We start from the raw sequence: 62,240 nt of genomic DNA on the forward strand, positions 1-62,240 counted from the left end.
GTCCCCCTCATTGGTGATTCCATCCTGAGAGGAACAGAGAGGCCCATCTGTCGCCCTGATCCCATGGCACATGAGGTTTGTTGCCTACCTGGAACTCAGATTTGGGACATCACAGAGATGATCCCAGACCTCATCCAACCCTCTGATCAATACCCCATGGTTCTTATCCACATGGGAATGAATGATGCAGCCAGGGGAAGCCTGGACTGCATGATGAGAGACTACAAGGCTCTAGGGGCCAAGCTCAAGGAGACGGGGGCGCAGGTGGTTTTCTCTTCTATTCTTCCAGTGAGCAGACACGGATAGCACCATGAGGCATGCATCAATGAGGTCAACCGCCATCTTCGGAGCTGGTGTTACCGGGTGGGCCTTGGGTTCTTGGACCATGACCCACACTTCCACACAGAAGACATGCCTCTACACAAATGCTCAAAGCATGGGGAATAAGGAGGAGGAACTCACACTCCTGCTAGCTAGTAAAAACCCAGATCTAGTGGAGCTCACTGAGACCTGATGGGATTCTACCCACGACTGGGCAGTGGACATTGAGGCCTACAAGCTGTACAGGCGAGACAGAGCAGGGGAAAAAAGAGGGGGGGGAGGAATGTAGCGCTCTACATCAAAAAGCAATACATGTCCTCAATGATCAGGATGGGGTCAGAGGTGGGGCAAACTGGGGCGCTCTGCGTTAGAATGCAAGGGAGTTGTGGGGAAAGGGACTTGATAGTGCGCGTGTCGCTGGAAGGTGTTGTAAGGCTTCGGCCTTCTCTTGCTAGGCGCCTTGCCCCCAAGCAACGAGAGGGTGAGGTTCAAGTTCAGATGCCACCTGGGTGGTATGGGTGCTACCCTTACTCGCCTGCCACGACTTCAGTGTTCTTGTTGGGGAGGCAGTTCCCTTCAGGTGGCCCCCCAAGGATGAAGATGCCTCAATCCCTGTTCTTGCTTCATGAGCTCCAAACCTCCCCTTTACCACACCCTTACCACACCCACAGCCAGGGTGGATACTACCCTCTGCAGGTGTCCCCATGGACAACTTTCCCTCTTCACATGGCTCGCCCACCTTCGAGTAGGTCAGGGCTTCCCGGTCAGTTCGCCCTTTACCATAGCCGGTTCCTTGACTTCAGGCCGGTCTGTGCATATAAGCCAGCCCTGTCTCAGGCTAGCTAGGGCTTCCAGTGAACTCAACAGAAATCAACACCTGGATCTCCACTGGAGGGCCCCCCTGGGATCTCGTCTCCCAGTGCCCTTTTTATAGTCCAAAGAATCAAAGGAACTTGAAGGAACGGATGAAGGACCCACCTGTCCATGCACCCTGGGTGACTATGGGGGTAGGCCGCCGTCCCATGCCCCACCCTGGTCCAGCTCTTCAGTTTGGCCAGCACTGGCCCCCAGCTGACCTGGAGTCGCTCCCAGTCCCCAGCTTGGAAGGGTGCATGGTTCCCAAGTTGGGTTGCTCGTGCCTCCCCCCCCCCCGTGCCTCCCGTGTGGGGTAACTGCTCCCTGCCGATGCCTCCCACCACTGTACCTGAGTTCCCTGAAGGGGCTGTGGTGTCATCCCCAGGAGATGCCTGTCTCCCCTGGTTGGAGCTTCCCGTCTCCTGTGCCAGGGCCCTCGGCTCCCCCTCTCTTGCCTTCAGCTGGGCAATCTTCCTTCTCACTGCTATGGCACAAAGCTATAGGGAGATGTGGACAATGACACAAAGCTGTGGGGAGATGTGGACACGCCGGAGGGCAGGGAACAGCTGCAAGCAGACCTGGACAGGTTGGATAAGTGGGCAGAAAACAACAGAATGCAGTTCAACAAAGAGAAATGCAAAGTGCTGCACCTAGGGAGGAAAAATGTCCAGCACACCTACAGCCTAGGGAATGACCTGCTGGGTGGCACGGAAGTGGAAAGGGATCTTGGAGTCCTAGTGGACTCCAAGATGAACATGAGTCGGCAGTGTGACGAAGCCATCAGAAAAGCCAATGGCACTTTATCGTGCATCAGCAGATGCATGACGAATAGGTCCAAGGAGGTGATACTTCCCTTCTATCGGGTGCTGGTCAGACCTCAGTTGGAGTACTGCGTGCAATTCTGGGCGCCACACTTCAAGAAGGATGCGGATAACCTGGAGAGGGTCCAGAGAAGGGCCACTCGTATGGTTAAGGGCCTACAGACCAAGCCCTACGAGGAGAGACTAGAGAAACTGGACCTTTTCAGCCTCCGCAAGAGAAGGTTGAGAGGCGACCTTGTGGCTGCCTGTAAGTTCATCACGGGGGCACAGAAGGGAATTGGTGAGTATTTATTCACCAAGGCGCCCCCGGGGGTTACAAGAAATAATGGCCACAGGCTAGCAGAGAGCAGATTTAGATTGGACATTAGGAAGAACTTCTTCACAGTTCGAGTGGCCAAGGTCTGGAACGGGCTCCCAAGGGAGGTGGTGCTCTCCCCTACCCTGGGGGTCTTCAAGAGGAGGTTAGATGAGTATCTAGCTGGGGTCATCTAGACCCAGCACTCTTTCCTGCTTATGCAGGGGGTCGGACTCGATGATCTATTGAGGTCCCTTCCGGGACCACCCCCCAGCAGGGGAGCGTAGGGGGCGGAACTGCCGGCAGGCACTTCCGGGTAGACCGGGGCGCCTGATTGGCCGTTGGAGCGGGGCGGGTAATTCAAACCGCGGGCTTTAAAGCCACGGGGTGACGTAGTTCCCAGCACTCGGGAACCAGCAATGGGAAGGAGAGGAGTCAGGCACACGTGTGTCCCGCACGCACGTGTGCCCCCTTTACCAACTGACTGACCGGAGGCGGCGGCGGCGGCGGCAGCAGCAGCAGCAGCAGAGGAATCGGCAGCGGGGGCAGCAGCAGCTGATCCCCCGAAGGTAAGTGGGGCGGAGGGACCCGGCGCAGCTGAGCCGGATCCGGAGGGGAAGCCCCCCGGGTCCCATATAGCTGAGCTGGTAGAGAGCCGCGCTCCCAAGCCGCGCGGCGCAAACAGAGCGCACAAACAGGGAGTGCTAGGGAAGGGACTGTCCCCCCAGGCCAGGAAGCACCCCTGGGGCTAACCCTTGGGGAGCAGGCTCCGGCGGCAGTGGATCCCCCCAGCGGGGGAGCGTAGGGGGCGGAACTGTCGGCAGGCACTTCCAGGTAGACCGGGGCACCTGATTGGCCGTTGGAGCGGGGCGGGTAATTCAAACCGCGGGCTTTAAAGCCGTGGGGTGATGTAGTTCCCAGCACTCGGGAACCAGCAGCGGGAAGGAGAGGAGTCAGGCACACGTGTGTCCCGCACGCACATGTGCCCCCTTTACCAACTTACTGACCGGAGGCGGTGGCAGCGGCAGCAGCAGCAGCAGAGGAATCGGCAGCGGGGGCAGCAGCAGCTGATCCCACGAAGGTAAGTGGGGCAGAGGGACCCGGCACAGCTGAGCTGGATCCGGAGGGGAAGCCCCCCTGGTCCCATATAGCTGAGCCGGTAGGGAGCCGCGCTCCCGAGCCACACAGCGCGAACAGAGCGCGCAAACAGGCACGCTCTGTAAGAGCACTCCGGCGTTTGCGCAGGCGTTCGCGCCGGCGGGAGGGCAGGAAGGGCCAGGAGAGAGACTCCTGTAGGGGTAGGGCGTAGGCACCACAGAGATCTACAAACAGCAGCTCGGAATGGTGTCTACGAGGAGTGCTGCTAGGACCTCTGCCCGGGGGGACAAGGCTACCCGGGGCTGGTCCGAGGCCTCCACCCAGACCGAGCCCATGGGGGAGCTGATGTCCCCCTAACTCCTGGCCTGTGGGGGATCCCCAGCAGGGCCAGGGGGGGCAGAGTTTGGGGGCCCCCACACCTGTCCGGCAGGTGCCTATCTTAGAGCTCTGGAGGCGCAGGTGAGGGAGCTCCGGGAGGAGGTTAGCAGGCTGAGGGGGATCAGGGAGGCGGAGGATGAAATTGACAGTTATTTCCTTTCCCTGCAGGCCCAGGCACCCAAGGAAGAAGCAGCCCGGGGAGTGCCCTCCACAGCAGAGTGGCAGACGGTCACAGCCAGGACCGAAGCAGCTCGCAGCGAACCGGGACCAGCTTCTCCAGTCCGACTGGTGAACAGGTACGAGGCCCTGGCAACCCTGCAGGAGATCGAAGGGGAGGAGGAAACCCTTGGGCAAGAAGAAACGCCACATTCTTCACACTCCGAACAGGTCAAGAGATCCACGAGGACCCAGAGGAGGAGGCGACGAGTGCTCGTCATAGGCGACTCCATCCTGAGAGGTACGGAAGGACCCATCTGTTGCCAGGACCCCTCAGCACGAGAGGTATACTGCCTCCCTGGAGCAAAGATTCGGGATGTGACGGAGGTAATCCAGGCCAGGATCAAGCTCACTGATTACTACCCCATGGTCCTAGTCCATATAGGTACTAATGATGCGGCCAGGAGAACCCCCGATCACCTGATGGCGGACTACAGTGCTCTGGGCGGCGTGCTGAAGGAGTTCGGTGCACAGGTGGTATTCTCTTCCATTCTACCAGTGAGCGGACGAGGAAGATGGCAGGAGAACTGCATCAGAGAAACCAACTGGCAGCTTTGGCAGTGGTGTCTCGAGGCAGGCTTCGGCTTCCTGGACCATGACCCGCACATCACGACGAGGGACATGCTCAGCTGGGATGGGCTTCACCTGTCCCCCAAAGGTAAGCGTGTGTTTTCTTCTAGGTTGGCGGATCTCCTCCAGCGGGCTTTAAACTAGGCTCGTCGGGGGGAGGGGAGTACGAGGGCAGGGGAAGCTGTGGACCACCAAACCATGTGGCACCCACAAGGACAGCCCAGCCTGAAGAAAGAAAGCAGTGGAAACCTGAAAGCCATGGGGAGACCAGCACTGCAGCACAGGTAAGAAACAAGAAGGTAAGAAACAATGGGCCCCTTGGGACTCAGAGCGGGGGGGCAGCAAAGGCACCAGTCACAGGGCTCAAGTGCCTATATACTAATGCTAGGAGCATGGGGAAGAAGCAGGATGAACTAGCGCTCCTGCTTGCACTAAACACCTATGACTTAGTGGGGCTAACAGAAACCTGGTGGGATTCATCCCACGACTGGGCGGTACATATTGAGGGCTATAGATTGTACAGAAAGGACAGGTTGGGGAAGAAAGGGGGAGGGGTTGCGCTCTATGTCAGTGAGCAATATACATCAACCCTCATCAAGACAGAATCCAAGGTTGAGGAAGTAGAAGGATTGTGGGTTAGGCTACATGGGGGGCAAGGAGAAAGGGATTTGGTGGTAGGGGTCTGCTACAGACCCCCACACCAAGGGGAAGTAATCGATGCGGGGCTCTTGAGGCAACTCTCGGAGACCATAAAAGCTAAAGAGGCGGTAGTCATGGGGGACCTAAACTACCCGGACATCTGCTGGGAGTCACAGACAGCAAAGTCCCACCGCTCACGAAGGTTTCTAACCTGTGTACAGGACCTCCACCTGACACAGGAGGTACATGGTCCCACTAGGGGGAATGCCATACTGGATCTGGTATTGGCAACAGGGGATGAAATGGTAGGGGACCTCCAGATCGGTAGCCATTTGGGGGACAGTGATCACCTAATAATAGAATTCAACATAAGACGTCAAGTGGGTAAGGTAACTAGTAGGGTGAAAGTGCTAGACTTTAGGAAAGCTGATTTCAATGAACTCAGGAGATTAGTCAAGGACGCACTGCAGAGTAGGAGTTTTGAAGGGATGGGAGCCCAAGAAGGGTGGCTGTGCCTTAAGGAAACGATCCTTCGGGCACAAAGCAAGACGATCCCCGAGCGAAGCAAAAGAGGGAAAGGGGCCAGGAGGCTTCCATGGCTGACCAGAGAAATCCAGGGCAGCCTAAGGGCCAAAAGGGGAGCACATAAAAAGTGGAAACAGGGTGAGATCACTAAAGATGAATACACCTCCTCTGCTCGTGCTTGTAGGGAGGCAGTTAGGCGGGCCAAAGCTACCATGGAGCTGAGGATGGCAACCCAAGTAAAGGACAACAAGAAATTGTTTTTCAGATATGTAGGGAGTAAAAGGAAGGCCCAGGGAGGAATAGGACCCCTGCTAAATGGGCAGAAACAATTGGTGACGGACAGAGGGGACAAGGCTGAACTCCTCAACGAGTTCTTTGCCTCAGTGTTCCTAAGTGAGGGACACGGCAAGTCTCTCACTGGGGTTGTAGAGAGGCAGCAGCAAGGCACCAGACTTCCATGCGTAGATCCTGAGATGGTGCAGAGTCACTTGGAAGAACTGGATGCCTTTAAGTCGGCAGGCCCGGATGAGCTCCATCCAAGGGTGCTGAAGGCACTGGCTGACATCATTGCAGAGCCACTGGCAGGAATATTCGAACGCTCGTGGCGCACGGGCCAAGTCCCGGAGGACTGGAAAAGGGCTAACGTGGTCCCCGTTTTCAAAAAGGGGAGGAAGGAGGACCCAGGCAACTATAGGCCAGTCAGTCTCACCTCCATCCTTGGTAAAGTCTTTGAAAAAATTATCAAGGCTCACATTTGTGAGAGCCCAGCAGGACAAATTATGCTGAGGGGAAACCAGCACGGGTTTGTGGCGGGCAGATCGTGCCTGACCAATCTAGTCTTTTTCTATGACCAGGTTACGAAACGCCTGGACACAGGAGGAGGGGTGGATGTCGTATACTTGGACTTCAGGAAGGCCTTCGATACAGTATCCCACCCCATACTGGTGAACAAGTTAAGAGGCTGTGACTTGGATGACTACACAGTCCGGTGGGTGGCGAATTGGCTGGAGGGTCGCACCCAGAGAGTCGTGGTGGATGGCTCGGTCTCGACCTGGAAGGGTGTGGGCAGTGGGGTCCCGCAGGGCTCGGTCCTTGGACCGATACTCTTTAATGTCTTCATCAGTGACTTGGACGAGGGAGTCAAATGTACTCTGTCCAAGTTTGCAGATGACGCAAAGCTATGGGGAGATGTGGACACGCCGGAGGGCAGGGAACAGCTGCAGGCAGACCTGGATAGGTTGGACAAGGGGGCAGAAAACAACAGGATGCAGTTCAACAAGGAGAAATGCAAAGTGCTGCACCTAGGGAGGAAAAATGTCCAGCGCACCTACAGCCTAGGGAATGACCTGCTGGGTGGCACAGAGGTGGAAAGGGATCTTGGAGTCCTAGTGGACTCCAAGATGAACATGAGTCCGCAGTGTGACGAAGCCATCAGAAAAGCCAATGGCACTTTATCGTGCATCAGCAGATGCATGACGAATAGGTCCAAGGAGGTGATACTTCCCCTCTATCGGGCGCTGGTCAGACCGCAGTTGGAGTACTGCGTGCAATTCTGGGCGCCACACTTCAAGAAGGATGCGGATAACCTGGAGAGGGTCCAGAGAAGGGCCACTTGTATGGTTAAGGGCCTGCAGACCAAGCCCTACGAGGAGAGACTAGAGAAACTGGACCTTTTCAGCCTCCGCAAGAGAAGGTTGAGAGGCAACCTTGTGGCTGCCTATAAGCTCATCACGGGGGCACAGAAGGGAATTGGTGAGTATTTATTCACCAAGGCGCCCCCGGGGGTTACAAGAAACAATGGCCACAAGCTAGCAGAGAGCAGATTTAGATTGGACATTAGGAAGAACTTCTTCACAGTTCGAGTGGCCAAGGTCTGGAACGGGCTCCCAAGGGAGGTGGTGCTCTCCCCTACCCTGGGGGTCTTCAAGAGGAGGTTAGATGAGTATCTAGCTGGGGTCATCTAGACCCAGCACTCTTTCCTGCTTATGCAGGGGGTCGGACTCGATGATCTATTGAGGTGCCTTCTGACCCTAACATCTATGAATCTATGAATCTATGACCCTAACCCTAACATCTATGAATCTATGCTGGCATCTCTGGGTCGACATCGTCTCCTCCCTCCGCCAGCGTCTCTGGGTCAGCATCCTCTCCCTCTGCCAGTGTCTCTGGGTCAGCGTCCTCTTCTTCCTCCATCAGTGTCTCCAGGTCGGCCTTCCTCCTGCCATTCGCCGACCCCTGTGAATTCCCCATGAATTGAGCAGCCCGTGGTTTCCAGAGACTCCGCCCACGTCCCTCACCGATCCACAGCTGTAAGCAGCTCCAGAATCACGGGGCCGCTGCCTGTGGTTCCTCCCAGCTGCCACTCTTCAGGATCCCTATGGCGAGTACTGGGGTGAATGGGGTGGGGGTCCAGGACCCTTAGAGGGGCTTTCACTGTGCCTCTCACAGGGCTTCTACTACAGACCACCTCACCAGGGGGACGAGTTGGACCTGGAATTCTCAGGTCTGCTCACGGAGGCTGTAAAGTCAAGGGATGTGGTTGTCATGGGTGACCTAAACTACCCAGACATCTTCTGGGAGGAACAGTCAGCCAGGTCCGACTGTTCACATAGTCCTAGCCAGGATACAGGACCTCTACCTAACCCAGGAGGTGCATAGTCCCACCAGGGGAAATGCCTTGTTGGACTTGGTCCTTGCCACAGGCAATGACCTGGTGAGGGGTCTGTGGGTACTTGATGACCTGGGTGACAGTGATCATCGCCTGCTGGAATTTACTATCCAGCACAAGGTGGTGAAAGCAAGCAGGAAGGCAAAAGTCCTTGACTTCAAGAGGGCCAACTTCAATGAGCTAAGAAGATTAGAAGAGGCATTGGGGTCTTGGTACTTCAGGGACGACCTAGTTAGGGAACTTTGGGAGGGGCTGGATGTGTTTAAATCAGCAGGTCCAGATGCTCTTCACTTGAAGGTGCTGAGGGAATTGGCGGGGGTCATAACAGGGCCCCTGGCACAGCTTTATGAGTGCTCATGAGGCTCTGGCCTGGTACCAGAGGATTGGAAAAGGGCCAATATGGTTCCCATTTACAAGAAGGGGAGAAAGGAGGACACCAGCAATTATAGGCCAGTCAGTCTTACCTCGGTCCTTGGGAAGACCTTTGAGAAAATTACCAAGGAGCACATCTGCAAGGGCCCAGGAGGGGAGGTAATGCTCAGGGGCAACCAACATGGGTTCATTGAGGGCAGATCCTTCCTAACTAACCTGGTTTCCTTTTATGACCAGGTCACCAAGTCCTTGCATGAGGGCGTTGAGGTGGATGTCATCTACCTGGACTTCAAGAAGGCCTCTGACACTGTTTCTCACCCCATTCTCATTAAAAAAAAAATAGGCAACTGTGGCATTGATGCCTACAGTCAGATGGGTGGCAAATTGGCTAGATGGTTGTACCCAGAGAGTGGGTGACACCACAAATTGGGAAAAACTAGCCCCAGACAGGGCTACATAGTGATGCCTTGTGAGAGAAGGTACATCTTACTTTGAGGAAAACCACCTGGTCCTGGAGGCAGAAAAATGATAGAAACGGAAGGAAAGGAAACAAGACCAAGAAATCCATGGTCCGACCTTCCCTTTACCCACCACCTGTGGTGTTTGCCAGAGAGTCTGCAGCTCTAGGATTGACTTTCTTAGCCATCAATGGACTCATTTACAACTCTTTACTTGACCCGTGGGTCAATCCTTAATTGTGAGGGATCACTGCCACTGACAACATGAGGAACTCAGCCCCACGTCTCCTGGGGGCAAGCTACCCTTCCATAGTTGCGCAACAACACCCACATCCAGTGCATCTGACCAAGTGCATGGACATGACAGGAGACCTGGTCTTATAGCACTATGTCAAATCTTCTCTAAACCCTCTTTTTACTTGTGAAATAATATATATTCAAGCTGCTGCTACTCAGGAACTTTCCCATGAATAGGATCTTTATGTGATACGGTATGCTGTTTGTACAACACTAAAACCTGCCATGAGAAAGTTCCTCTCTCTCTGACACTGACCTATAATGTTTTCTGCTCAAGTGTCTTTCCATTGCTCCTTACAGTATTTTGCATAGTGCTCCATAAGATCCTTGGCCCAAACTGAGATATCAGCTGTTATCATCTCAGCATTTTGTAATCCTCTCTGGATACATTATAAATACTCTTTAAAATATACCGGTGAAAACTTAATTACCAAATAGCATTTGCTTCAATGTAAAAATGGCCAATTGTTGGCACTCATCTTGGATCCTGATTCTTTAGCTACTAGCTTCTAGATTCAGTACAAATAAATGACATTTTTTCATATCCAGTCCTTTTCTTCTTGCGTTTGAAGTAAGATTCTTGCCCATGGCCCTATAGTCTCACACTGTAATTATAGTGCTATTTTCCACTGTTCCCTCCAACCTTAGCAACCGCCTCCACACATCCACTGGGTGACTTGTGACTCCACTCCAGTTTTCCATGCTCTTCACTGGCTCTTTCAAGCATCTTGTATCTTCACAGATCCATTCTTTCCCATGTATCATATCACATTTCAGGCTGACTCCCATATTCTTCTCTTCTGGCCTCAAATGCTCATTTGCTTGCTTCTCCCTCACTTCTCCCTCGCACGCCCCACTGCTTTCTTTTTCACACAGCTCCTTGTACATGGAATGCAGTCCGGGCACCAAGCCGGACTTCTACAATGGTACCTTTAAGAAGTCAGCAAGCCAAGGAAGGGTTTAGGTCAGGCTGACCTTAAGGGAAGCCAATACCATTGAAATATGAGAGAACAATGGCCTAGTGATTCACAACCATTCTGCTGTGCTTCTCTGACTGTTTTAACCTCCTCCAATCCTAGATTATCTCTTTTCATTTGTTACGTCCATCAGCATTTTATGTTTTGTTAGCAGAAAGGCTTTTGTAAATCTTGGAGACAAGCCGTGGTAGGGGCTTATGTTGCATTTAAGAAGCTGTATGTAATGGCGGTTCCTACTATGCCTATGGTCTAAGTTATATGCTGCATATACTGTGGACAGAATGCATGCTTGGTGTGGTGGTATCCTTGCAGGGGCCAATACATCTGGTGCTCAGCCTCACTGCAGAACACTGACCTATGGATTATGATTGCATCTCCTTCTGGTGGTGCCTATGTACAACTAAAGTTGACAACCATTCTAGCTCAAGGCTGTTCTAGGTGCTCCAAGTCCGGAGTTGATCCCCAGTAGGCATGTCTACATGTTCATTAATGTGCAGTATTTAGTGTGCATTTAGTTTAGTACTTGCTTAATGAAGTACTAACTAAATGTGAGGTAACTACTTACTGCGCAATACCACCAGCACAGCTGTTTTGTGATACTTATTGTGCAGTAGCCTAATAACTGCGCAGTAGCACATGAGCACGGTTTTTGACTGGCATGCTACTGTGCAGTGTTATTAGGCTACTGCACAGTAAGTGTCTTGTGTAGACATGCCTAGTGATGACTGAGAGGTCTGTCTGTCCATCCATCAGTCTGTGCAGGCTAAGGTTTGTCACCTGATTTTTGCCTGAGCAACAGGAGCTTTCATCTATCTCCACATTTCTAGCTTTCTGAATGCAACTCACTGAAGGGGAAGCTAGGTACTGTCATGCACCTGACTCCACAAATATTAAAAGCCATCTTTTTTCCCCTCTACTCTTGACTGTGCATGTAAAACTGTGCATGAAGGATACTCATACATTGCACAATTATACTGCATATGTGAGGGTGGAACTGTGCATTGTGCGCCTGTTTAGGAGTGAAATCTGTGCTTGGGATATAATCATACACCTTTGGACTGTTCACATGATAAAAACATGTGCTAGATACAAGGTTCTGGTATCCACAGGGTATTTAAGCTTCAGATACATGACACAGCAACAACACAAGTACTGTATTGAGAAAGAATCTGAGCTGGCTGAACATGTGGGGAGCTTCCTCTGGCAAGCGAGGACTTCCCAGGAGCCGGGTTTAGGAGCCTGAAATTCAGTCCAGTTCCAGATTGCAGGCTAATGCCCAGATTTTCATCTCATTAAAAGGAAATGAAAATATATCCCAAGTTACTAAAGCAATGCCCATTTGCTTGAAAGGATGGCTTCAAGATTCTTCAGACCACATGACTGAAATTACTTCCAAAAATACTTCTTTTTATTAAGGTCACTCTGGGTAATACAAGCCACATTTTTGTACTTCTGCCTGGACAGGAATGGAATCTCTCCAGCAGTCAATTGGAAGCTATTGAAGTGAAAACACAAAACCATCACTGTGAAGTCATTTGGGTTTGCGACCTGCACAACAGAACCCATGAAACCACAGTGATGAAGGGTCAAGCAACCTACCAGCATATACCCTCAGCTCTTCCTTTACCCACAGGCACAAACACCTAATCAGTACTGCACCTGCCATATACTAACTACATCGCAACCTTAGCCCCACTCCTGATCATCCTTCTGTACACATTGCTTTCACTCAAGTACTCTGTCTTCTGCCCCATTCTATAAGCAGTTGCAGGAGCTGGTCATGTTGAAAGATGACAGCTGGCAACAGCCTGTGGGCAAAAGGGGAGATAGAAGGGCAGGGCTGAGATGCACACTGCCATTGTCTTAATGACATGCATGACTGGATGAAGAAAGGGAGTACAAACTACCAGGGTAGCTTAGTTTTTCATGTGGAGGGCAGGTCAGGCACACAGCAGTATCTTCACAGCAGAGTTAATGTGTCTTAATCCCCTGGGGAGAGGGATAATGCTTAGTGAGATGAAAGCTGGATGGGCAAGAGTGGACACCTATTGAATGCAGAAGAACCATGACAGACTGGCCTGGATATTTATAAGGTGTTAACACCAGTGCACATGAATGCCATAGCACTATGGCTCATGAGAGTGCCTTTCATAACAGGTAAGCATTAACTGCCCGTTGGCTCAGTGCCCTCCCCATTACACCAGGAGGTGAGTCTTGGGTTACTGAAAGCATGGGTACTTAGCACCTTCAGACTCTGTGGGGGCACCGTGGACCTCCTGCAGACCTCCTGCCTCAAGCAGACCCTTCCTCACTCAGCAACAAAAGGGGGAGGTTCATGTCTAGGTTCTCAGTTGATGATGGCTACATAGCACAGCTCAGAAGTGAGGGACGGGGAAGCAGGCTGGTGCCCCACCCCAGCCTGTATTAACCAGCAGCACACAGGGGAAACACCCAGTTGCACCCCTTTGCCATTATGCCCCTTCCATCCATCACAGAGTGAAGGCGGACTGGGAACCATGGCACCAGGTCCACACTACCACACTACTGTAAGGTCTTCTCACACCAAGCAGAAAACACCACCTGTGGCCCTGCTTTCAGCAGCACTGGGGGTACTCTGGATTTCAGCAGCTCCCCTCAGATATGAGTTACCCTTTGAAATGTGAAATACAAGTGCAGTTCCCCTTGGGAACCCTGAAACTTGAAGTGGGGTCTGCTGGGATGGACAGCAAATCTTGTTCCCCAGCTCAAGGGAGAGAGCTCTCACACTTCAGTAGCAGGCAGGAAATATGCCAACTCTGCACTGAGCAGTGACACACTGTCCAGACAGCTAAGCCTCCCCAGACAAGTCCAACCAGCGTCAAAATGACATCATGACTTCTAAACAAGCCTCCTGTCTGTCTGACCTCTAAAGCCCTTTGCAGAAAGGCAAAGGAAAAAGCTTGGTTCTTTGATCTCCCCCAGACACTTTGATTTTGGTTGAATTGTGCTTACTTAAGCAAGATATAGCCTGGGGAACTGGAATGAGGGTTGCTGAACAAGGAGAAAAAGCACTTGGAGCATACTAATATTGGTTACTCCTTGCATTCTGCACTAGCTCATACAGCCAGTATTTTGTGACAGATCTGTTAAGCAGAAAACTAACATATTCTTAGTAATCTATCCCCAATGACCTCTGCACCTCCAAGGGAAGAGCAGACCCAGTCCCCTCCTAACTGCAATGGAGAGATAAGGTGGGAAACTCCTAGCGAAGGGCCAGCCTCTCTCTGGAAAGACCACAGAGAATGGGAAGCAAGGGAGCTGGGAGCAGAGACCATGTGGGAAGCTGCATGCAAAACAGAAAGCCAAAAGGAGCAAAATCCATGAAAGCTGGGGAAGGTAGGTGCTGCAAGCAGATACAGCTCTGTGCAGAGCTTGCAGGAAGTGGCAGAGCAAAGGAGTATGAGGGAACTCAGGGCATCTTTACATGTGCTCCAGGGTGGGGGTGGAAAAGCATTTTAATTAGGGCAGCTCTCAGGAGCCACTCAAACGCCCACAGCATCTTTGTGTATTCAGCATCCCACGCTTCAAAATGGTGGTGGGTATACAATCGGTCAGATATCAGATCAGCACCAATACAAAGAAAATTTTCTGTATCAGAAATCGGCCCAATGTGTCCAATGAATGCCCATGCGTGCATCCAGCTGCAGCGCAGCATGTAAGCAGTGAGCAGAGCAGGCAGTGTGGACCGCTGAGTGCAGCTGGTAAGTCTAGTGTGGTGGAACGGGAGGGGAAGGGGTGTACAGTGAGGGAGGGTGTGGGGTTGGGGCTGGGGTAGGGGCCGTCCAGCCAAGGCCAGCATGGGATGGAGGCACGGCTCACTGGGGGGAGGCACGCGGGAAGGGAGGAGGCTACAGCTCCTGCCACTGTGTGGCTCATTTAGTGCTCATCGGCTCCCGCCGCTCAGCCAGGAGGGCATGGGGGGGCATGCCCCTAGATCAATGCAGAGTGGGGCCGGGCTCTTCCTGGCCAGGCAGATCCAGGGGCACACGCCCCCACCCCATGCCCTCCCAGACGAGCAGCGACAGCAGCAGCGGGAGCCACCAGATAAGCACTGGGCGAGCCACACACAGCAGCAGGAGCCACCCCCCAACCTTCTCACCCCCCTTGCCCCAGCTGGTTAGCACCTACCCCAGCCCCAGCCCCTTCCCTCACTGCAAGTACCTTGATCTGCCCCCCCCCCCCCACACACACCCCTTTCCTCCCCTTCCACACCAGACTTACCAGCTGGATGCAGTTCTTCAAGTTGAAGAGCTGAGTATTGGAAATTAGATTGGTATCGGCCCCCAAAAATCTCTATTGGTGCACCCCTAGTGGTGGGGGTACTTTGAAGATCACTCAACAATCTTTAGCTAAAGCGCCCCCGCTGCCATTTTGAAATGTGGGAATGCTGATGAGGCTGCTGGAGTGTTCCAAATACAATGCTCCAGCAGACTGGATTAATTGAATCAGCTCCAACACATTCTAATTGGAACGTGTTGAGCAGGTATTGGGCACATGTATAGGTGACCTTAGTGGCAAAGAACCAGAAACCAGGCACTTAAAGGGGCAGAAGCCAGGCAGATGCTACTGCAGACAAAGTGCCCAAGGCACCTGGGATTAGCCTGGGAAATGAGCAGTAACCCTTGACCAGGGGGTTGTGTAAAATGAGTGATTGTCTTTCCATAGGGCACTTCTACGTCACCAGCTGCAATCCCTCGATTCAAGTATGACCTCTACCATGGCTCATTGATGGGTCTTGACACTTCAGAGTCCAATCCCTGAGCCACAGATCTGTCCAGAGAAATTGTGGGTCTTTCCACAGGAGAGTAGGTCATAGGCTCAGATTTCTCTCCTTTTCCTTCCTCCATTCTCTGCTCCACTTCAAGGGCAAGACACTTTAATTCAAAGTGGGCTGCTGCTTGGTTGAGCTTGTAGTGCCATTGGAATTGTTTAGCAGCATCTATTTTCTTAAGGTATGCCTTCAATGTGTCTTTGTAATGTTTCTTCTGGCCACCATGAGATCTCTGGCTCAAACTAATCTGGGAGCAGAGCACTTGTTTTGGGAGACAAATCAGGCCATCTACACACAATACCTGGTCTAGCAAAGCTAGTGCTCGAGTATCACTGACTCAATACTAGTAACTTTCACTTCTATCTTTCCACTTGATGCAGAGAATTTTCCAGAAGCATCGTTGGTGATACCTCTCCAGGCTCTTGAGATGAGCAGCATCTATAATGGCCAGGCCGATAGCCAGCAGGGATCTGTAACAGTGAAATTAAGTTCTGCCTAATATAGCTATAATGGCCTTACACAAGGCAAGCAGCAACATAATTCTATAAAGCCATAGGTCATGGAGAAGAATCCCCTACACCAAAATACATCTGGAATGCCGCCTCTTCTTTCAGTAATCTATTGAATAGAAAAAGTTACTTCAGATACACACTAGAGTGGAATCTAGTCAAAAACATTAACACATTTGCAAACTAACTTCTGAATATCTTCACTGAAAATGTCAGCTCTGGGTTTAAAATAAGGGATGCCAACTTGCCATGTCCTTCATTTTTATTAAACTTGAACTATAACTAGATCAAGCCCTCACTGGACCATTGGCCTCATAATAAATATGTGAACAAAAGGAATTTTAACTAAATTTAGGGAGATTTCACTGACTGACACAAATGTTTACTAAGACAATCATAAAAACCTATACCACAATGATGCAGTACATGTTATTTACCAGGTGTTCCCAAATGTTTCCAGAAGAACAGATACTTGGGATAGTAAAGGGAAAACTAAGCAGCACAAAAGGGTGACTGACCATGTAGTGTTGATCATGTGGAATGGGTTCAACTAGCACTGGGTTCAACTGTGGAATGGGTTCAACTAGCACTGAACTTTTATATAAGGAGTCGGGACCTACCAAATTCACCGTGGAAGTGGGGTGCGCTGTGGTTCTTTTAATCTTGCAGGTTCCCCTGCACCCTCCCCAACCCCCACTGATTGGTGGAGGGGCCCTGCTTGCAGCTTGCTCCTGATCAGCGAGGAGCAAAAACTGTGGTTTTAATTATGGTGCCATTTTTGCCTCCTGCTGCCGATTGGCTGAGGGGCCCCAGATGGTCCTGCTGTTTACTGCTGATTGGCAGGGAGGCAAAAACAGCACGTTTAAAACCGCTGTTTTAGCTTCCCTGCTGATCAGGAGGAAGCAGTGGGGCCCTCCGCTAATCAGCAGCAGGGGTGGGGAGGGAGGGAGAAGCACGGCAACATGCAAGATTAAAGGAGCCACCACACACTCTACTTCTGCTGTAAATTCGGTAGATCCCTAATAAGGAGTAACTGTATTAGTTGTAAACTGATATATTTAAAGTGTTAAAATAAAAAAGCTTCATATATAGGAATAGCAAAAAAGGTAAAAAGGTCCACTGTTTTGATACAGCATCCTCAAAAAAGTTTTCCAATACACTGAAGGGGGGGGGGGAAAAGCTTGTTATCTGATGATTCCTATCTCTATTATGCAATTTAAAAACAGGAGAATGATTTATTTTTAGGTTTAATATACTTAGTTTGAAGTGTTTAGTAAAAAGTGAAAAAAACCCTAGATAATGGTAATTTTTTAATATAGAAAAGCTGATTACAAATTGAGCTAGACACAATCAGTTTGTTTTCTGCAATCCTTGATTAGGGTGAACTGATTCTGTATACAGGAAGTTCATAAAAAACAACTTTTACTTTGTGGAAGGCAAACTAACTTTTTTTTTTTTTTTACTCTGGAATGACAAAGATTTACTGTCTTAGTTTTAAAAACAAATCACTAATTTAGAATCAATAAGTAATGCTCTCAGTCAAAGCACATACTGTACTAAACTGAATTAGACCTAGGCCTAATTAAAACACTAACCATTTGTGTGTCAGGTAAAAAAAAAAAAAAAAAAAAGATTTATTAGGAAGGCCCAGCTTGTAAACAAATTAGTTCAAATTCCAAAAGCAGATTTTCACATAAGTTCACATTTTCCACAACTGTTTGGCATAGCTGTATACAAGTAGTTGTAAGTATCTTTGGCCTTAACTTTTTTTTTTTTTTTCACAGAATATCCAGATGACAGAAAAAAGCATACTAAGCCATATTTCATATTAATTTCAATATTGCATGCGTTTTAATTCATCCACACTCACTGAATTCCAGGTTTCTAAAAGAGATTAAATTGCTGTACTGTACTTCATTTTATTCTGGAATGAATAGAGCAGAAATAAGTAGACCAGTACCTGGAAATACAAAAAATCCCAATGACTGAAAAGCCTACCTGTAAAAAACCCCAAGTAAGTAACAATGCCCCTACCCCTCTCCCCCCAGGAATTCTGTAACTATACGAATAAAAGTTTTATTTTTACTTAATACTTAGCTCTTCACCAAGGCCACTCAAAATTATGTGAGGTGGAAACTAACACACATTTTTTAACACACACCCATCCCTCCTCTCCAGACTTTTCCCTCAAGATTTGAAAACAATTAAAACCATGAATAATGCCTCCATTTTGTCTAGATGAACAGAGGAGGTTATCTGCCTCTATCAACTGGCAAGGTAGATGATACCAATCTGGTCAACATTCTGTATAGTTCTTCTGTCAGTAGCCTATATATATGCAAATGTTGCTCAATATATTAAACGCTGTTACAATACAGCGTGTGGGCTGGAGAAAGAAGAGTACAACGGGTAAACAAATCTGGTATTTTAGTTTGAATTATTCTTCATAAACAAAATCTTAAAACCCTGCTTGGATCTTATATATGGTAATCAACCTTACCTTTAAAAAAGACACCAGATAATTTTTTTTTAAAAAACACCATCAGTATCAAAAATCATATACACAAATGTTAAAGAACAAAGAGTTCACGTCCCCTTTATTTTAAACAAAGAAAGCTGTTTAAGGTGCTCACATATTTTGCTCTGAAGATGTTTTATCAAAATGGTCATTTAATCAGCTGTCTTTGCAGTCTAAGTCTTCAACAGTGGTTCGTTCATTTTGTAGCACTCTTTCACTGCTAGTTTCTAAGATGGGGCATCTGTGGAGCAGGGGCTCCTTCTACTGGAGCAGAGGAGGATACAGTCATTAGCTGCCCACCATGCATTCTCTCATTCGCACGCAGCTCACATCCATCCTGAAGCATTCGTATAGCTATCCGTGCAATGTTCTTAGAGTCATCAAGTCCACTGTGAGGTCGCCCATCATAGCTCATTCCCAGCTTTTCAAGCATGATTGTCAGCTTGGTCTGGTTTCTGGGAACCTGATAAAGGAAGTGAACCATACTATGAAATCTGATTTAAAACATCTGAATAGGAAAAACTCTGTCTTACTCTACATAAATTCTAATAACGGTTTGGTTTAATGCTGCTTGACACTTCCATTCACCTTGGCCCATGTATCAAAGCACTTTGCAAACAATCAGGCTTCAGAATAGCCCTATTAAAACATATATTATCTATGTGTATCTACCATTAACAACACTTGTTTAAACTCTGCCAATGTTGGCAACAGTGAGAATCTGAGTATAGAAGCTTCCACCAGGGTCAAAATGACATCTGAAAAGTCCTTCTCCTAGATTCCAGTAGCTGAGTTGAATATGAAGGAATCCTTAAAGATATACATACAGATGTATGAGATGACGATTCAAGCTCTACTTAGACTGCAACAGCTAGACCAGGGGTGGGCAAATGCGGCCCACCAGGCCATCCTATCTGGCCCGCAAGACCCCTAAACATTTAGAAAATTAATATTTATCTGCCCCTGGCTGCCTGTCATGCAGCCCTTGATGGCTTGCCAAAACTCAGTAAGCGGCCCTCCACCCAAAATAATTGCCTGCCCCTGAGCTAGAATCTAAACTCAGCAGAACTTACGGCAGGCTCATCAGAACACAAAAACAATACTAAGATCCAATGTCTGAGTTTGGTACTCCCAATTTTAATTCTAGCTCAGAGTGACTTGTGCAGCTTTCTCTTTCTCCCCATTTTCCCCATGATCCTCAGTCTTAAGATAAATAAGGATACTTATCTACAACATGAGAATTGTGAGAATTAGCTCTTTAGTGTAGTGTTGAAGATGTAAAGCAATAATTGCAACAGCATTACTAAATCTAGACAGCCTATCTGGATGAACTAGTTCTAGTGCACACAAATCTAGGAGCATCAGTACTGCATAAACAATTACTTAAAATTGGAACCGTGAAAATATTTTCAGAGATTTTTAAGTAGGAGACTAGAAGTTAAGCTCTTAAATCTATGTTTAAGCACCGAAATAAGTAGAACAATTTTCAAGAATTAAATGGGATTTCAGGACACTGAGCATGTTCAAAAGTTAATTAAACAATACAAATTGGAAGGTCATGGCATAATATAATAAGACTTTGTGCAAGCCTCTTATATATTACTTTTATTTACACTCAATTTTCCCAGAAAAATAAACAACCTCCATACAAACCTTGTAGAAGTTGCCGTATGATTTGCGAATATTGATCCATTTTTTGGCAAAAGAGGGATATTTGATATGGCTAATACGACACTGGATATTCAGGAACTTACTCATATCCCAACATCTTTAAAGAAAAATGGAAACAAAACTTTATCAAGGAATCTTAAGTGATAGCACAGTAGAAATTATTCACAACAGACTAAACACAGAACATGCAGTACATGACTATGCATCTTTCCTCTGGGTACTGGTAGAAAGGACCAGTTTGGCGTAACACCTAATTACAACTGATCAGGATTTTTTCAAATATCATTCAGCAGAGAAGAAAGCATCAGTTACAATAAAAATTTAATCAAGAAAGTATCTCAAGCCCATGATGGACATTCATGCCTTAAAACAGTAGTGGCCAGGATACTCACGTGGTTCCCTGATTTAAGTCCTTACTCTATAACAGATTCTTCTGTGGTATATGCGAGTAAGGTATCTTTTCGAGGTCAGGAAGAGAGCAGTGAAGTTGAGCTACTTGATGCAATTAATTCTAGGTATTAGAAACATGGGACTGGAAGGGACCTCTTAGGTCATCAATCCCCTGTGTTCTCAAGCAAACATTTATCCAGAGTCCTAAAAATCATCTAACTCCATCCACTGCAAACCACAACCACAGAGCAAATCACAAAACCGAAAGCACCCTACCTCATACCGTAGGTTAAAAAAAAAAAGACAAAAACCCCCAAATCCCAGAGATGACTGGCAATGCACAAAAATCATTGGTTATACACTCCCAGAGTGCCAGGAACAGGACCAATCCTCATGCTATAGAAAAAAGTAGCCCACCCTCACTTCCCTATGTTTTTTCTTTTAGGCCCTCGTCTAAAAGGTTAGTAAAGACATGGCAGCAGGCATTCCTATCACTTCATTCTGAAATCAATCGCACTTAAAAGCTCAAGATCTCTTTTTTTCCCCAAACCAAGAATAGTGGTATTGACTCGGGTTTAGCAGCTAAGTTCAAATTGGAAAACTTGTATCCTGCCTTTGTAATGCACACTTTAAATTTAATTTGTGCAACAATATCCACTGTTCTGAATCGTTTAAGAACTGGCACTGACTTTCATACTAAAAGCAACCACGTTTCATTGATGACCAAAGTGATTTTTATTTCTAAAGTCTGTACTTTGTAATGTATCTTAAACTCTTTAATATTATTAGATGTAAAGGACTGTGGTAAATATATATGTCATTATATCATGCATCTCTAAACCAACAGTGGCCTCTCTAAACCAATGATGGTGGCTGCCTGGGAGGGTAACAAACAGGACATAGATCATACTAGATATACCCAGTTCTACCCTTTAAAGCATCCACTGCTGCCACTGTCAAAGCCACAATACTGGGCTAAGTGGACCAATGGTCTGTCCCACTATGGCACTTCTTATGCTCTTATGTGCCTGAGGGTAGTAGCATGTCCTGCCCGTTTTACTTCCACTCATCATCACACACCAAATGCCAGAAATTAGCCACAGAATGAGAGTCAGCCCCTGCCCCCAAGACCTCATGCTCCAAAGAGATGGGACCAAAGGGAAGGGACTTCCCAAGGACATGCAGTTAGTCATTAACAAAGCCCAAACTAGAACTAGGGCTCCCAGGTTCTAGGCTAGTATCCAGGCAGTAGCACACAATGCAGCTCATCCCACACTGGCTCTACCTGAGCATGTTGCAAATGGCTTTGTGAAGCCCCAAACTTTATACTTAAGCAGTGGGTAAGTTCACTGACCCCTGCAGTCAGATTGTTTTGCAAATGCTTCTAGATATATGCTCAGGTACACCGCCAGGCAGTAATGGTACTTCAGGCTCTCTGTTTTTGTATGTGCTGAGCTGGAGTGTGTGGACAGTATGGTTTCTCCACAGAACTCCCTGAGCAGCTGGAGGCAATGTAGGTGTGCACTTAAAAAAAAGAGTTCATTATGTTTCTATTCCTGTCTTCATACACTTAATAATTTCCAAGCCATTCACCTTGTACCCTGAAATTTTTACTTCAGCCTAAAGATGGAATTTTTTGGAGTAAACTGCACCCATCTGGAAGTGGTGGGTCAGATAAAACATGTTCTTTACATGATGAACATGGTAGAAATGGCTAACAAAATATTACTTTTAATGGCTACAATAAATACTTGGAGCTTTAGTTTTGGCATGAACAGTCTTCAGTGAAGATGAGTATATTTTCTTGGTTTGGACATAAATATTAAAAAAAAAAAATAACTAGAAAAAAATCATAGCTGAGCCAGACACTTATCTGCATGCAGTAAGACATTACAGAAAAACTAAATCCAGTCCCTTTGTGACATCACTGTACGTTCTTTCCAGTTGACATGCAGGGCTGACCGGGTTGGGAGAGGGAGTGATCCCAGCACAGTTTACTTTTAAAAGGAAGGTAATATCCTACTTAATCACAGGTTGTTGGCGGGGAGGTTTTGTGAGGGGAAGAGTAGTACATAGGCAGGGAAATTTTTGCAGATGCCAAAAGGGATCTCTGCATTCTTGAATTCTCTGCTTTCATTTAACATATGAAATGTTACCACCCCCAAACCAGAAATAATAAAAATCACTTTCCTTCTGGTACAGTATAATAACCAGAATTATATACTGCTGTCTTGTTAACCCAGCCTAGCAGAAGTTTTAATCCAGACAAACAAAAGAACAAAAGTGAGCTGTCTTTTCGGACACCATTCGCTTCAATAAAATAATTCTGAAATATAACTGGGGTCACACAAAGATTAACAGTTAAAATTGCCTGTGCTGCTTAATTCTCTCTCATTTAAAACAAAAAGCAATGCAAAGACATTTACACATTAATATTTCAGTTAGTAAAAAATGGAAATTGACCAGGGCAATTAACTGATGTATGGTATGGAGGAGAAACAAGCTTATAATTGTACCTTTTGGCCCTACAGTAAGAGTCTATAAAATGAAAAATTACAATTCTGGGAACAATATTATATTGCCCATGCACAATTATCTAGGAACTCAAGACCATCTAAGCACATCACATTTATTAATGGATTTTGTGATCATAACACCCCTGAGAAGAAAGCAGAACCATGCCTATTTTAGAAAAAGGATTCCAAGAGGCAAAGTCAGTTAAGTGACTGGTCCAAAAGTCAGACAAAACATTCTGGCTAGGCCATGAACTGAATGTGCATGTCCCAAGGCCAAATCCAAAGGTCTAGCCACTCTTCCTCTCATCTTTCTTCTCAAGCACTTTTGAGCACTTTGTATTACTTGTTTCTGCTTAAATATGCCACACACATTAATAGTAGTAGAAACTAGAAAATATATAAAATGTGACTACGCAAACTAGTGTTAGACTGGTGTTGCAAACTCAGTTTTCAAGTTTTCTTGACTCTGAATACAACCATAAAAATGTCCATGCCGTGTTTTTTTTTCCATTTATATTCTTTCATTTCATTTAAGAAAAAGCAATGCTAAATCAAAAATCAGAGAGGCATATAACCACTGACACTGCATGGAAACAATGAAAGGGTGTGTGGGGAAGGGTGGGGGGACTATTGCATTGTTTGTTCTAATTTTTAACTGAAATTTATTTTAACTGCATTTCCTTCAAGGAGAAGAGGATGAGTAGGTTTTAGGAACAGCCGCAACCCCCACGAGAGAAAGATACAGGCTTGGGAAAGACAGTAAGGGCTGGAGGTTGGGGGAACTGCCCTAAGCATGAGGGGAGTAGGAGTGGGTAGGGTTGAGAGGGAATATGAGGAAATATGGGTTCTTTTGTGGTGAACCAGGGTTGGGAAGTAAGGCTTGGTTGAGCACAGGTGCACTCTCTTTCGTCAGAGGCAGAAGAGCATGAGGGGTAAGGGTGGGCAATATTGCATGATTGTGAGGTTTGGGGACAGAAAGGGTACAGTTCTTTTTAACTATCTTAATATTTTGTTTTGCTTCTGTAATTTGTTTAGTTTGTGGAGGGTATGTTTTGTTTGTCTTTTATTGTAAGCCACCATGAGCCTTTTTGGGAAGGATGGCAAATTGATCAATCAATCAATGTTTGCTAGCTTTCATTTGGGCCCATATAAACCCATTCTAGAATGCTGAAAGAGAAGCAGTGCCACCTAGTGGATTCAATTTCATTTTCCCAACTGTAACAAAGCAAGAAAATAACATGGTTTGACCTTTTTTGTGGTCTCATTTTGGATATGCCTGTTCTTAGGGTTAATAGGTTAATTTAAAATGTTTTGCAGTTTTAAAGTTCATTTAAATATTACAAGATAAAATGCACATCCTTTCTAAGTCATACCCATCAGTCAGTATGGAATAGCTATATTTAGTCCCCAGTTCTTTCCGTCTCATCCATTCTACAGCATTTTGTAGGACTTGAGGAAAGGCATCAGCTTTGTCTACGAGGTCCTGAGAACACACAAAACCAGAAGTGAGGCAGGTTTTGTAAAGAAAATAAACCTGTGTTAGAAATATAAACTAACATACAGGGACTAATACTTATACATCACTTTCTTTCCAAGGATCTAAATACACAAAGTGGGCCTTAGAAAAAACTTATTTTCCAAATTTCAGAAACAAACAAAGCCTAGGGGCTTGACTTTCATAGGCAAAGACCTACCAAATTCATGATTCTGTGATCTTCGTGGAACCTATAAATTTGGTAGGTCCCCTGTGAAAAATCCTGGTCCCCGCAAAAAAAAAAAAGGGGAAAATGGCAGCAAACCAACCGGGGGGGGGGGGGGGGGAAGGAAGGCAGCTGCAAACAGAAAAAGCCCTGACATCCTGGGGCACAGAGGAAGGAAGGGGGGAAGGAGTGGAAAAAAATCAGTGGAGGGGCCATGGAAGTTCCACCTCTCCCCAGAGATTGACAGATGGCCATCTGTCAATCTCTGGAAAGGGGTGGGTGGGGCCCCACACCTCTGATCATCTGAGGGACCCCCGAACTCCTGCTCCGCCCCAGAAACTGACAGGTGGCCATCTGTCAATCTCCAGGGAGGGACAGGGCTTCCAGGGCCCCTCAGCCAGAGGTGTGGAGGGACCCGACACACCCCACTGCAAAAACTGACACCTGATGTCACACCAGGACCATGAAATATGGAGGCAGCCTTCATGAATTAGGTAGGTCCCTATTCATACATGTTACATACATACTTGTAGGTTCTTGCATAAAGACATTAAATGAGTTGTAAATAGCTAAGCTGTGGCAAAACCTGAATTAAAAACCTTCAGAGCACGTAAACAGATACAACAACTATATCAAATTATACTGGTAAAAAGTGGTCTGATGTAACTGTTGCATCTGCATGTTTATACATAGATGCAAAAGTTACAAAACCTTGTAACTTCAACACTTAATGAAACAGGTTAAAGTTGTAGCAATTTACCTGCATAAGGCCTTACCTCACACATTGTAACAGACAACGCGCTTTAAAGCAGCAGCACTCCCTCCCCTTTTAATGCAGTTATGTAGTTTGTCCTAAAGCGTAACACCTGTAGCTGAACTTTGACAAAGTATCCTTTTCATTCACACTGGTCTCTGAAGAAACAGATATGAAAAATGTTACCTGAGTGATTCCAGTCAGATTAATACAGAAGTCTGAAAGCTGAGGATTAATCTCTGGCTTCACATATTGTTGAAAGGTATCCTCCTGTAAAAGGGGAAGGAGAGATTTAAACATTTTACAGAAACACCAGAACTGCATGGAAAGGGTACCCCTCAGAATGCTAGCTAGCTCTTTGGACAATCACCACCATCTCAGCCCAGGCTATTTTATTAAGTAAAAGGACTGCCTACATTTTGGCAAGAATAATATATATAATTTATTATAAATAAGACACAAATGATGCATGCTTGCATGCACACACACCAATGATAGCTGCTTTCACAAGTGCCATCCCTGACAAATGGAAAAAGTAGCCTACTTTCCTTCATCAACATAAAAACAGTCAACACTATCCTTCTTCTGCAGTTACATGAAGTGGCAAGCCCTGGCCTCTAATGAGATAAACTGATTATTGGATAACCTGCTCCTAAGGCTTTCTGGTACCACTAGCACTAACCGGAGGAGGTGTAAATACATGTTTCATTGAATCAGACTACTAAATGTATCATCATTTCTTTAATAATTATTCAAACAGAAGGCCCAGAGTTCTTTCTTCCTTGGTAACTACAGACTCCTGTAGTCATAAAAGGACAGATAAATTTACCTTTAGCTATAGTGGGATAGTTTTGTCAGTAATTAAACCACTACATCTTTATCACAATACCCTCTAGTGTAGACAGAGGTGGTAAGGCATGTTAAGTCTGAAATCAGGCAGAAGGTATGGCACAGTGGTACCTTAGAAACTAACTGGTTCAGAGAAGCATGAGCTTTTGTACACAACAACCTACTTCATCAGATGTTCCAAAAGGACTGGCAGAAAACAAAAGATTTTACATAAAAAAGAAAGGGACAGGGAAAGCGGATGCTGACAAGAGAAGTAATAAGCAGGCTGATTAGCTCAAATTAGATGACTAGGGTAGTTAGCACCTGAAATAACATCATAGTTAACAGCTAGTCCAAGTAATAGGATGAAGAATCTATGGTTGAAACCACAGTTAATGCAATCAAGGCCATAGATGATTTCTTACTCTGTAATTTCACAGTTAAGATGGTTTTTAAATAGGTTTTTTATCCATTTGTTTCTTTTTTTGAAAATAGCTATTTTGAGGTCGGGGTGGAATGTCTACAAAGGAAGTAGTATTCTGCCATAGGCTCTTATGTAATTCTTTTATGTAAGAATTTCACCAGCTGTCTCATGTAGATAGCAATGGGTCACTGTAAACAAGTGGAGAGGTCATTATTGATGTGTTTGAGCTAGGGAGCCTGAGGACCAAAGGGATTTCATTATCCTTTCCACAGGGTTGAAACTTTAGCAAGTCAAGGCAGGGCCTGAGTCGGCTTACACTGATTTGAGTGACTAAGGTTTGGGGATTGAATTTTAAGTATAGGAAAGCCTGTTGCAGATACTTGGTATGTAGTCCAGTAAGCGGTTTGAGAGCAGATACAAGTTGTAGCATGGTGTTTTGCTGCAAATGACAAATCTAGTAGTGCACTTAGAAAGACTGCTGGTGGCACAGAGGAGCTGCAGCTGTTGGTTGTTTCCTGTTCCAATACAATAATGTGGACATTGCAAAGTTTCACAGTGGAGTCCAAGAAATAATTGCTAGGCAGAGAATTCAAGTGCCAGTTTGATAGAGAGGTGGAAATCATTAAAGCCCTGGTAGAATATCTCTAGATTTGTCTATATAATGATATTCCCCAGGCATACTAGGGGAATGAGACAGCAGATGCAGAGGAAATGAACTTGGAGATTTGTGATAAACATATAGGTGTATTGTGGGGCCATGCGTGTGTTCATGGCAGTGCCATTCATTTGTAAGTATAGGGAGTCCCCAAATCTAAAATAGTTGTGTGTGAAGACAAAGCAGGAGAGTGGTGAAAGCAAAAATAAGTGCCATCATTGAAGATAACATTCCTTATGGCTTGTTACCCATCCACATGCAGGATACTGGCATATAGAAATACGACATCCATGGTAACTAATAAGGTGTTTGCTAGAAGTTTGTCAATGGGCTCTAGTTTCCTAAGGAAAATAGTGGCAGCTACAGCAGCATAAAGAAATAGGAGAAAATTGCCATAACCCGAAACTCCATCCCTGATGGCACCAAAGCCAGAGACAACGTGGGGGGTAGGTCCCTGGGCTGCCAGGTTTGTGTATCTTGGTTAACAAATGAAAGGTGCTGGACACGGGTGTTAGTATCCAGTAAGGTTATGGATTTTTGTTCTCAATCCCACATTTTGAAGTTGTTACTACAGGTAATAACTCTTTTCCCTTTTGAATCATCTTGTTCTTGGCCTGGGTTACCATTCAACTACATTTTCCTTGTTTTGAATCTATTGCTGAACACCTCTCTTTGCTCCTAGTTCACTGCCATGTTCCATTCTTTAAATGACTGCATTCACATACTGACAAAGAATACCAAACACACAGGTACTGGAGTGCACGCTTAGAAAACCACTATCAAGAAAAGGAGGTTGCTATGGATTGGCCATTTCGGAAGAAAACTATTTCCTCAAAAATATTTTGTTTAGTGCAGGGGTGGGCAAAATAGAGCCATGGGCCAAATCTAGCCCACGGGGCCCCTAAAAAAAATGTAGAAAATTAATATTTCTCTGCCCTTGGTTCCTGTCAAAAATGACAGGAACCAAGGGCAGTAGGACGCAGGGGAAGTCCAGCGGGCTCCCACAACTGCCTGGCCCAGCTGGCCAGCTGGGAGCCCCAGCTGGGGTTTCTGGGCTAGGAGCACATGGCTGCCCCGGCACAGGAAGCTTAGGTAACTGGGGGGGGCGGCGAGGGGAACCCTGGGCAGGGAAGGAGCATTTGGGGAGGGGGGGGGGGAAGTGGCCCCCTCCCCACCCCACGCCTGGTGCCCTGCGCTGCAGCTGCTCGCAGCCCGTGTGGGGCTGCCTGTGTTCGCTCCAGAGAGAGCCCCATGCAGGCTGCAAGCGCCTGCAGTGTGGGGCACCGGGAGTGGGGCGGGGGAGGGGCTGCTTCCTCTCCCCCCCATGCTCAGCTTTTCCCTGGGCGGAGAAAAGCAGCCCCTCACCTGCCCTACAGTTGGCGCCACACACTGCAGCTCCTCGCAGCCCACGTGGGGCTGTCCAGAGCAAGCACAGGCAGCCCCAGGCAGGCTGTGAGCAGCTGCAGCACACGGCACCAGCCATGGGGTGGGTAGGGGCTGCTTTCCCCACCCCACTGAGCTCAGCACCACCTTGTCACCTGGCCCCACTGCCAGGCTGGCAGGGGGGTGGGTTACAAGTTGGTGCTGAGCATGGGGAAAAGTGGCCCCTTGCCCGCCCCATGGCCAGATGGAAGCAAAGCAAGAAAGAAGCAGCATGCTGTAAATTTGGATTCCAACTCAAACAACAGACGGATCTGCAAAACTTGTAATAAGCTGTGTTGCTCTCAAGTGGGCTTGTCAGCCACAAACGGATTCATCACGCATCCGACTAGACCTCTTATGTGTACACCATGATTCACAAGATCGACGGTTGCCTACAACACCTACTGATAAACAAAAACTATAGTTTCTTTTCTTTTGGGGGTGTTTATTTAGCTTAGGCTGTGCCCTTTTCTTTCAGACCTGAAGAAGAGGATTTTATGACCAAAGGCTTACCAAATCTCTCCCCCAACTATACAATTACCCCAATAAAAGATGCCAAAAAACCCTTTGCCTCTTACACTTCCTGGATCCCCATTACTACAACACCACTCCAACCCTACTAGAAATAACTCTGCAGTAACAGCAGCTCTAAGGAGGCAGCACAGTATAGTGAAGTGAAAGCTAAGGGTCAAGAATTCATCGGTCCTAGTTCCACACCTGACTTGCAGTGAGGCTTTCAACAAGTCTCTCAGCCAGTTTTAATTCTTCACCTATAAGATGGAGATATATGCTCATTAGCTCAGCAAAGTAACCAAGTAAACATAACTTCAAAAATTCAGGATAATGTGTGTATGCCGAGTATCATTCTATTTTGTTGTCTATCTGAATGGGAAAGGATCTCAAAGGAGACTGGCAACATGGATAATTTTAAGTTTTCTTGCTTAAGACACCTACCCCAAATTTTAGAGGGCCAATTTTCAGAGGAAAGATGTGCAAGGTAAAATGGCATGTTTGCTTCTGAATTTTTAGGAAAAAAATGGTTATACTCCATTTAAAATGCGTCTCTTTATAACTAACATTTCACATAATTTTCTAAAGGAAAGAAACTAGAAGAGCACAGCACAAGAGTTAGAGTAATTAGATCACTTACTATTTCTAGTGTATGAGTGTTTACTAGCACAATAGGAAATTCAATTATTTCATGTATAAATTCAGGGGGGTTGCCCTCCTCACAGGTTGCTTCAAAGTCAACAACACAGATATAATCATAGTAACTCTCTTCATCAGTGGGCTCCTTCTGCATCAGCTTCTGCTTCTTGTAGTAGTTTTTAAGCCTCTTTTTCAGTACATCTTTCACTCCTCTGTAGATAAATGAGAAGAAAAAAAATCAAGTTAGTATTCCAATCTAGATTTCCATTCATGTTAACAGTTACTTGCATCCAAAAATGAAGCCAAATCCAATACCTGAATGATCAAAACAAGGTAACATGCTTTTCACAATGAAATCTCCCTTTATCTTCATAACAGCCTCATAAGAACAGAGAAGAATGCTTTCCTCTTTAGTAATTAAAAAAGGCTTATAAGTCTGATAACAAACCAGAAGCTGGCATTATTATGACAAGAGGCTAGATCTTGAATAAACTGTTTCTTCTTTTTTAATAAAATAATCAGAACTATTGTGAAAGATTCATAGATTCACAGATCCATAGATGTTAGGGTCGGAAGGGAGCTCAACAGATCATCGAGTCCGACCCCCTGCATAAGCAGGAAAGAGTGCTGGGTCTAGATGACCCCAGCTAGATGCTCATCTAACCTCCTCTTGAAGACCCCCAGGGTAGGGGAGAGCACCACCTCCCTAGGGAGCCCGTTCCAGACCCTGGCCACTCGAACTGTGAAGAAGTTCTTCCTAATGTTCAATCTAAATCTGCTCTCTGCTAGCTTTTGGCCATTACTTCTTGTAACCCCCGGGGGCGCCTTGGTGAATAAATACTCACCAATACCCTTCTGTGCCCCCGTGATAAACTTACAGGCGGCCACAAGGTCGCCTCTCAACCTTCTCTTGCGGAGGCTGAAAAGGTCCAGTTTCTCTAGTCTCTCCTCGTAGGGCTTGGTCTGCAGGCCCTTAACCATACGAGTGGCCCTTCTCTGGACCCTCTCCAGGTTATCTGCATCCCTCTTGAATTGCGGCGCCCAGAATTGCACGCAGTACTCCAACTGCGGTCTGACCAGCACCCGATAGAGGGGAAGTATCACCTCCTTGGACCTATTCGTCATGCATCTGCTGATGCACGATAAAGTGCCATTGGCTTTTTTGATGGCTTCGTCACACTGCCGACTCATGTTCATCTTGGAGTCCACTAGATCCCTTTCCACTTCCGTACCACCCAGCAGGTCATTCCCTAGGCTGTAGGTGTGCTGGACATTTTTCCTCCCTAGGTGCAGCACTTTGCATTTCTCCTTGTTGAACTGCATTCTGTTGTTTTCTGCCCACTTGTCCAACCTGTCCAGGTCTGCTTGCAGCTGTTCCCTGCCCTCCGGCGTGTCTACATCTCCCCATAGCTTTGTGTCATAAGAGTCCCTAGTTAAAAACTGCTATATTCCAAGCCAGAGGCAAATGAGCAATCTATAAATACAAGGAAAGATTTACTTTAGGAGGAAAGAAACTGCTTTAAAAAGTTATTTTACAACCATTTAAATCAAAGTTGGTTAAAAAGCCACACGTCCCAGATTTTATTAGAAGTCAGAATGACCATTTTGTCTACATTCTTATTCACAACACAGGAAAGAGAAGAATGGAGGGGTAAGCAATGGGAGAAAATGTTTTAAATCTTCTCCACACAAAAAAAGTGTTGCTTCCTAAAAAAAACCTGTAAACTTACTTTTAACTCACAGGCAACTTTTTTTTTTTTTTTGGTAAGAAAAATCGGATGGATTTTGCTGAATTTTCCCTTATATAGCTTGTCTCATTTACTTTTTTTCTCCTTCCTGTTCTTCTCTCCCTCATACTTTTAATAAACAATAAACAGGGAAATCAGGGCACAAGAAAGGAAAAGATCATCCTTTATTATAATGTATCCAGGAAATCAGTTTACAATTTAAGCAAATGGGGCATCCTATTTCTTCATGTTTTCAAAACAGGATATTAACATCACTGTATTAAAAGTTATTTTAGTGAAACAAGCTATATTTTCTTAGCAGAAAAGTTATCAGAAATGTAATTCTAATCATTTGTACACAACCATACATAAGATCACTATGCAAGTGTGGCTTCAGTGCCATATTTTGGCCAACTATGAGCTGCTATAAAAAAGGTATCTGCTAAGATACTGCTAAGATCTGTATAACCTTGCACTTCAAGGAAGATTCATTTTACAGTAAAATGAGATCATGCAGGCTTCCCAGCTATATAGTTCATCATCTGTCATATCTGTCAGAGCTTTATGCCAGATCCTACCTATTATATACTTAGGTAAGCTTGGGTATCAAGAAGTGCAGACAGACTTAATAAATGAAATGTTTCCAGGTGAAACACACACAGCACTTTCCTAGCTGGAATGTTTCAAAATGTTGTAGCCTCTTTTAGGGACAGACAGAAGGCTCTAGAGGAGACTACAACAGCTTGTGGCACCACACAACCTTTCCCCTCTCTCTCCCCTCACAGAGATGGGAGGTAAAAGGAGGGAGGTGGGAGGTTGTAAGGCCTACCAGTGCTCCCTACCCCATGCCAGGATTCTGACACTCCAGCTCCAGTCCACTTTACCTCTTCTCAGCCAAGTTGAAGAACAGAGGCCTCAAACTCAACAGCCTGGGAATTTGGCACTAGGGCATGTGATGGCAACATTAATTGCTAGAAATGCTAAACAGACCATCACAGCTATAAAAATGCTATTGGGGGGAAAAAAACATGCCTTGTGAAATCACCAATAGGTGACTGGATTTCCTTAATAAAAACAAGAATGACTTTAAAATTTAAAAGACATACATACAGGAGGGGGAAAAATTGAGCAAGCACCTGTTTTGGCTTTGTATAATGCGTACAAAAACATTTAAGATTTTAATTAAGCGGGTAACTTAAAATGGTAAAATCACTGAAGTTGAGAGAAGCAAATAGTTTAAAAGGGAAGAGGATTGATGAGTTTGAAACTCCCACATTAACACACTTTTAACTTCAGCAATTAATTACTACTTTTGGTACTGAAAATTGATTAAAGACATAATATGCCCTTATAACCCACATCAGTGGAACTGTCCTAAATCCTTCAAACAAACCAGGGAAATCTAACTACAACACTCATTTGTAGTTCTAAAAATAGTAAGCAAGGAAAAATAACCATTTAAAAACATGCTTTCAGGTCTCCTTTACAGTAAAGGGTAAAAAGAGCCCATTAAAAAACAAAAAACACCTTTGCAGGATACAATTCATTGACCATTGTCAAGCATTATGTTTTTCTAGCAAATAAAACATAGTTTTTGTTATTTTACTTTTTGAGAAACTATTGGCTCCCTATATGAAGTATATTTTAAAAGGACGCTATCCAGGTAACAGAGCTGGCAAAAGCAGAGACTAGTAGGTACAGAATTCGAGAAGGAAAACCCAAAACTATATATGAAAGTTCTCTCATGCCAGGGTTTATACAACCCTAGCAATATGAGGTCAGGGAACAAAACTTGCTGAGGAGCTATCCAGACACTCAGGCACTTCCCCTCCGTGTCTCCATTTAGACAATTATCTTTCAATAAAACCTCACAAAAAAAAAAAAAATCACAGAAGTAACATCATTCTGTCAAACTATCAAACTTGTTATGTTATACTCCTTCCCTGCACGCTTTATCTATCTTGTACACTTAGGCAGTAAACTCATCATTGTCAGGACTGTTTCTTTCTCTGTTTGGTCAATTCTGGGGGACATGATCATACTGGAGTTCCTACATGCACAGCAATGCAAATAATCACTAACAAGCACATTTAGTTTCTAAAATCTGGGCGTTCTGAATGACCATATTTGAGCCCCTAATATACTTACTAACATTTCCTCATTGAAAGGATGCCAAGAGACATTTGCCAAGAAGCATATAACATATGTAGTCTTTCTACCATCTTTGTGCATTAACATCACTGATTTGAACTGCAAAGACTCAGAAGACAGGTTATTCAAGAAATGTTATAGGAAGTCAAATGTTGGTCTCATCTTTTCACATGCAGCAAAAGAAAGCATTACAACAGACTTTCTGAAAGATGATCAACATGCTCATAATTAAATGTTACCTCGTTTCAAGCTTGAACTCTGCAAGTTTGGCTCTCAGCTCATCTCTACTCATCCTATTAATGCAACCATTAGTCATAGCAATTTCTTTGTAAATTGGGTCACTGAAATCATTAGAATGGCAGGTGGAAATTTTTTCATTATTGTCTTGTCCATCCAGTCTACAGTGATGCTGGCCCTAGAAGAAAAATTCTGCAATTAATTTAAGGAAGCCAAAACAGATACTAAATAATTAACCCCCCCACCAAAAACAGTGCAGTGTCAAACAATTTTACTCATAAGTAGTAGGCACTAGTCAGTTCCTATATCTAAAAAAAAATAAACAGTGCAACCACCATTTTGAAATGCCATCTTCACAACACAGAGAAGGTAGAAAAGAAAGGAAATTAAAACTGGGCATGCATGACAGAATATGAGATTCTGGAGATCTGGAATAAAATTCCTCAGACTGTGAAGCCCAGAGTCAGGGACTGGTCCTCCCAGTTGCACCACGTATGTTTTAAGGTCCTGGCATATAGAGAGCCGGGTAAGCTTAAACCTTTACTATGCAACCCAGTATCAGGCTGCATGGTGGGGTTTTAAAGGTGCTGGGATAAAGTGTCGACAGCCTCCCCCCAGCAATGGAATGCTTAAAACCTCACTGGGCTGCACAGTTGGACTCTAAAGGTGCTGGGGCGTACGGAGCCAGACTCCCTACAACTTAACACTTTAACAGCAATGCCATGCAGGACAATACAGGGCTCCATGACAAAGCTTTAAAACTTGCCTGTATTTTTAAAGTCACAAGACCATCCATGAAGTTTTTCCCTATTGAGCAAAAGAATAACCTTCGAGAAGTTCACTTTGATCCCATCGTAAGTAACTGAGGTCATGGGGCAATTTTCATCTACAGATTCAAAACTAGAGATGCCCATACTCATTAGCGAAAGAATGAAACAGACTTCTACAACCGGCTTGGCCATGAAAGATTAAAGTAGCTGTGATAAGTTTATGGAGAGGAACAGGATAACAGAAGTGGGGAGTTCTAGCTCTCCAATTAGGGAGTGCGATGTGTGGAGTTGTATTTACAGTACAGATCCCAGGGCGCAGCATAAAGAAGCCAGTGCTCAATTTTCTCCCATACTTCTGGGCTTTGTTGGTTGCTACCTACGCTGGAAAAAACTTTTTTCACCTCCTACTGCTACAGGTTTCAGGGCAGTTTTCTGCCTTCCTCAGAAGCAGTGGTTGCTGGCTGCAGACAAGGCTGTGCCAATGCTCCTGCTGGGATTTAAAAATAAATCCTAGTTTCTTAGCTAGATGCTCTTGCTCTTCTCAGGATCACAACAACTGCTGTATCTGGGATAGGGAAGGCATTGTACCCGTCAGATCAACATGCGTGATGTGAAGTTTGCCTCTCTCTGTATACTAGCCATCTTTCTCGGATCTGTCTCACATTTAACAAGTGACACAGAATCATGGAAAAGGAGGGTTGGAAGGGTCCTCAGGAGGTCATCTAGTGCAGTGGTTCTCAACTTTTTTTTGTACCAGGACCATTTGTAAACATTGATGGCCAATCTTGACCCAGTGTGTGGGGTAGGGGAGGTCCCAAACATCCCCAAGCAGCCCCTCACAAGCTGGAACTCCGCCAACCTGCAAGAGAAAAGCCATGGCTTCCCACATTTTTCTCCTTTAAAGGAGAATCCATTTTTAAAGTTTGTTGATCTATTTTTGCAGGGCTGTTGCTTGTAGCCATGTTGGTCTAAGGACATAGGCAGGCAACGTTCTTTGGGTAGATGCAACCTCTTTTATTAGAGCAACTAATAAAGTAGATCACATCCACCCAAAGAGCCTTGATCCAGTCTTTGTCTGTGACCCTTTCATATATTCTTGTGACCCACTTTTGGGTCAAAGCAGGACAACCCCCAACTACATCATCTCAGCCAAGGCTGGGACTTAAAACCTCCAAGGATGGAGAGTCCACAACCTCTCTGGGTAACCTGTTCCAGTGCTTCACCACCCCGCTTGTGACCGTGTCTCCTAATATCCGACCTAAATTTCCCTTGCTGCATCTTGAGACCGGTGCTCCTTTTTCTGCCATCTGCCCCCACTGAGAACAGTCCAGCTGCATCCACTTTGGAATCACCCTTCAGGTAGTTGAAGGCTGCAATGAACCCCCCCCCCCTTATTCTTCTCTTCCACAGACTAAATAAGCCCTGTTCCCTCCGTCTCTCCTCATCATGTGCAACCAGGCACCCACAGCACTCTCCCACCCCTGCTTCCCGTGGCAGGTCAGGGCGCTTGGGAGCACTGCTCCTGCCCTGCCCCAAGTCCAGGGAAAGCTCGACCCCTGAGCCGTGGGCTGCCCCGCTCAGAGGTTCCTTCCGGCCCTCCGCTCTGCCCACGCCCCCCACCCCAGCGCCGGGTCAAGTCCGCCCCGCGCGCATGCGCATATTGACGGGGCCCCCGCCAACATTCTACGGGGCCAGTTGGAAGGTGACGTGACCGCCCCGGCAACGGGCTGCAGACCGTTTGGTCACGTGGTAGTGACGCAATTCCCCCCCCCCCCGCACGCGCTAGGGAGCAGTACCCTGGGGGTGCTGCCAGGGGCCGGGGCCGGGGCAGCGAGCTGGCTGGGTGGGGAGGGCGCAGGGGCGGGTGCCGGCGCCTCGTGGTGTCCACCCCGCAGCCGGTTCTCCTTCTGTTCCTCCATGGCGGCGGCACGGGCAGTTCCGGCGGGAGAGACACGGGCTGAGGCTCGCCTTCCAGAGCCCCACCCCCTTCGCGTGACGCTCACGGGGGAGAGGAGGGGCTAGGGGAAGGCTACGTGACCCTCCCGCTCCAAAGGGCGTGTACGCATGCGCGAATAAGGCAGGTTACGTGAGAGCGAGTAGACAGGGTTAAGCAGGTTTCTTGTGCGCATGCGCACACCTGTCAACTGCCCCGGCCTCCCGACGTTCTAGGCGCGCAAGCTTGCGACGGGCAAAGACGAGCAGAGATTGGTTGCCCCGGTTGGATTGCGACACCAGGGAAGGGAACGGAGGCCACGCCCCCGCCCCGTGTCCTGCCCCAGTCCTGAAACCCTTCGGTCTCGACTGTGAGTTCTCGGCGCATGCGCTGTGAGCAGCCACTAGGCGCGCAGCTGCACCTCCCTACTGACGCATAGCAGAAATGCAAAGGAACGGGCAACCCATGCAAAAATGTGAAAGATGTAAAAGCAAAAACAATCTCAAAGCGTTATTTTTTTTTAAAGCCTCAAAAAAAGACACAAAGAGAAGAGAAAAGGTAAAAAAAGGAATGGAAAAAGCCAAAAGATTCAAAACAGGGAATACGAAAACATGAACGACGTGTGCCCCTGGCCGCTGGCTGCACCCCAGTGGCAGAGAGCAGGGAGCTACCACAGACGCCGCTGGCGCTGTCGGCCGTGCGGGGAGGGCGGGGTGGCGAGCGCCGACCAGGGGTCAGCGACCACCAGCAGGCGCTGCTGGCCAGTGGCCGCAGGCACCATCGACAGTATCGGCAGCACCTTTTCGCAGGGGGTGCACGTGTACCTGAGTGCATGCCCTATGCATCGCCCCTGTCAGAAAAGGCAAAAAAAAGGGGGGGAACTGAAAAATGAGAAAGTAGGGAAACTAGAGAACCGTATTAACACAGACCCCAGAAGCACATACAACAGCGCACCCACAAATCCAAGCCACAAAACATGACAATTGAAAACCCCTCAAAAATTAGAACGTTTATAAATGTAAGAAATACAGGACCAAACAAAAAATAAAATAAAAAATGTGACAAAGCAACCAATGAGCAACTTCTGAAAATGCAACGACACTGAAGAACACCCCAAAAAAATACAAACACAAAAGAGTGAAACCTGAAAAGCTGAAAGTGCATACTCAAACACCAAGGGAAAGAATAAAACGGAGGGGGAATGAGAAAGTCATGAAAATACCAAAAATTAAAAAAAACCAGGATAATACAAAAAAGGAGGAAAATACAAGCTAAATATAATTTTAAATCCCCCAAGTAAATATATAAAGCAGAAAATCTTTGAAACATAAATAGGGCAATGCAACTCTCTCTCTCTCTCTCTCTCGGGGAAAAGAAGAAAAGAATCCTGGATGAAACAAAACATGACATCAAAGAAAGAAGCACCTAGTAGTAGAAAGGTAAACGCATGAAAAATGCCATTAGAGATTAAAAAGTGGGCTAAAGAAACCATGAAAAAATTGAAAAAAACCAGAACTGAGAAAACAAGGGGGAAAAGTAACAATGGGAAAAAAATAACTGCATATGCAAAACCCCTCAAAGCATGAAAAGAACTAGTGTGTGTAATCCAGCACGTGGAAGGAAACACAAATGCAAAGCATTCCCCAAAATAAAAGAAATTAAAAAATAGAATCCAGAAATAAAACAAAGGGAAAAAAAGTAAAATGACCTGATAGACTGAGAGCCAGCCATGGAAATTAGCTTTCATGTCAGGAATAAAACTTAACATTTAAATAAAGTATTATTCATTTTCATTATTCAAGAGAGTATACAAACACCAACAGATTCTCCCTATGCCTGAAGAAACATGTTTGTGCCCAAAATATTGTAAAGAACAATTTTTCCAATTATTCATTTGGTCTAATAAAAGATACGACATTTACCCAAAGAAACTTGTCATTTTCATAGCATTTTCTAAACATTCATTACATCTTATAACACTCTTGTCTAGGAAAACTAAAGCCCAGAAGTTAAGTAACTTGTCACAGACCACAAAGAAATCCAGACCAGGACTAATTCTCCTTTGAAATCTCCTCTGATCAGATTCAGCATTTAGAAGGAAGTCATCATAAGCATGATATGATAGAAGTCAAAGAGAAGGCATAGGCTTAGCAGAACAAGGAAACTGGACTTGAAAATGATTTTACCCTGTAGTGATAGAAGTTATAATTTAGAGATGCTCCCTGATTTAGCACTGTTAGGAATCCAAATGCAGTCTCCCTGGCCAGGTACAGACATTACACTTTTACCCATATAAGTGATCAGAAACTGGTGTATACCTGTAACAGAACAGGAGTTTATCCTACACAGACTGACTTAAAAATGTCGGAGCCCAGTCTAAGATTTCCACCCCCCAGCAAGGGTGAATGTGTGTTCTGTTTGCTACTGATCTAAACTACGCCACTTACAGAAAACTGCATAATTTAAATCGGTTCCTCCTCGGCCTTTTTTAATGTTTGGCAGACTTACCCATACAGCCCAGGCGTCCAGGCTGAGAATCTCCAGCATGATTGGTGGACCCCATTCACCAATCAGTTAACAACAGGAAATGGCTTGCCCCAGGTGGGGGCGAAGAGCCTGGACCTGATTGAAGCCTGCACTTTGCAGGTCTGGCAGCACTCTGTGGGAGGAGACTCCAGAGCGAATAAATGGAGCAATGTGCTCAGTATACGATAGACATTTTGAGGGACGGAGACAAGAGCAGGACTAAGAAGAGCTGGGAAAGAGCTGCTCAGTGGGCGGATGCTGGTGCCCTGAAGAGCCCCTGTAGATGCCTCTCACCAGATATGTGTGGCAGATGGCTTCAGCCCCAGTCGGTGCGTAGGGCAGCGCACAGGGCAATCTGGGAGCTGTGTGAGACAGCTCGGGTCTCCAGCCACCCTGTGCACGCAGTGGTGCATGGAGCCCAGACCCTGAATGCTGCACGAGGCAGCTTGGGTCTGCAACCCCTAGCATGCAACTGAGCCCTCAGTGTACACAGTGGTGCAAAAAACTTGAGACCCTGGGAGCAGTTTGAGGCAGCTGGGGCCTGCAATCCCTGGCAAGCAGCCAGGGAACTTGGTGCAGGCAGTACCGCATGGAGCTAGACCCTGGGAGCTGCTTGAGGCGGCTCTGGTCTGCAGCCAACAGCACGAGACAGCTCGGTGCAGATGACACTGCACAGAGAGTCCAGGAGTGGATTGAGCCCTGGTGCTTCATGAGGCAGCCCGGGCCTCCAACCCCCAGCAGAAGGCAGAGCCTTCGGTGCAAGCGCCAGTGCACAGGGCCACCTGAGAGTGGCAGCTCAAGGGGAGCCAGTTGCCTAGGAGGACATGCATGTGAGGAGCAACTCAGCCAAAGGGAGGAGGCCCACCCATCCAGGCCCTGGAGTCATGAGTTGTTGGGGAAGGGATTCCCACAGGGGAGGGGAACTACCCCAGCTGTAGGGCAGTTTATTCTCAGGGAAGCTTGAGCTAACCAGTTGTTGAGGCACCTTATATTTTGTGGGACAGTGCCTTATATTTTGTGATGCTGCGTCTTTATATTTTGTGGACATTTTAACTTTGTATATTAGTAGTTTAATAGAGTGTTAAGTATAAACTTCTTAAGGGCCACTGCTGGGACCCTTTTCCTGATGGTTATATATGCTTGCCTATACTCACCTGTGCACATTTATGTTTGAATGTTGTTTAGCTGAATTTATTTGCGTCTATATTTACTGGTTGCTTATCCATTTCAGATTAACTCATTATCAACCCCTTGCTTGGGGTTACCTGAAGAGGTGTAATATTTCTGCCTTTATCTGCAGGACGTAGCAAAATATGATAATTGTACATTTGTGTATATGTATGTAATTAATAACAATTTTCTTTAGATTTTCTATAAATAAACCTGTATATAATTAAGCAACCCTTGTCCTGGCCTGACTCTATAGGGAATAGAGGGATTTAGCCTGCAGTTTGCAGATCCCTCTCACAGCACTCCTGCCTTGCCACCCATCCCTTCTATCTGGAGAGGGGAGCACATTACTTGGGTGCACCCAGGTTACAAATGTCTGTACCTAGCCCCAATTAAGGAGTAGCTGTTAGTTAGGAAGACTAAAACACTGCTCATTTATTGCTCCATAATAAAACTTGTTTTGTTTTTCTTATTCATGCCTGACTGTCTTCGCTAAACCTGGTGACCACTACACAACCAACTCAGAGAACTACAAGTAAAGGTCCCAAGAATAGACAGAGTGAAGGATAAAAGGGTCCAGGAGTGCTGCTAGTTCCTAAAAGACATAGAACTGGAAAACAAGAAGAAATTGTTCTAACCTGCTGGAAAGATAAGAACTGTAGCAGACCCAAAACTACAGAAGGAGAGTCTTAACTACTTCAAAATCAAGAGAGAAGCAAGCAAGCCAGAGAGGAAGAACAAGTCACTAAGGATGTACAGGCAACCCCTGCTTAGTGCAGTCTCACTTACCATGGTTTTGCTATAGTACTCTTTTAAAATACGTACCTGGTTTCACTTAGCGCTCAAGAGCGTTTCATTATAATGCTCCGAACAGGGCTGGGGAGAAGCAGAGGTGGCTTTGTCCCTGCGTGTGAAGCAGTGAGTGACAGCCGGTGGGGGCCCAGGCCAGGGCAGCAAGAGAGTGGGGTCTGCTCCGGCATGTGGTGCTGGAGCCAGCAGGGAGGAGTGGCAGCGATGAGAAGGGGTGGGGGGAGGGAAGTGGATGGCATGACCACAGAGCCCAGGCTGGTGCGTAGGGCCAGGGCCAGGGCCAGCAGGGCCCAGGTCAGGGTGGCAGGAGCATGTGGCTGGCAGGCAGGTGGGGAGGAGTGGCAATGACACCAAGGAGGGGCAGGGTGGGCAGGGGGTGTGAGCATGGGACATGGTCTGGTAGGGTGGCAGGAGCGCGGGTCCCAGGGTGGCAGGACACATGAGGCGTTTTCTCCCACAGCAGGGCTGAGCCTGTGGAGCCCACCCTGGCCCTGGGCTGCAGCCCCCTCACCCCTGGGCTGCAGCCCATGCCCCGTTACAGTCACACACTCACCCTCAGGGCATGGACGCTGTCCTGAGCCTGCAGCAATCTGGCAGTGCAGATAGTCCCAGTGCTGGGCGCCCTGGAGAGAGCCTCCGTTGGGCGGAGGGGGGCATGGGCACTGGCAGGCGGGTGGCCCCACTCTTTCCCCCATGCCAGCCAGAGCCCCGCTGCCTTCTCGCTGTAAATCCCTGGCCAGCAGGAGCCGGACCTGCAAAGTGGTGAATCTCCAGCATGATGACTTATCTTCTATCCACTTTCTTTTACCACTTACACTAACAATCCATTTTCTGTGACCAGAGTACTCTTAACTGCTTTCTACCTTGCAAGGTAGATAGATCCTTTCAGTCTCTAAAAAATCTTTTTTCTTCTTTATTTCTTCTACAAATAATTTTAATGGTTTTTTCAGGGATGGGATGTGAGAAAATATTAGGCAAGTATCTAGAACTGCTACTTTGTATCACTGAAGTGTCTCTATGCTTGTCAGGTTGCATACATGTCTCTCCCTTGGAAATGCATTTCTGTATATAACAACTGCTTGTTTGACATCAGTCAGCTGAACCAACTCAAACGAGTTATGAACAATACTACAGCAATCTACTGGGTAAACAATCAACTCAACTGATGTATGTCCAGTGTTTGGGGATTAATGGCTTTAGCTAATCCTTCCAAAGAGAAAAAGCAATAAGACCCTCAGATGTATTGTCTCTAAATCAAAGTATTGTTTTTCCTACTGTATGTAGTACTGGTCAGGAAGCAATGTGTCAGAGAGGAGGGTGGAAGGAAATACATTAGTTTCAGCACAGCAGCTAAATCAGTTATTTACTTATTAGATACATGTATATAACTGAATATCATTTGTTCAACCAGTGAGGAAGCATTCACATTATCTTCACAAAGAGAGCAGAAAATCCCTGGACTGATCTAAAAGCACAACTACGTGTCCAAATGCCACCTCCTGGACATCCAGATACAGGTTCTGAGTTCAAGGATTGACAGAGGCTGAGGGACATGTATGGGTTTGTGTTCAGCCTTTGATGGGCATGAAAAGAACCCAACCTATTCCACACAGAATCTCATCCAGCCTGCCTCACTGCAGAAAAGATCACCCAGATCTTTTGCTTTCCTGGTTTTGTCCCTGCAAATTCTTGCTGTTCTTTAGTATACAGGCAACCCCTGCTTACCACTCTTAATTGGTTCCGGAAAAACCAAGCGCTAAGCAAAACTGTTAAGTAAAACTCATTTCCCCATAGGATTTAATGTAAATAAATATAATTGGTTCCACACAACCTGCAAGCCCAGACCCCACGCTCCTGCCACCCTGCCCTTTCTTTCTACCTTCTGCCAGTCAAGGGTACTATACCTTCCATTTTGTCAAGAGAGGACCCGGGCAACTATAGGCCTGTCAGTCTTACCACAATCCTGGGGAAACTCTTTGAGAAGATCATAAAGGAGCACATCTGTGATGGGCCGGCATCGGGGACGATGCTCAGGGGCAACCAGTACAGTTTCATTAGGGGCAGGTTATGTCAGACCAACCTGATTGCCTTTTATGATCAGGACACAAAAGCATTGGATGCAGGTGTCGCCGTGGATGTAGTCTTTCTGGACTTCAGCAAGGCCTTTGACACTGTCTCCCACCCCATCCTCATTAAAAAACTAGGTGACTGTGGCATCGATGCCTACACGGTCAGATGGATTGCTAATTGGCTGAAGGGTCGTACTCAGAGGGTGGTGGCGGACGGGTCATATTCGACCTGGGAGGAAGTGGGCAGTGGAGTCCCCCAGGGCTCGGTCCTTGGGCCCGCCCTGTTCAATTTCTTTATCAGCGATTTGGACGACGTGGTGAAAAGCAACCTGTTCAAATTTGCTGATGCTACAAAAATTTGGGGTGAGGTGGGCACGCTAGTAGGGAGGGAAAGACTGCAGAAAGACCTGGGTAGGTTGCAAGGGTGGGCTAACAGAAAACAGGGTGCGTTTCAATACGGACAAGTGTAGGGTGCTGCACTTGGGCAGTAGTAACCAGCAGCACACTTATAAGATGGGAAACTCCCTTCTTGAGAGCACAGAGGCAGAAAGGGATCTTGGAGTCATCACTGACTCCAAGATGAACATGGGCCGACAATGCGAGGTCACGGTCAGCAGGGCTAACCGGACCCTATCGTGCATCCACAGATGCATCTCAAGTAGGGCCAAGAAGGTGATCCTCCCCGTCTACGTAACACTGGTCAGGCCACAGCTGGAGTACTGTGTCCAGTTCTGGGCACCCCACTTCAAGAGGGATGTGGACAACATTGAGAGGGTTCAGAGGAGGGCCACCCGCATGATCCAGGGACAGCAGGGCAGACCCTACAATGAGAGGCTACAGGACCTGAACCTGTTCAGCCTTCACAAGAGAAGGCTGAGGGGGGACCTTGTGATCCTCTATAAACTCACAAGGGGGGACCAGAAGGGTTTGGTGGAGACCTTTTTTCCCCCAGCGCCCCCCGGGATAACAAGGAATAATGACCACAAGTTGTTAGAGAGTAGGTTCAGATTAGACATCCGTAGGAACAACTTCCCAGTTAGGGCGGCTAGGATCTGGAACCAACTTCCAAGGGAAGTGGTGCTGGCTCCTTCCCTGGGGGTCTTTAAGAAATGGCTCGATGCCTACCTGGCTGGGGTCACTTGAGCCCAGGTCCCCTCCTGCCCAGGCAGGGGGTCGGACTTGAAGATCTACAACATCCCTTCCGACCCTACTTCTATGATTCTATGATTCTATGAAGTTGTCCACAATTAGCAGAAGTTTTGCACTGTAATTTGAAAAAGCAGACCCTAAATTATTTGTTAAATTTCTGAAAGATGAACTAACTACTAAAGGAGCATTTGAGTCAAGATAGATACTTCAGCTAAAATGCCAAACATGGTATTCCAAGTTTACTTTTTTTGTAGATGCTTATTCAGTTCCTCTACTTCCCTTTAACTGTCTTATTATCCAACATACAGAATTATATTTTTCTTGTTGTTTCTGCAGTGAGATTACATGATGTAACTGAAATATGGAGGAAGAAATATTTTAAACCATGCTATTTTTAGTAGTCCAAAATCCCATGTTGAGAAATGAACATCTTTAAAAGATTCTGCTCATGAACCTGGTGCATCATCCACTTGGACTAAATTTACACTGACTCAAGGTACATTTATCACTTATTGAAAGGAGTTCAGGAAAAATATCTGTTATGTAAATATACTTGGCACATTCTGAGCAGAAACAAAATGCTCAGACCATGACTTAAGCATTTGATTGCACAATAATGGAAAAATATTCTTATATTGAAGGAGAGGCTTATTTTATTTTGATGAACAATTGTAAAAGGAAAAAACCGTACTGAAAAGTCACAGATAATTTGCTGGCAATTTTTTAAGTGTAAAATGTCATATTTGCATACAATGAGTATAATCACTGAGATATATTTGTAACGGTTTCTTTTGTCTTTATTTGCTCAGGGAAGAGAAGTAAACAGCAATCTCAAGCAAAAACTTTATGTATTGGACCATAAAATGCTGATGGATGACAGATTAGTAGCATGGCCTTTTTACAAGAATGAAAGTAGAAACCATTGAAGATTTTGTTTCTTAGTAAAATGATTCTAATGCAAAGTAATCTGAGTTTTGCCACTTTTACCACTTTTTTCTATCCAATTTTTGACCCTCTGGTACTTCTCTTCCCCATTTATTTCTTGGGTGCCTCACATATGAAAAAAACCCCCCAGATTTCTATGTAGGCAAGAAATCCCGCCTTTGCTAGCCCTTTGCATAAAAGTCTCAAATGAAAAACCAAATGAAAATTAGATGTCTTATGCCTAATTCTCCTTTGCTATGTAGGCTTTCTAGCAGTTTTCACCTGCACAAAATATGACTTGTCTGATTTCATACATGTCAAATCTCTTAGCGCTGACTTGACAGAGATTTAAGTCACTATACAATTGGCAAGGCAGTGAGGAAGCTCTCTTTATTCTTTATTGTTGAAGAAGCTTTCTTCATCAGTCTTTAAATGCTGTGGAAGAGTAGATGAGCCAATTCCATAATCCAAGAAGAGATTCACTATCCTTTGAGTAAGCGGTGAAATACTCTTTCCAGAGAAAACAGGTATTAGATCCAAATTGTGTTATTACCCTCAGTCTGTGTATTATGTCTCCAGTATAAGAGGCATAAACTTTATTAAAGCTCCATGTCGTAGGATGGCAAGGTAAGAAAGGCAAAAGATAAAGAATAATGGGGAAACTGTCTCAAGTAGAGACGGTTCAGACATCTTGCACCATGTCCACAGTATATTCAAATACATCATTCCAATTATTATACTATAAAATACTATATTTACCCAAATCCAAGACAATTTTAATTTAAAACTATGTTGGGACCCTGAGGCCTTTGGGCCTGGATTTTAACTCTGGCATTTAGCATAAGAAAATTAGCATGAGCACACACGGCTGCAGATTTAACCTTGGCTCTAACCAGCTGCAACTCAGGAATGAGACCTGACATGCATTATACTGGACCGTGACCTGTTCTTGGCAAAGAAAAAGAAGCCTGGAAATACCCTGTGCAGGTGACCAAAATCATAACAAAAATTTAGCTAACCAAAATAAGGAAATTTGGCTTGGGAAAAGAGGACCAATCAGTAGCAAAACTAACTCGCACCTATGAATGAAAAAGAGTATTTAAGACTGGAAAATTCCAGTCAAGGTTAATCATATATGGCAAGCAGCAGTAGGCATATTAATATGCATTATAGGGAATGGTGTAAACTAATTATATGTTAAGAAACACAGTAACAATACGATATATAAGAAAAGGAACTGGAACCCCACCCCAGAATGCTCCAGAAGAGATCCGGTCATCGATCCAAGATCCTACACAGACATCAGATGTAGAAGCTGGGAGCCCCAAACAAGACCTCATGGCCTGATCAACCAGTGGCATTGTGCTCAGGGTGGTGAGCCTGTTGTATTGTTTTTGAGTAAATACAGTATTAGAATTGTAATTGCTGAGGTTGCTTTGCTCTTGACTTAAAATTGTAACAGTTAGGGTTCAATAAACTTGCTTATAGGTAAGGACAACCTTGCCTTAGGCTCCATGCATGGTAAAAAGACCCATAGCATCATTGGACATAACAAACTGGTAGAGAATGCAGGCAACCAGGTAAAGGTTGTTTGCACCATGGACATAGGTTGAGCAGCCAGGTAAAGGCCATTGGGCCGCAGGTAGGTCATTTGGACCGCCCCAGATAAAGGTTATTCAGAGCCTGATAAGGTCCCTGGACACTGTATACCAGGGGCAGGCAATTATTTTGTGCAGAGGGCCACTTACCCAGTTTTGGCAAGCTGTTGAGGGCTGCATGGGTAGCCCCGCTCCTTGACAGGTGCCCAGCCCCCTGGTCACCATCTTGGGACCAATGTTCCAATGTCTTGGGACCAATGTCCCAGGTCCAGCGCCGGTGAGGCCCAGAGCGGGGCGCAGACTGGCAGGGGTCCTGGGCAGCAGGGGCTCTATGGAGCTGGGTTGGGCTGCACCAGCAGGAAGAGGGGGGAGCTGGCCCAGCTCCATACAGCCCCTGCTGCCCAGGACCCCTGTACTCCTGCCACCCTGCTCTGGACCCTGCTGGCGCTGGCCCCGGGACACCAGTGTGGGCCCCATGCACCTGCTCACTCCCAGTGCCCACCCCAGCCCTGCAGTACAGGCCGGGGACAGCATGCAGCCCCGACCCCCTGTTCCGCGGCAGGGAATGAGGTGGTGCTGAGTGTGGGGAAAAGCAACCCCTCCCCTGCCCCGTGGCCAGTGCTCCCTGCTGCAGCTGCTCACAGCCCATGCAGGGCTGTCCTGAACAGATGCAGGGTGCCAGCCATGGGGCAGGTGAGGGGCCGCTTTTCCCACGCTCAACACCAGCTTGTAACCCGCCTCAGCTGCCAGCCTGGCCCCTATGCGGCTCCAGGCTCGCCAATCGGGGCTGCGCTGCAGCAGCTGCTGCGGCCCTCCCCCCCTCCCCCCCCCACACTTGCTGCACCGGGCAGTGTTTGCCACTGCTACCTCTGGGCTGCCCAGTGTGCAAGCTCCAGGCGGGTAGCAGCAGCAGCAAACACTGCCCAGCATGGCCAGCTGGTGGGGGGGGGGGGGGGATGGCAAGCTGGTGGCGGGGGCCACAGCAGCTGCCGCTGCCACAGCACAGCCCCAATGGGTGAGCCCGGAGCTGGCACGGGGCCCAGGCTGGCTGCGGGGGCGGGTTACAAGCTGGTGCTGAGCATGGGAAAAGTGGCCCCTCAACTGCTCCATGGCCAACACGGGGCTGCCTGTGCCTACTCAGGACAGCCCGACACAGGCTGCAAGTGACTGCAGCAGGGAGCACAAGCCATGGGGTGGCGAGGAACTGCTTTTCCCCAGGCTCCTTCCCTGCCCTCCCCCCTCCTTACTTGAGCTTCCTGTACCAGGGCAGCCACATGGTCCCAGGCCAGAAGCCCCTGCTGGGGCTACCGTCTGTCAGGGCAGAGCCAGGCAGGCCCTGCTGTTGCAGGAGCCCGCCTGGCTTCCCCTGGGTCCTACTGTCCCTGGTTTCTGTCATTTTTGACACGAGCCAGACAGAAAAATACTAATTTTCTAAAATTTTTAGGGGCCCTGCAGGCCGGATAGAATGACTTTGCAGGCCAGATGCAGCCCACAGGCTGTATTTTGCCCACCCCTGCTGTATACAGTCATTTGGACCTCAGTAGAGGTCCCTGGACCCTAGATACAGTCATTTGGATTCCAACAATGATCCCTGGACCCTGTATATTCATGAGAAGAAAGACACAACTTGCTTGTTGTAATTAGTCCTTTTTGGTAAAAGGATCATAACCTATTACTAAAAGTGTCTGTCCCAGACCAGAGTCCTTCCAGTAGTGTGGAGTGGACAGTGGTAGAGAATCGGACCCCTTAAGAATAATGGCTCCAAGAGAAAGCTGTCTGTCCCTGGAGGCAGAATGCCTTTCAGGGACATTCATAGATTCATAGATGTTAGGGTCGGAAGGGACCTCAATAGATCATCGAGTCCGACCCCCTGCATAAGCAGGAAAGAGTGCTGGGTCTAGATGACCCCAGCTAGATACTCGTCTAACCTCCTCTTGAAGACCCCCAGGGTAGGGGAGAGCACCACCTCCCTTGGGAGCCCGTTCCAGACCTTGGCCACTCGAACTGTGAAGAAGTTCTTTCTAATGTCCAATCTAAGTCTGCTCTCTGCTAGCTTGTGGCCATTATTTCTTGTAACCCCCGGGGGCTCCTTGGTGAATAAATACTCACCAATTCCCTTCTGTGCCCCCGTGATGAACTTATAGGCAGCCACAAGGTCACCTCTCAACCTTCTCTTGCGGAGGCTGAAAAGGTCCAGTTTCTCTAATCTCTCCTCGTAGGGCTTGGTCTGTAGGCCCTTAACCATACGAGTGGCCCTTCTCTGGACCCTCTCCAGGTTATCCGCATCCTTCTTGAAGTGCGGCGCCCAGAATTGCACACAGTACTCCAACTGCGGTCTGACCAGCACCCGATAGAGGGGAAGTATCACCTCCTTGGACCTATTCGTCATTCATCTGCTGATGCACAATAAAGTGCCACTGGCTTTTCTGATGGCTTCGTCACACTGCGGACTCATGTTCATCTTGGAGTCCACTAGGACTCCAAGATCCCTTTCCACTTCCGTGCCACCCAGCTGGTCATTTCCTAGGCTGCAGGTGTGCTGGACATTTTTCCTCCCTAGGTGCAGCACTTTGCATTTCTCCTTGTTGAACTGCATTCTGTTGTTTTCTGCCCACTTGTCCAACCTGTCCAGGTCTGCTTGCAGCTGTTCCCTGCCCTCCGGCGTGTCCACTTCTCCCCATAGCTTTGTGTCATCTGCAAACTTGGACAGATGTGGGGGTCTGTAGCAGACCCCTACCACCAAATCCCTTTCTCCTTGCCCCCCATGTAGCCTAACCCACAATCCTTCTACTTCCATGATGCCTTACAGCAGGCTTGCAAATACCACCAAACCAAAAATAACAAAGGAAAAAAAGAAAACAGGAGCCGTGTGGGCCCTATGGAAGTTAACTAGAAATTATGCCCAGTTGGTTCAAAATCAAAGGCAAGAAATAGATTATCTGGCTTGCACTAAGAAGCAAGAAATAGATGATCTGATATGAGAAAAGGGACAGTTTAAGAAAAAGGTTGATGAATATCAAGCTCAGATCTGTGGGGTCCCTATGGAAGCTCTATAGGCTGCCACAGCCTTACAAGGCAGTGGCAGAATGCACTAAGTGGAAGACAAGGGTGCAGGAAGTTAGTCAAGAGAAGGAGAATCTGCTTACAGGGAGGGCACAGAAAGGGATGGCGATGGCTGTAAGAGGAAAACAGAAGAACAACCTATCTCACCAAAATGCCTATAATTGGGATGATAAGTGAGATGGCAATATCTGGGATGATCAAGATGAGGATCCTCCTGGCTATTCTGCAGATGTGTACCCATCTTTCCTGCTATGCTCCACTGAGGCAAGAGTTAGAACATCTGGAGGCTTTAAGCCTCCAAACTAACAAACCAATTGTTTCAATAGTTTCCAGAATAGAAAAACACAGAAGGAGAAGAAGAAAAGAAGGAGAAAATGGCTGGGAAACTACCCAAACAGTATTTGAGGCTATACATCTAACAGCCACTGAGGCTAAGGTTGCCACAGCTTATTTGGGGACAACTGATGTTCTAATCTATGGCTCAATACAAACATTTGTTTGTGAAGTTACCCATGCAGTATTACAAATCATACAAGACACAGGATTTAAAGTTAATAGACAAGGTGCAATTAGTGCAGCAAGAAGTAAAATACTTAGGAATTATTTTAGGTCAACATGGTTGAATACCCGATGCCCAGTGGGAGGCAGTGATTGGAAAATTGCTGGCTCTCACTGATGCTCATTCTTTAAGGGCTGTTCTGGGTACCCAAAATTTCTCTTGGGATTTTATTGAGATGTTTGCTGAAAAATCCCACACTTTATATAAATTACTGAAGAAAACCTGCCAATGGAAAAGGGACCCAGAGCAAGTGGAAGCCCTAAAGACCCTCAAGGAGGATTTAGCTAAAGCTCTCACCTTGGTTTATCCTCAAGTGGGAAGCCCTTTTGTCATTCAGTTGGCTACCAGAGGTAGCTATGGGGGCCACTCTATTACAAAAACAAGAGGGAAAAATTAGGGTAATTCCTTATGCATTTAAGACTTTGCACTCTCCCAAGCAAAATTTCACCCCCTGTGAGAAGAAATGCTTAGCATTAATTTGGACCATGGAACACTGGGAATATATCATTGGAAGCAGTCAAAATATTGTTCAGACTACCCATTCACTCTTGAAGTACATTGTATCCAGAAAATTTCAAGATGGAACAGTATCAAGTCCTAGATGGGCTCAATGGACTCTGGCATTGATGAATAGAGGAAATACGGTCCAAAAGGAAAAAAGGTTTCCCCCATTTCTACATTTTATTGTGCAAAAAATCTGGTTTTGTGCAGCCTCTTTGCACTTCAGCAGTTCCAAAAGAGCATCTTGTAGAGATGCCTCTGATTCTTCTCGCCACATCCAGCCACGGGCAGACATTGCTGGTTGCTGCACTGCAGACGGCAATGACACCTCCTTCCTCCTCACCAAAATTATGTCACTGGCCACATCCCAGCGGCAGGTGGGATTTCTAAATGGCTATTGCTGCCTGCCTCCCTCTGGTCAAAAGGCCTGAAGTGTAATGGTCCATCTCCACAGCTCTGCAAGCCACTCCAACTAGATATTGAGGAACATTACCTTGCTCATCCAAAAGCTCTTGTGCCCTGCTGGTCATCTGCAGTTTGCACTTGACTCTATGCCCAAACCTAGCAGTAGATGCTCTTCAGATGACTCCTAAGCAGACCATCTTTGCTGCTATTATAAATATCTTCACCCTTTGCTCTTTCTCAGTCACTTGCAAAAAATAGGGCAAACAGTTCCAGCCTGGGCCCTCTTAAGGGTTCAATGACCACAGCATGTCTGGCTGTCATGGCTTTAAGAAATCACCACACCCAGCAGACTGAACATGGGAATGAGATAAATCATGTACCTGGCAGCTTGGTGTAATGAAACCCTGAGTGTCACCAGGGCACAATGTTGTTTGGCCGCTGCTTACAGGAAACTGGACCAGGCAGTGTCCATGGTGCCACTTCATGATGTGGGAAACATTGCCAGAACTATCAGAATGGTCTTCAGTCTGATTTGCGATTAATGGAATTGAAGACCTTGCACAACCAGACACCTCAGACTCAAATTCCCAGAAGACACCATGGTTTCTATCCCAGAAGGCATTAAAGAGGCAGAAGCACACATGGCATTGAGGTATCTGCCCCCTAATGCCTAGTAGTGAGGTGCTAGAATACCAATGGTATAAGCTCTACCCCAGTGTAACTGGCTAATAATTGAATATCTGTCCATTACTATCCCAGTGTAATTTTACATCAATATAAGAACTGATTTAAATTATACCAGCATCTATGTTTGTGCATCCATGCACATAGCAATTTCATTCTAGTTATTTCACCCATCTACACTCTACATATGGCATTATTCAGCCATCACCTTTGTTCTGGCATTCACTTAGTGCTGCTAATATGAAAACACAGGAATAAATATCTTCTTTTATAGCTTATATCCTTCACTTTCTCAACAATTCTTGGTAGATGTCTTTTGGAAATAATGTTTTAACTTGCTGGAAAAATAAAATTGTTGTAATGAAACAGATGAAGATTTCACATCACTGGAAAGCCTTGTAGCTAAAAAGCTAAGTACTAATTATTGATAGCCAATTACATTGCAGCAAAACAATACCGAACCCTTTACTGGTTCAGTACTGAATTTCAGTATTCGTTTGTTTGAAGTATGTCATAATTCTTATGGAACACATTCAATTTGTTGCTTTCTACCCTCAATAGATGCAGTTGAGTCTGTTTCTTTGTACACAGATTGTTAATGAAATGTAGCTGAACCATCATTATGTTGTAATATGAAATTTTGTTTCCTTAAATACAGGAATCTGACAGAGCTGTTCAGCAGTTAAGAGTTCCTCTATAATACTGAACTCTATAATAGAGGAACTCTAACAAAATTAGAATAAATTGATCAATGGGGAGATAGCTAAAATTGAACATCCATTTACAATAAGGCTAATCCTAAAGACCTGAACATTGAAAGGAAAACACATTTACAATATTGTTTCTTGCTAGCACACACAGACCTAGCTACCACTGAAAAATGGGAGTTTTTGTGGATTTGATTTATGTCTGTGGGATCACTCTGTGTGTGCACATGCATGCACACATACACAATTTGTCTTAAAAGGACAACCTGACCATCATCCCAAACATACCCACTTTTTTGCAATATGCAGTAAAGACCAGACTCTAAAAAGTGACCATCCCGAGACAGTACACAGTGTTTTTTCACCCCCAGTGCAGTAGCATAGCTGGGGTAGGAAAGAGGGACACCAAGCTAGGAGGAACACTGGAATTGCCTCCACTCCCCACGGATTCCCAAGTCCCCTGCATCATTTGCATGGCAGCATTGCCATGCCAACAACTCCAGAACAGCCCCTGGCTACTGCTGCTTTAAGAGCAACAGTGGGGGTAGGCAGAGCACTCTGGATGGCTACAGCAGCTCAGCCACATGCTGTTTAGCAGTTCCCAGCATGAGCAAGACTGCTGAGGCTTCACACTGTCCCCACTCCTGGAACCTGCATGCTATACCCCCTGCTACCTCTCTCTTACAGGGTTTGCCTTACTGAGCACCAACTCTGTTATGCCACTGCTTCAAATGTAAGCATCATCATGACTGAAATTCAAAAGCCCAAAGCATAGACAAGAAAATAGAGAGGCAAAAGAAAGCCTGACTCTGCAGCCCAATGAGGAAGAGTCCTGGTTTCTGGTGCCATTTTCTGGTACTTCTTATGCATTTGGTAGTACAATAGTTATGGGTAATGGCCTAAACAGCACAGGGAGCAAGGACCAGAACTAAGGATTCCTCTTTCTCAAGGAAGTGCCCTCCTCATTGGGCTAGAGCCAGCTTCCCTCTTGCTTGCTGTCTTTCTAGCTTCATGACTGTCATACTCTTGACCACCTAGCCAAGATTTAACAGGGGGAGTAGGGGAGGATCTTAGCCCTGCCTAGCCCACAACTTGGTCTTTGGGCCACTTTCCTAGTACACAGGAGATACAGATTCAAATTACTTGGGTTGAGGAACGTCAAAAACCAAAGTCTCCTGCTTTCTGGGTAAGTGCTCTAACCACTGAGCTATTGGGCAACCTTCTCCATTAGGAGTACTTAAGAGTGCACTTAATGGATAGCATCCCTCTGGGGGATCTGGCATGGGGATGCCCATTTTTAAAATTCCAAATGGGTTTGGATTCAGATACCAACACCAGCAGCTCATTCAGATGGAGGCCCTTCCAGGTGTGCATCATGGCTTTGATGCATGGTCATACCCCAGAGATGCCCTATCCAGAGGTGACAACAAAAATCAGGAGGCCAAGATCAACTGCTGAAGGTTTGCAGCTGGAACATCAAGCCAAGGGGTCAAACCCTTAAACCGAAGCCCAAAGCCAGTACCAGGAGACTGGAACTAGGAAGCAGGAAACCAGAAGGCAAGAGCTAGGAATCAGGAGAAGCAACAGCCAGGACAGGAAAAGGAGATGGAGCCAGAAGGGGTGTTCATGTTAGGGGCTACTTGCAGACTGAAGGCCAATGTGTTATTCAGCCATGGTCAGATGCTCAAGCAACCTGTAACATAAGCAGCTGAAGCCCATCCAATAATAGAGCAAGAGCTGCCTTGGAATCCAGCTGAGCCTGTTAGTATAGACATAGAGCAGTGATTCTCAACCAGGGTATCACAGCACCCTGCTGCTCTGTCAGATGATTTACAAGATAAACCCAGTGATTTCAAATTGGAATCCATAGTGTTAAAAAGATTCTGACTTGCTGTGGTCTTTCTGAGTTCTTTGCAACAGGAAAGTTGGTCTGTTATTTTTCTATAATCAAAAAATGAGTGAAAGCTAAGAGCTGGCATTTTCTGAGAGGTACCTTGAGTCTAAAAACACTGAGAACCATTGAACTAAAGGAGTAGTAGTGGCTGGTGACTCCCTTCTGCAGGGGGTGGAGGCATCCATTTACTAGGTAGACTTCTTGTCTCAGGAGGTCTGCTGCCTGCCAAGAGCCTGAATGTGGGACGCCACAGAAGAGTTGCCAAAACTCATCCAGCTTTCTGGCTCCAGTGCCATGCTTCTCATCCATGTGGGTGTTAATGATACTTCCAATGGTGACCCTGAGCAGATCAAATGTGACTACAGGGCTCTGAGCTCAAAGGCAAGGGGAGCAGAGGCTCAGGTTGTTTTCTCATTGATCTTACAGTCAAAAGTAAAGGCCCAGGCAAGAGCAGATGCATCCTGGACAATGATGGTGTCATCAGCAGGGCTTTGGTGTCTTTGACCACAGGGTGGTGTTCCAGGAAGAGAAACTGCTGGACAAAGATAGAGTCCATTTGACAAGAGTGAAGAAATAATGTCTGTGTACAGGCTCACTAACCTAAAAGGAGAGTACAAATTAGCTACAGATAAATATAGATTGAAAATTAGATTTCTAATGTTCAGAGGAGTGCAGTTTTGGCACAATCTTCCAAGCAAAGGACAGAAGGAACCTGCATCTCTCTCAAATTGAACTGGCTAAGTTTATGGACAGGATGGTGCATAGGCACTGACTTTTATTTTTGCCGGGGGTGGGCCTAAAATGATCCCCCGCCACCCTCCCGGCAGCACGGCTGGAGCAGAGGTGAGCAGGGCCCATGGGTGGGGGGCAGATGCAGGATGTCTGTTTCAGCCTTGGGAATCCCCACCCTGCTGCCCTCCCCCTGAGAGCCCCACACTGACTGTGCTGCCATAGAGAGTCACCCCCTGCCCGCGCAGCACCAGCCAGGGGCACAACTCATGCCATGGCCCCCACTGCTGCCAGGCAGGCAGATGGCACATCACCATGGCAGCAAGGCCAGCATGGGCTCCCATGTGGGGGCTGCAGGACAGGGAGCCCCAAGGCCGCAGCGAGCAGACCACATCCATCCCCACCCTGTGCACAAGTCTGGGGGGGGGGCACATGCTTCCCCATGCCTCCCTCCCTGGGAATGCATGAAGAGGCAAGGAGCTATGCCTTCTAGATAAGCCACCCATGCCTCTGTCCCACTCCCTGCCCCAGCCTTGGGCTCCATGCACTGCCCTGGCTGGGCAGCACCTCCAGGCCCAGTCCCTGCCCCACTCCCTCTCTCATGGGGGGGGGGGGAGGGGGGCTCAATCTGGCCTCCCAGAACTTACCTGCAGGCAACTGGGGGAGCTGCTCTTCACCACTGCCTGGGCCTATATTCCTGGCCACATGCATGTGTGCATGCGCACACATGCACATGGCACCCCCTGCATCCTGCTCCCCACAGCCCCTTGCAAGCTAGAACTCTGCCAGCCTGCAAGGGGATACCCACCATTTCCCACATTTTTCCCTAGTGAATAGAAAACCCGGATCCCTGCATGATACTGGGAATCCAGGACAAATGCTATCCTGGAGTCATGCATACTGGGACCAAGACTTGATGTTCCCATTTCAGGACTGTCCCACCCAATTAGGGACAGGTGGTCACTCTACCCTCTTCCTGAGGGGGGACCAGGACCCTTGGGCCCTCACATACTCAGCACCTACAGGATGGTGTGGTAGGACAGGGAGTTTAGCCTCACTAATTAGCATGTGAGATATGGAGTCAGATATCTGTAGTCTCTAGAGCTGGGTATGGAGGTAACTCAGGGCTTTTGCTGATCACCAGCTGGGGCCAGGAAGGAATATTTTCCCCCTCATGAAAGCTACTGGCTTCTATTTTTCCTTTTTCACCTTTCTCCAAGACATTGGGACACTGACCACAGCTAGAGATATCTTGTTTTTATTTATTTATTCTTTTGCCTGGGGTGCAGTGATGCTCCTGCTGGTACTTAAAAATCCCAGAGGTTTCTGGCAGGAGGATCTTTCTCTTCTGCTCAGATTCATACTGGTCACCAAATTTAGGGTCAGGAAGGATTTCCCCCCCTAGGTAAGATAGGTCAAACTGGCAGGCAGGGAAGGAGGGAGTGGGGTTCTGTCCTAAGTAGAGCGGGGCATGATCCTTTTCTTAGGATCTTCTGAGCATCTGTTAACCAACTACTTCCCCATCATTGCACTGGAAGTGTCCTCATTTTCCCTACTTTTCCCTGTGGCAAGATATAGGGTATTCTTGGCATTTCATAGATTCATAGATGTTAGGGTTGGAAGGGACCTCAACAGATCATCGAGTCTGACCCCCTGCATAGGCAGGAAAGAGTGCTGGGTTTAGATGACCCCAGCCAGATGCCTATCTAACCTCCTCTTGAAGACCTCCAGGGTAGGGGAGAGCACCACCTCCCTTGGGAGCCCATTCCAGATTTTAGCTGCTCTGAGAAGAAGCTCCTCCTAATGTCCAGTCTAAATCTGCTCTCTGCTAGCTTATGACCATTATTTCTTGTGACCCCCAGGGGTGCCTTGGTGAGTAGAGCCTCACCAATTCCCTTCTGCGCCCCCATGATGAATTTATAGGGAGCCACAAGGTCGCCTCTCAACCTTCTCTTTCAGAGGCTGAAGAGGTCCGGGTGCCCTAGTCTCTCCTCATAGGGCTTGCCCTGCAAGCCCTTAACCACATGAGTGGCCCTTCTCTGGACCCTCTCCAGGTTATCCACATCCCTCTTGAAGTGTGGCGCCCAAAACTGCACGCAGTATTCCAACTGCAGTCTGACCAGCACCCGATAGAGGGACAGTATCACCTCCTTGGCTCTATTTGTCATGCACCTGCTGATACATGATAAAGTGCAGTTAGCTTTTCTGATGACTTCATCACACTGACTACTCATATTCATCTTGGAGTCCACTAGGACTCCAAGATCCCTTTCTGCTTTCGTGCTACCAAGCAGGTCATTTCCTAGGCAGTAGGTGTGCTGGACATTTTTCCTCCCTAGGTGCAGCACTTTGCATTTCTCCTTGTTAAATTGCATTGTATTGTTTTCTGCCCATTTGTCCAACCTGTCCAGGTCTGCCTGTAGTTGTTCCCTGCCCTACGGCGTGTCCGCTTATCCCCACAGTTTTGTATCATCCGCAAACTTGGACAGAGTACACTTCACTCCCTCGTCCAAGTCACTGAAGACATTGAAGAGTATCGGTCCAAGGACCGAGCCCTGCGGGACCCCACTGCCCACACCCTTCCAGGTCAATACCACCACTCTCTGGGTACGACCCTCTAGCCAATTTGCCACCCACCGGACTGTGTAATCATCCAAGTCACAGCCTCTTAACTTGTTCACCAGTATGGAGTGGGATACCGTATCAAAGGACTTCCTGAAGTCTAAGTAGATGATGTCAACCCCTACTCCTGCGTCCAGGTGTTTTGTAACCTGGTCGTAAAAAAAGACTAGATTAGTCAGGCATGATCTACCTGCTACGAACCCGTGCTGGTTTCCCCTCAGCATAATTTTTCCTGCTGGGCTCTCACATATATGAGCCTTGATAATCTTTTCAAAGACTTTGCCAAGGATGGAGGTGAGACTGACTGGCCTATAGTTGCCTGGATCCTCCTTCCTCCCCTTCTTGAAAATAGGGACCGCATTGACCCTTTTCCAGTCCTCCGGGACCTGGCCCATGCACCATGAGTGTTCAAATATTCTTGCCAGTGGCTATGCAATGACATAAGCCAGTGCCTTCAGTACCTTCGAATGGAGCTCATCCAGGCCTGCCGACTTAAACACATCCAGTTCTTCCAAGTGCCTCTGCACCATCTCAGGGTCAATGCTTGGTAGTCTGGTGCCCTGCTGTTGTCTCTCTACAATCCCATTGTGAGACTTGTCTTGCCTCTCGTTTAGGAACACTGAGTCAAAGAACTCAGCTCTTGTTTTGTGAAACTGTGGTATGTGAGGGTTTTGAATAAACATTTTGGGGATTCCTTGGGTTAACAAGAGCCTGTGAATGCAAGGGACTGAATTTAATAACCCAGGACACCCAGTCCTGTCTTTTGTTCCCATGTGCCTGGACATTTCACAGACCCACAGTGAGAGAGAGCCCCTACCCCCAAAGAATTTCCAATCTAAATAAGCAGCAGCCCAGAGCATCTGAATCTTCTAGACTGCCGCTCTCCTATTCCACATATATTCACACCCATTTCACTCAGAAAAATGCTGGGAAAACAAGTAGACCTCACAGTCTGCCCAGAGATTCAATGGACCCAGAGTTGGTCAGAAAACACCATGCTGCTGGTGCCCTCCCACTGGGGTAGGCCTGCAGGCCAAGAGTGAACAGTTAACCTGCAGGCCTACCCCCATACACACACAAAAACCTGCAGTGGTGTTGTATGGGGAGACACTGGAATATGTTAACACATTTACACCTAGACAAATCAAAAAGTTGGCCTGTGATTTTAGAAGAGTAAACCAAACTTTCTGACACCCTACCTCTTGTCTAAATATCAGTAACATAATCATCAGCTCCCTTGCTGTGACTGTTATTCATATTTTTTAACCATTAATAAGTCCCTGTTGCACAGCATGTCACACTATCACATAAGCTCATCTTCACAAGATCAATAAAGGTGACCTTGGTCAATACACAGGAGGGTGAGGCAGGCACTCCTTCTAGAACACTGAAAGGAATAGTATTAGGAATTAGGGTATCAGTAGGCAGCCCTCTAGTCTCTGGCTCAATACTGAACCAATGCTTTGCTGTGATATTACTAAGACCACTTCATTTGTGGGGATACCATCTTTTATCACAATAGGAGAACAAATGCCTGGTCACGGTTATGTTTGGTTTTACTCTTCATTTTCGACAAAAATGTTTGTGAGACGCATGAAATATTCTAGATTCACACCATTGGAAACTTATGTCCTCTTTGAACACAAACCCAGGCACAGCCCAGGCAGCATGAATATCAACTTTCTGGTCTTGTTATGACAACATGCTTTAAGCCTGCTGGGGGGCAACAAATAGGGTTAAGAGGGCCTCTGCGCTTAGTGAGCCCTTGGTTTAGACAGCCATTAGTGAGTGTAGTACAATGCCTGTCCAGTGGGAAAGGGGCCATGACTGAATCCACTTCCCATAAATCAAAACAGCTAATTTACAGTCATTGCTGGCTCGGCTGGAACTGCTGATGGAGTAATGAAGCAGTATATATCACAAAGGTATTCCCAGAGCCCAGACAAGACTTCAGTATTCCTTATATTTTAGAAGTCAATAGATAATGTCGTAACACAATACACACGTGTGTGTGTGTGTGTGTATACTAAGAAAGACAGAAGGGAAAAGAAAAAGATCAGGAAAATTAGGTGTTATGTGAATAAATGGTACCATTTGAGACCCAGGAAAAAGGAAAAGCAAGACACAATTTAGAGGATGGCGCCTGTACAGCTCCAGGTCATACAAATCAGGTATATAGTTTCTTATCAGAACATCAGAGCCATCTATAACCATCATTTATGACACATTCGAAGGACATCATGAGTTTCAGAAAATAATGGGAAAGGGAGAAAGAGTTTTACATTTCTTACTCATCCAGTTTGGACGCTATGTTCTCATTCTAAAACTTGCCTTAGTTATTTTTAGACTCAAGCTTTATTTTTGCCTCATTAAAATGGTATATATGTACCTTATTTGACTTGATACCAGAAATATGCAAGGTTGAGTATTTCGGTCAGGGAGTCCAATAATGCAATTTTTGGTTTTCAACACTGAAAATACTGCTCTGTGAGACTGAGTGGCTCAGTCATTTTCTTTTCTCTTAACTATCCTCTTCTTCTGGTCTTCACTGTATTCATTATTCAGTTCTAAGCATTTGCAAAAGGAAAGCATATAATTAGTCAGATGCATTAAATATTAGTTTCCTCAAATGGTACAGAAATGTGTTGCATGTTATTTATTTTCCCAGGTATTCAAAAAGTTTCTTCTGCTTCATTTGCCACACCAGAGTATCCCTAGGCAATGTGTTGATCAATTATTTTATTCAGGCTAAATGTATGTTAGTTTCAGAGTATTTTTGATCCCCTAGAAGCCTTAGATCTTTGCTTTTCAAAGTATTTTCCAAGAGTTTTTCTCTCCTCTATAGATATGCGTTCCATTTAACCAGGACACCATGTGCTACTCTGACACTGATCAGTTTAGCTTTGACTAATTCAAAGCTTGGGTTTTAACCACTTACAACTTGAGTTTTACCACTAGCATTTCTAAAGTGATTTCTAGCTTTGCCATTTGGGAAGAAAAGTCCAAACCCTATGATTCAAGGCATTGTTACATGGCTGGTGTTATATGTAAAGTTACAGCTATTGACTCTGAGGAAAAAAGCTACAAAATATTTTTTAAGGACGGGTTCTGATTTTGTCTTGCCAGTCTTATCAGGTGAATTGCTGCCTTTGCTCAAAGGCAGATTTTTTCATGCAAGTGTGAAAGCATCTGCATCTATGGTGCTCCTTAAGCTTTCAGATCTGAGAGTGAAATTCCAATTCTCCTTTCTCCGAAGTGGGATATCTGCTAGTCCTGGACAGTCTCTTGCGATTCCTCCCTTGGCAGTACCCAGGAGACAGAACACTCCAGGCTTACTGGGACTCCTCATCCAGCAGGGAGGAAAGGTCTCTTGGAGATGGATACAACACAATGCCCACAGACAAAGCAGTAATATCTACACGACGTATCAACTGGGTGTGCTGCTAGCAGAAGGCCAGCCTCCACAAAACATATAGGCATGCACCAGAAATGCAAGCTCCAGACAACATAAGGATAACTTAGGGGCCTCCGGCATCATGCTGTTTTCAGAAACCCTATATTAAATCCAGAAATCAGTGAGAATTTGAACCTATGAAGGTTCAAGCAGAAAACACAGCTACAGTCATGAAAAGGCACACAAACTGGTGACCTCCTTGTGCACTGTAAGCCAGCTGACTTCACTGGGACATTTCTGAGTTTGTGGGATGCCCTTAAAGGCTGACACAGAGCCTGAAAAAATGTGGTCTCTTTCAAATGTTCAAGGTTAATGCAAAGATGCTCTCCTCTACACACTTCTCCATTTCACTGACACAGCTTGTGGTGGAGGACTACACCACATATGTATACAAGGATTGTTCAACTTGGCCCATCTTGTTGAGACCTGTCTTAAGAGCATGTTCAGATACTGCAGAGATGGAGTCAGTCCAAATCCAGGAGTTGGACAAAAAAGAGAGAAAATCTCTCTTACTCTGTGGTTGAAAGAGTCACTCATAAGTCTGCCATAAAGCCTTGCTTGAGAAGCTTCAGCCCCAGCCTGTAAAGGAAACCTTGACAACTGTATCCAAAGCCCCATGTCATCCCAGAGTCATATTGGAGCTAAGCAACTTTTAAGTGTTAGTCGTCATGTCAAGCAGTTCAAACTCTCACTAATAATGTTGACCAACTAGGGACTACATA

At 46.4% G+C, this 62,240-nt stretch overlaps 1 protein-coding gene across 1 annotated transcript; it reads right to left on the reverse strand.

The window, feature by feature from the left end:
* Positions 1 to 18,379: 18,379 nt before the first annotated feature.
* ERI1 (exoribonuclease 1) lies at positions 18,380 to 36,716 on the reverse strand. The gene is made up of 7 exons (XM_006272215.4): positions 36,518 to 36,716; positions 33,954 to 34,129; positions 29,838 to 30,048; positions 25,545 to 25,628; positions 24,278 to 24,387; positions 19,981 to 20,095; positions 18,380 to 18,790 (listed from the first exon to the last, which is right to left on the reverse strand). Exons 1-7 carry the CDS (start codon positions 36,638 to 36,640, stop codon positions 18,548 to 18,550), a joined length of 1,062 nt encoding a protein of 353 aa, XP_006272277.1. The 5' UTR covers positions 36,641 to 36,716; the 3' UTR covers positions 18,380 to 18,547.
* Between the last annotated feature and the right edge of the window lie 25,524 nt (positions 36,717 to 62,240).

Source organism: Alligator mississippiensis, chromosome 2, assembly GCF_030867095.1.
Source record: "Alligator mississippiensis isolate rAllMis1 chromosome 2, rAllMis1, whole genome shotgun sequence".
In the NCBI taxonomy this organism is placed as follows: domain Eukaryota; kingdom Metazoa; phylum Chordata; order Crocodylia; family Alligatoridae; genus Alligator; species Alligator mississippiensis.

Coding starts and splice junctions, on each gene's coding strand:
- ERI1 (XM_006272215.4), bottom strand. CDS start 36,640: ATGGAGGAACAGAAGGAGAACCGGCTGCGGGGTGGACACCACGAGGCG. Junction 30,049..33,953: donor GAGTTCAAGCTTGAAACGAG/GTAACATTTAAT, acceptor ATTTATCTACAG/AGGAGTGAAAGATGTACTGA. Junction 24,388..25,544: donor ATCTGACTGGAATCACTCAG/GTAACATTTTTC, acceptor GTGTGTTCTCAG/GACCTCGTAGACAAAGCTGA.